Below are 72089 nucleotides of genomic sequence, written 5' to 3'. Positions count from 1 at the left end.
AAAGTAATATTATTATTTCTCTCTCTCTCTCTCCCCTTTTTTACCACTTCAGTTGGGAAAATCTTCTTTTTATCATTTTGGTCATTCAAATCCTTGGCAACACTTTTATCCGTGTATAAAATATCCTTACATCATAGTAAAGTCTCCCTTCTATTGCCTTTATTAAACTGTTTGTACCGAGATATTCCGTAGATTCAAGTAAAACATCCCTCGTATCTTTATCTATGTGCTTAAAATATCCATGTCGGAGTAAATTCTCACTTCTCATGTCTTTATTAAAACTTTTTTGTACAGAGATATCCCATAGATTCAAATAAAATATATCCTCCTTACGCGTAAAGTAGGGTTGTTTCAGAATTGGCATTTCATTGCATTCTTTTTCTATTTCTCGGGAAAGATATACTTTCATTGGCCCGAACTTTTGGGCGTGTCTGCTGTCAGCCATCTTTTGTGCATCTGAAAAGGCTAATGATTGGAGATTTGAATTGTTTGTGCTTTGAAATTAGAATTGAATAGCAACTCTGTACCTTAAAAGGGAACTGCCTGACCAAATCATCAAACAACCTTCTAAATGCTAACTAAATCAAGATATTTGGAATGAAGTGGATATCATTCATTCGAGCCCATGGAATCAACTGTTCATATAATTCTTATAGAACAGTAGTATAGGAATTATTTTGTCTTGAGCTTTTGGTAATCTTTGTTATATTTCTTCTTATCAATTTGTTTGAGAAATAGAATGGTCGACCTTACATGTTATACTCGGACATGTTAAAATTACGATCTTAACACACACACGCAAAACCAAAAAGTCTTTGCCTTTTTGATTTGGAATCATAAATTTTACTGTGTTATTTGATTGATAAAAAATAGCTCAGTTCCATACCATGTGTTCTTAGAGAGGGCACTTGCAATACACTAAAGCTATTAGGTAGATGGTTATCTTCAGGGAAACCACAAAAGAGGAAGTAAAGAACCCATCAGAAGTCTTTGAAGATTTAAATGACTGAACCCTTACTGCCTGTATCTCTCTGTCTCTCTCATCCTCTTCTTCTTTTTCCAAACCCTTCAAGGTGAGTCATTATCCAATACCTCTCTATTTCTTCTGGTTTCCGCCCTGGGATTCTGCCTGCTATCAGATCCCACCTGCAATGAAAAACCATTCTCTTAGAAACTCAGATGCTTGAGGTAATGGTGGAAAGCAATGGAGGAGAGAGAACAGAATCTATCTCCATTTCTTGTGGAGAAAGGTGGGAGAATTCTGTAAATCTGAGTTGCTTTGAACTCTACTTACCTATCTCCAATCAGCTTATGCATTCTATGGATAAGATCTTCCTCTTGTGCTGTCATAGTTATAAACTGCCACCTAGTGCTGCTGACTTCTGTTAGATAATAAGCCACAAATTCACAAAATGGAAGCAGGACTTAAAATATCATCAAAAAGTGAGAAAATCATGAAGAAGAGACCAACTTCAGGATGATTAATTTGGACACGGAAAGTAGAAAATCGAGTTAATGAATAATGAAAGAAACCTTCAGATTCTAGTAGGGTGATTTTGGCTTGTTTCTGGTGACGATGATTGTCCATGTTTCCTCAAAGATTAGAGGCAAGCACAAAAACAGGAAGCTAAAGAACTGGGGATGAAAGAATTTTAGGAAAAACTGTGATAGACAGGTTTGGAACATCTAGGGGGAAATTTAAGTTTATGTGCATGCCTGTATTTTCTTCTTCCCACCAAACTTTAGGAAGTAAGTTTGTTGGTTGACTTGTTGGGTTGGTAGACTTGTAGTTGACAACTTACAGGGATAAAAGACAAGATTAAAATATTGAAATCTTAGAGAGAGAAAGAGAGAGAAAGAGAAAGAGAGAGAGAGAGAGAGAGAGAGAGAGAGAGAGAGAGAGAGAGAGATGTTCTAGGGGGAAGGTCATGTAGTAGCTTCATTCCTTTAGAAAAACAACTAGGATTTTGCCATAATCAAAAGTGTGGATATAAGCTCAGCACCCACCAACTAAAAACAGATAAGCAAGACAGATAAACATGGACAATAGTTTAATACAGCTGTGAGAAGGCACCAACTAAACTTGAAATGGGTGCCTAAAACTCTGATATGTCACCTTCTTTCTCCACTCTGATTGTTTTAGGCAGTGCAGAGCCTTGTAATCTCACCCAAAATATTATATTCAACTGGTAGTTGGGAACCTGGGGAAATGGTCTATTGCCTGTGTTCAGTTCAGCTAACCTTCTTCCCAACTGCACTGCACACACACATATTCAGATATGACACATCTTATCCTGAACTTGTGCTCAGTATTCCAATTGCAACAGACCCCCTCCCAAGCAAGGACATGCAAATGAATACAAAATTATTTTGTCTGTTCAGAACTCCTTCCCTTCTACTTCACTTTCTTCACATGCTTCCTTAGATTTGTTCACACACCATGAGAAAAAGGGGGAGAGAGGTAATAGGAAGGGGGCAATGATACAGTAAACTAGTTTCACCTTGAGAGAGAGAGAGAGAGGGAATTAGGGTATTAGGGAGATGAAGCATTGATTGACAGGAAACAGTGTCATCTTGAAGAAATCCAAGCAAAATGGAACATTACCATACAGTGCGAAAAGGTGAAGGCAGGCAGAATTATGTCAAAATCAATGGTACCAACACAAGCTTCAAAACAGAAAGAAGACAAGTTTTGTAGGCCTTTTCACCATTTAAAATTCATTGATTTTCTCTCTCTAGTTGTCAGTTGCAGACTATAGCTTCCTCAATTATTCATGCCCATTCTAATTTCTACCACAACACATTATCTTCTTGATTAAATCTCCATTTCTTTCAAGTATTTGGTGGGTTTTGATGCATTCTTATCATTATGCAACTACTCCATTTGATAATGCTCAATTTATGTGCTCCACTAATTTGCAGGTCCAAAAATTTTAAGCCTTTTCACAATGGACATATATTTTTTAATTGAAAAAAATTCTCTTACTCTTAGATTGCAATTCTATGTTATTTAATGCCGTACATTCTGTGCACATTTTCATGCCATCTTACTCTAAGTTGACTAAAGTCAAATGTTTCTGAAACCAAGTCAAATGTTTCTAAAACCAAGACTACCTTTGAAGTTACATCTACCTTCAATTAAACAGCTCAATCAGTTATCTAACTCGATCAAGAGTTGGAACAGTTTGTTTTGTGTAATATAATCATTATCTTTGGATCTCGTTTTGATGAATTGGTTTAAATGCGTGTCTATCTTTTATTCGTAAATTATAGATAAACTAAGTCAATTATTTATCGTCGTTCGAAGGTCATTTCAACTAGTTTTGACATACTTTTAACAAAGAAGTCAAATGTTTAATTCGTCAATCTACTGGTTTTTTGGTGATTTGATAACCAATTTATCAATCTATTGGTTTAGGTTTGTTTTTATTTAAACTTATTTTTTCATTTGGTTATGAATGATTATTTTAGGTGGTTGTTCCTAATGGTTTGATTTTTGAGAAAAAAATAAATAATATATATTTGTCGGGTTCAATTTTTCTTAAACCAATAGGATCAATACATCGTCCATTGTCGATTAATAAAACAATAAAAACAAAATTAACCTACTCATCCCTTAGCCATCAGTTTGACTATTTGAGTAGAGACAAATGCAATGTCACTTGAATTATATATATGTAAAACATGTTGGTTACATTAATGGAAAAACCATCATCAGACCAGTACAAGCACTTATTGGTTATACAAGTTAGAAGATAACACTACTGTTGAGTAGTTGACCCTATATATAGTTTATAAGAATTCATGACTACTTTAAATTTTCATTTTGTTGGCGTTTGGATCTCGTTCTCGTTGATTTACATTGTGGATGTGCGGTGGCCTTGACCTCCAACTCACTTCTCTTTGGTCTGATCTTGATCTTGTCTGAATTAACCTACGTAAGAGATCCTCGCATCGGTGTAATACCGAGAATAGCTAATTCAGCTATTTTGGAGATTACTAACTTTCCCGTTTTGGGTGGTTAAATGGGGATATTTATAAGCCAGTTCTCTGATACATATCCACGGTTGCATGTAACAATAGGGATGTTAGGGACGTTTCTAGTGCTTGAGGTTGCAGTGTGTGTCTGATCTCTTCTCATTTATTTATTGATTGATATATATTTACTGGCTTGGTTGGTAGGTTGAAACCTCGAGGCACCGACCTTTCCCTTTTGGGATGCACAATCTCATATGCCTTTTCCTGATATCATTTGTGCTTAGACCTGCCTGTGAGTTTTGTATCTTGCCTTGGGCAACCCGTAACACATTTTACATTGTTAATAATAGAAATACAATTAGTTATGAATTTGGCATTAAGTTCTTTTAGGGTTTGAGTAGGAGTGTACACAGGTTTGTGTTGCGTTTCGTGTATACTTCATATTAACTGATCGAATAGTTAGCCTTAAGCTGTGCCTTTGATGAATGAATTGATATATATGTATGAATTAATGCAAGTTTTTTTTTATCTAAACCAAAGTATAAGTTTAAACAAGTTTTCTTGGTGAGTCCAGCGTTGAATGCAGAGACTTACACTAAAGATGCTTTTGGATTCAAAGAATGATTTTATGCGATGGATATTAATTGATGTGTGGATGAGTGTCTATAGACTAAAATGACTACTAACTAATGACAAAGAATTGTGATAATGAGTGGTGGTGATGAAGGTGAATACTGTAGATGCGATGCGATGAAAGGTGTGTAATGGGTGGTGATATGATGAATGATAAATTTTGTTCTAACAGTGTGATGCATGGAAATGAAGTGAAAATGATGGTGGTAATTACAACGACAGTGAAGCAGTATGCGAGGGAATTGAGTGAAATATCAGTTGATAAAGTAGGGTTGAGAAAGATTCACTAACATTTTCCTAAATAATGCATAAGTCATGCATTCATGTCATTAAGTCATAAAATAAAAAACTCATCTCTTGGTGTTTTCAAGCCACAATATCCTGTCTCTAGGATGCATGCTTAAGTTAATTTAAGACCAAATGTTAACTTTATTTCTAAAGTACTTAACTTTATTTCTAAAGTACTTCTCTCCTTGTTTAATAAGATCTACAGTCACTTACTTTCTCAAGCATATGATTATTTTTTATTTAAATCAATCTCTTAATTAGAATCAAGCAATATACTGGACATACATTAAACAAGATGAGCTTTAACTTGTGCAAGACTTGAAGATAATGCTAGTTTGACTTCCTCAATAAAGACTTAGTTACTCACAATGAAAACGAAGACATGAATGGACGGAATGTGGTCGAAATCATATTTATATTAAGAAATCAAGTCTTTCAATCCCAAATCACTTAATATAAATGTGAATAGTAAGAACAAAACAATAAGGATAGAGAATGAAAGTATCAAGCTGCTAGTTACAATATCTTGCTTCTTTTAGCTTGTATAGTGGCTGCTTCAATGGTGGTGGTCGAGTTCTCTCTCTCCATTTTCAATGAAGAAGACCGAGTTCTCACTCATAATTCTCAAAAGAAAAGCTTGTAGGATCGATGGCAATGGTGGATTTAAGCAAAGATTTAACCAGTCTCTCGATGGCGAGTCTCTATGCTTAGCAAAATTCTGATGGGCCATTTATAGTTGTCCAGGGAAGCTTCTTTACCTCTTTCTAATGATTCACTGCCACCTATGTATTTAATTTCATGCTCTACAACACCAATTGTTTGTGTCATCGGTTCTGCTACAAATGTCTCAAATCAGCTACCAACTCGCATTTTGATTTAATATCCACTACCCACACATTTGTTGTTTTCTCTCTTCGTGCTTTCCTACTCAATGTGTAGTTTTCTGCATTCAAATTGGGCATCGATCTAATATCTTTTCATGCGTCTATGGCTACAACTTTTGTTTCCATTGTTATTTTTGCTTCTTTTCATCATAATAATATGTTTTGTGATGTTAGATTCTATACTTCTCAGGATATTGTGTTTTGTGAATGCATGAACGCAAAGTATAATTATATACATGAATTGAAGGAAATCTAAACAAGATATCCTGTGAATGGAAGCAGATCGTTCCAAATCCCATTGAGAATGAACACAAACAATTACAGTCTTACATGGAAACGATTGTGCATAATCAGAAATTACAGCATGCTAGTTATAAAGGAACAAACAAGGGTTCGAGTATGCGAATCTTTGAAGAATCTTTCTTCATGTATCCCTCGATTATTCAGCAAATTGTTAAATCAGCACGAACTCGAACATAACAAGCAGAACATGATCTCAATGAACGCCTGAATGTACCTAGATCCCAATCGAATCCAACTCGATCCTTGAACGGAATTAGAATACTACCACAATGGTTACCTTGGTATTCTCGGTGTGAGAATCCAGGAGTTGTGGGCTCTGTATGATTTTGGATTGAGGAAAATAGGGGTAGACAATCGAGTAAGTGGGAGATGAATGCTGTCTATTGTATAGATGAAATACTCGATCGTTTAGTAAACGGAAGCCTATGATATAGACTTTACTACTCGATCGTTTAGCAATAAATAAATGAGTAACTATCGTATAATCAATTCGATCGTGTATGCTCTCTATGCTATCGTTTAGTAAAACCATTTTACATGATAGTCTTTTTGTGAGATTATTCCGAATGAATCATCACTTTAATTTTGGAAAAATATTTTCCTTTTTATCTCACATGTACCATAAAACTTCCAATAATCTCCCACTCAATTCGGTTATTAGAGAAAAAGAATAATTAATTATCATATAATTGATATGTTATAAATAAATAAAATAACCTAAATAAATAAAATAACCAACTTATCATATTATATTTATAACCTATAGTTTTAATATTTCATTATATGAAACATATAAACCATAGTTCTTTTTCTATTTTATCATATTTAATATAAATCATATTTATATTAATTCTTCCAATTAATGTATCTAATACATCATATCAATTATATCACATATAATTGAATTTCCTTTTGTTAGTTTGAATACTTCAAATTAACCCAAAATCTGATTCTCAACTTGAATCCATTGAGCTACAAAAGAGACCTCATGGACCTGTAGTTTGAAGCTCCAACGGTACGTGAATAACCGATTAAACTCTTTAATCACGAGATCCACCATCCGTTAACTGTTGGTTATTCCACTAAAGACTGACAGCTGCACTCTTCGCACTACAGATATATTTCTGTGTCCATATGACTAATCAAAAGTGCGATAACCCTTCACAAAGCGCTCGTAAGTACAACTAGGCCAATTCATCGTTTTACCCCGTATAGTTATATCTAATTCCTTAAGTATCACTGATTCCTCTAATGAACAAGAAGTCATAGTTCTACTATGACTAAATCCTCTTGAGCTAGGAGAGGGTGTGCACTATATTCAAGACCCGGAATCAGCCCTTAAGGGAGAAATTTATCTACTTACCTATGCTTCAAGGAATGAGTGAACTTCGCCTTGTGTAGCTGAGCTCCTAACTCCCCAATTAGACGAATCCCTAAAATGGTAGGCTTGTTGAGTTGAGGCTACTCTCACCCATACAAATCAAAGGACCGCTCTCATAAGCAGGAGTTCCCAACTCACTCAGGATTAAGGTCATGTCACTTATGGTCATTTTAATGAAATGTAAGTCTTAATTATCAACGGTGTTATATAAAGAGACTAATCATTTCGTGGTCCAGTCTTATACAAACTCTTTGTATAGGATACTCTCGCTCGCATGTCTCTACATGAATGGTCAGGATCAAACCATATGTAGCACTTTACAACACTTGTAACATCTACAAAGTGGGCCGTATCCGTAGCGTCAACAGGATAAGGTATCCCTCCTTTATCCATCTACTATAGACCATTTAGGTTATTTCTTAATGCATGATCCACTTGTATGTATCCACATACATGCTTAAGTGACATAAAATAACCACAAATCTTAGTATATTAGATTTGAGTAAATTCTTATAAATAACATTTATTTTTTTAATAACAATATGTTGTTTACAAAATGTTTACAAATTACGAGACTACCGGGAGAATTAGAACACCAATCCCAAAAATCTCCCACTTGTCCTAATGCTTCGGGAGACTAATGTACAATACATAAACAGTACAATATACAATAAACTAGGCATACTCTATGCCCTAGTATCATCTCCCACTTGCCCTAGACAAGGTGCCGCATGTCCCGTAGACCCAGACTCTCCAGATGATTGTCGAACACTTTAGCTATGAGAGACTTTGTAAATGGATCAGCAACGTTGTGCTCTGACGCGATCTTCGTGACTATCAAATCACCGCGATGCACAATCTCCCCGATCAAATGATACTTTCGTTCAATATGCTTGCCTCTTCAGTGACTCTAAGGTTCTTTTGAATTTTTCACAACCCCACTGCTACCTCAATAGAGTGTGATCGACAAAGACATATTTGTAACAACTTCCAAATCGGTAAGAAACTTCCTAAGCCAAACAGCCTCTTTAGAAGCTTCACAAGCGGCTATGTATTTGGCTTCCATAGTGGAATCCGCGATGCATCCTTGCTTGATGCTTCGCCAAACTACAACTCCTCCATTTAGAGTGAACATTGACCCTGATGTCGATTTCCGAGAATCTCTACTAGTCTGAAAGCTAGAGTTTGTGTATCCTGTAAGGATCAAATCCTTATCTCCATACACGAGCATATAGTCTCTCGTTCTCCGAAGATATTTGAGAATCGTTTTAACCACCATCCAGTGATCTAATCCTGGATTGGACTGATATCGACTGACAATCCCTACTGCATAGCAAGTGTTAGGTCTAGTACATAACATTGCATACATGAGGCTTCCAACAACTGATGCATAAGGAATCCATCTCATTTCCTTAACCTTTTTGAAGTGTCTTAGGACATTGTTCCTTAGACAAAACAATTTCATGCTTGAAGGGTAATCAAACCCTTTTGGAATTCTACATCGAGTACCTGATCAACATCTTGTCAATGTATGATGCCTGAGACAAGGCCAACCTTTTGTTCTTATGATCCCTTATGATCTGGATCCCTAGAACAAACTGCACTTCTTCCAAATATTTCATTTGGAATTGGGCGGTTAGCCATTTCTTAATGTTAGTCTGAAAACCTACATCATTCCCAATGAATAGGATATCATCCACATACAACACTAGGAAAGCTATTGAGCTGTTGATGATTTTCTTGTAAACACAAGGCTCATTTGAAGGAACTTCTAATGAAGAGCATCCATGAGCGCGTTCGGATCTTTCCGATTTCATTGTGACCGAAATTACCACACACACATTCTATCAAATAGTTATATAATTTACACTAATTAACGACATGCTTCGATAAATAAAATACAAGGATTTGAGTTCATATACTATTTGAAGACATTTTTCAATTTCGAACTCAACGCAGTGGAAACAACCTCTGCGTTCTCTATCGCCCAGCAAAACAGTTGGCTATGGCAGCATAATCTTCTACACAACCGGTAGCAATAGAAACAAGCAAGAGCAAGTAGAAGCGGGGATGACACCACCACTTAGAGCACTTGGTATTCTCGGAATGAGAATCCAAAGTGTGGTTTTGTTAAATTTGGTAAAGGTCGAAGGAACGGGTTGATCGTATAGACGATAAGCAAGTGAGAGAGAAAACAATCATATAGCGGAGATGCTTATCGTTTAGAGAAAGCTACACGATTGTGTAGGTTTTACTAAACGATCGTCTAGTAATAGGTAAACGATCGTTTAGAAAACACAACACGTTAGGTGATTGTTTAGAGAACAGTGTGTGATCGTTTAAGCGATGAAGCTCTATCGTATAAGCTCTCGGCTAAGCGATCAAAGCTTCACACCGATTGCAATTTTTTTTGAACTCTTGCAAGATGAAATAAACTTTCATTTTATTCTTTGGTTACAATAACCGAATAATGAATTTTCCATTAATGCACGATCAAGGAGAAGATTTTGGTTAATTATCACATAATTAACCAATTTAATTAATAAATAAATATAATCATATTATATTCTTACCCTATAGTTTGATAACACATATCTACTATAGTAATTTCTCCTTCACTTGATATAAATCATATTTATATTTAATTTCATCCAAAATAATGTATCTTATACATTTAGTCAATTATATCATATATAATTAACGAGTTCAATTATATCATATAATTGAACTCCCTCTTGTCAATTTAAACATTTCAAACTGACCTAAAAATTGATTCTCGACTTTATCCAAGCTACCTAGAGGACCTTATGGACCTGTGGCTCGAAGCTCCAACAGTACGTGAATAGCTGACTAAACTCTTTAGCCATGAGATCCACCATCCGTTAACTGCCAGACATTTCACCAAAGACCAATAGTTGAACTTTTCTTACCATAAATATATTTCTGTGTCCATCGGATATAACCAATCATGAGTACGATGACCTTTCACAAATGCTTGTAAGTACAATTGGCCAATTTTTCGTTTTGCCCTTGTAGTTACATCTCACTCCTTAAGTACCACCGATTCCTCTAATGAACAATACAACATAGTCCAACTATGTGTGAACACCTCTCGGGCCAAGAGAAGGTGTGTGTGGCGCCACATCATTCAAGCCTTGGAATTAGTGCTTAAGGGAGCTATCTATCTACTTGCCTCTACCTCGAGGAAGGAGTGAATTCTATCTTGTGTATCTGAGTTCCCAGCTTCCAAATCAGACGAATCCCCGAAATGGTAGGTTTGAATCGGCGACCTGGCCACTCGTACCCATACAAATCAAAGGACCGACCTCAATGGAAGGAATTCCCAACTCACTCAGGATTGAGGTCATGTTACCTATGGTCATCCTAGTGAAGTGAAGTCTCTGTCATGAACGGTGTTATATAACGAGATGTTAACACTTCGTGGTCAGGTCTTATACAAACTCTTTGTATAGGACGCCCCCGCTTGCATGTCCCCTATACGAATGATTAGTATCAGACCATCTGTGACAAGTCACAACACTTGTGACCATTCCACAAAGCGAGCCGGATCCGTAACGTTATCAGGATAAGGTTTCCCTCCTATATCCATATACTACAGACCATTTTGGTTATCACTCAAGACATGATCCACTTGTATGTCACCATATACATGCTTAAGTTACATACATATAACTAGGGATTTTATGTTTATTGGTTTGTGGTAAAGCAAATAAAACATACAACTAAGCAAAAGCAAGATGTGAAGTAAATATCATATATTATACAACACAAGCTTTCGTACAAACTCTTTATAAACTACAGAATATGAGACTTTAGGACATCAACCCCAACATCATCAACATTCTGATCAAAGCCAAATGATTTGATCGCACTGTCAAATTGAATGTTCCAAGATCTAGATGCTTGTTTCAGTCCATAAATGGACCTATTAAGCTTGCAAATTTTTGCTCTTGATCTGGAATAATGACCCCCTCTGGTTGAGCCATGTAGATGGCTCCTCAAGATTACCATTCAAAAAGACAGTCTTGACGTCCATTTTCCATATCTCATAATCATAAAATGTGGCTAAGGACAGGGGAATCCTGATAGACTTCAACATGACAACAGGTGAGAAAGTTTCCTCATAGTCCACTCCCTCGACCTGGGTATAACCCTTTGTCACGAGTCTAGCTTTAAAGGTCTGCACCTTTCCATCTACATCTTTTTTCCTCTTGTAGATCCACTTATAACCTATAGGTTTAACCCCATTAGGTTGATCCACAAGTTCCCAGATGGAATTGAAGTACATAGACTCCATTTCCTGATTCATGGCTTTAATCCACTCATCCTTGTCAACATCTTCCATTGCTTGCTTATAAGACAATGGATCATCAACTCCATCATCGGACATGATGTTTTGGGCTTCAGTCAAACCCAAATAACATTCCGGTGGGTTTGCGACCCTCCCACTACGTCGAAGCAGTCTCAACTCTTGAGATGGATGACTAGATGAACCGACATCAATAACTCTTCTTGATCTATCAGTCTGTTTAACAACTCTCGGTTAACTCTCATTAGTCTCATTAAAGATCTCATTTAAATCAAGCTTACTTCGTGGCTTATGATCTTTTATGTGGTCTTTTTTCCAAGAAGATAGAATTTTTCGACACAAACACTTCTTACTTAGATCATATAAGTATCCACCCCTCGTTTCTTTGGGGTAGCCTATAAATAAACAAACTTTTGAACGAGGTTCCAAATTTTTAGGGTTAACGACAAACATGTGGGTCGGACATCCCTAAATCTTGAAGTGGCATGAACTACCTTTATGACCTCTCCATAACTCAAAAAGGTGTTTCAGAAACACTCTTTTAGGGAACATTATTCAAAATATAAACTGTAGTCTCCACTGCAAACCCCCAAAACGAGTCTGGAAGATGAGCATAACTCATCATAGACCGAACCATGTCCAACAGGGTTCTGTTTCTCCTTTCTGATACACTATTCTGCTGAGGTGTACCTATGGCTGAGAGTTGGGACGTGATTCCATGTTCTATCATATATTTATGGAATTCTAAGTCCATATACTCTCCACCACGATCAGATCATAGTGTTTTTATCTTCTTACCTAACAAGTTTTTCAATTTCAGCCTTATACTCCTTGAACTTTTCAAGAGAGTCAGACTTATGTTGCATTAGGTATAGATACCCATATCATGAATAATCATCTATAAAAGAGATGAAATATTCATACCCACCTTGAGCTCTAACATTCATTGGACCACAGAGGTCTGAATGTATAAGCTCCAAGGTCTCCTTAGCTCTATAAGCTTTTCCAGTAAAAGTTCGTTTGGTCATTTTGCCTTCAAAGCATGACGACAAAGAGTTTTCTTCTAAACCATTTCGAAGTCCACATTTCATGAACTTTTTAATCCTATTGAGGTTGATGTGACCTAACTTTAGATGCCAAAGATGAGCTTTTTCCTTAGGAGAAACCTTTGGTCTTCTTGCAGTTGTCGCTGTTTTAAACATTTCAGTATTAAACAAGGCTTTTATGACTAACGACCTTAGTACATACAAGTTATTTTCCATTGAACCAAAACCAATCTCTATACCATTATTAAAAATAAACACTTTATTCTCGGAAAAGGAGATGGAATAAATTTGTTCAATCAGACAATAAATTGTAATTAAGTTCCTCTTGATATGAGGAACTACATAAACATTATCCAGTAACAGATAATGTTTCTTATCCAAAAATAACTTTAGGTTGCCTACAACAATAACTACAACAACCTCATCATTACTCACTCGAAGAGTCATCTCTCCATCTTCTAACTTTTTCTAGGAACTAAATCCTTGGTAGGAAAAACTTACGTGGTTAGTAGCACCTGAATCAAGTATCCAGGCAGAATCATCATTCTCTACCAAACACATCTCCAAGACAAATAAATCACATTTACTGTCTTTAGACTTCTTTCTTTTTCTGAAGAGTAGTGGGATCAGTATTAGAACCTATATAAGCTCTAAGTTCCATTTCAGAGAACAATTCTCGTCGATGAACTTCATCAGAGTCAGCAACAATTGCTTTCTCTTTTAGTCCCTTGACATTCAAGAAAATCTGGAGGTTATCTTGGGAACTGATACTACTGGTTTCTTTGTCATCTATCCCTTTTTGCTCAAAAAGTGAGAACTTACGTTCAAACAATTCTTGCAACGAGTCCATGATCTTACGTGCAATGACCATGTTCTCAACCCTTTTGGTTAATGCATCAAGTATGCTTGCCAAAATGTGAAGTCAGGCTATCGAATTAGCCTTCATCCATACCTTATATGCATTACGTGTTGGGATTTGTCCTAATTCTCCCAGAGTCTCGTAGTTTGTAAACTGTACACATTGTTATGAATAAAATAAGAGTTATTTTATTTTTCATTTACTCATATCCAATAAACAAAGCTCCTTAGTTATTGTATGAAAACTTAAGCATGTATATGAGATATATAAGTGGATCATGCCTTAAGTGATAACCCAAAAAGGTCTGTAGTATAAGGATTAAGGAAGGATACCTGATCCTAGTGACACTACGGATGCGACCTGCTTTGTAGAGGTTTACAAGTATTGTGAACTACTACAGATGGTTGATCTTGACCATTTATGTGGAGACATGTGAGGTTTCCTATACAAAAAGTTTGTATAAGACCGGACCACGAGATGACTAGTCTCTTTATATAACACCGTTGATACTTGGGACTTACATCTCAACTAAACGACCATAGGTGACATGACCCCAATCCTGAGTGTTTTGGGAACCCTGCGTTTGAGGGCGGTCCTTTTATTAGTATGGGTGAGAGTGGCTAGATTGCCAACTCAACAAGCTTACCTTTTTGAAGATTTGTCTGATTGAGGAGCTGGAAACTCAGTTACACAAGATGGAATTCACTCTTTCCCCCAAGGAGGGGTAAGTAGATAGATTGCTCCCTCAAGGGCTGATTCCGGGTCTTGAACATAGTGGCTACAACTTCTCTTTGGAAGAGAGGACTCAGTCATAGTAAAACTATGACGTATGTTCATTAGAGAGATCAGTGGTACTTAAGGAGTTAGATGTAACTACAGGGGCAAAACGGTATATTGGCCCAACTGTACTTACGAGTGATCTGTGAAGGGTTATCACATGTTGATTGGTTGATATGGACATAAAATATATCTATAGTGAGGAGAGTACAACTGTTGGTCTTTAGTGAAGTGCCCCACAGTTAACGGATGGTGGATCCCGTGACTAAAGAGTTTAGTCAATTATTCACGTATCGTTGGAGCTTCAAGCTACAGATCCATAAGGTCCCCTTGGTAGCTCAATGAATTTAAGTTAAGAATCAGTTCTTGGGGTTGATTTGAAATGTTCAAATTGACAAGAGGAAATTCGATTATATATGATATAATTGGTGTGATGTATGAGATACATCAAGTAGAAGATTAGTGTAAATATAATTTACATTAAGTACCATAAAATAGAAAAAGAACTACGATTTATATGTTTCATGAGATTAAATATTAAAACTATAGGTTATAAATATAATATGGTAAGTTAGTTATCATATATATTTATAATACTATTAATTATTGGATAATTATCTATTTTTCTCCAATAATTAATTGAGTGGGAGGTTATTGGTGGTTTGATGATAACGTGAGATAAAATAAAAAATGTTTTCCTAAATTAAGAAGTGTTGCTTAATTTAGAAAGAAATTTACAGAATGCTGTCAAGTGAAATTGTTTCAATAAACGATAGCTCATAGAGAGACTAGACGAACGTGGAGTGTCACTATACCATAGTTCACTCAGCTGGTTATAGCTAAACGATCACATGGCATTGTTTATATGATAGACTGCATTCTTCTACACGATTGAGCATTCGTCTATACGATAGACACTTCCTATCTCCTACTTGCTCAATTGTCTACATGATTGTTGTTCCTCCAATATCTTCCTCTAACCAAGTCCATACAGAGCCCACACTTTCGGACTCTCACATCGAGAATACCAAGGTAACCATTGTGGTAGTGTCCTCACTCAACTCGACTGAGTTCGAGGTTTTGGAGGCTGTTCGTTGTGTGCTCGCGTTATTCGTGTGGTGGTCGCTATTGATCGTGCTATGTTGCGGTCGTTATGTTCGAGCATTTGTGTATTGCTGTCTTGGAGACTGAACAAGCATTCTGATCGAGGGAGTTTGAAGAATGAGTCTTCAAAGATATGTATACTGTATCCCCTGATCTCATCTGTAAGCATGTTGTAATTTCGTATTGTGCATGACCTGTTAGTTTTCGTTTCTTAACTGTAATTGTTAGTGTTCAATTTCAAATGGAATTTGGAACGACCATTTCACTGCTCATGGAAATCCTCATGTCTGATTTTCTTCAGTTGGTATTAGAGCCAGGTTGTTATGATATTCCAAATTTCACTTCTGTTTTGAACTTCTTTTACAGCCGTGGTGGATTTTCTGCATTGCGTTTAAATGTTAAATTCTTTGTGGATGGTGTTGATGAATGTTTACGGGTTAATTGTCTCTGTTTAAAGCTCTCTTTAAAGTTACAAATTGTTAATTTGTAAGGGCCCTTGTGTTTTTGGGCATAATTAACAAGTAATCGAGTCCATAATTCAAAGTGTTTGAGTTTGTCGAGTCGTTCATGATGAAGTTTCGAAGCATGGAGACGCGGTTCTCAATGAGAAAGAAAACAAAGAGTTGGTTGTATCATGTAGCCTCAGGTAAATCATTAGGATTTGGCTAAACGACTGTGTAGTATTTACTAAACGAGCGTTTAGCTAATGCTAAATGATGGGGTAAAGCATTTGCTCTATCATGTAGCGTTGGTTGCTCGATCACGTGGACGCTGGAGGTAAACGATCAAGTGGGAGCATATGATTCTCATTGTTTAATAAAAGGCGCGCGCACTAAAAGATCGTGTAGTTAGCATGCTTCATCGTATAGTCACTACCTATATGATCACGCGGTATATGATACCTCGTGCTTGCTCAGCGATCATTTAGACGATTATGCTTTACCGCATTGTTGTCGTTTAGACGATCGTTTAAGACTTGCATTGCATGTTGCGCACTACACGATTGCGTGCCTCATGCTTCATTGCATAGTAAAGGTACACAATCATTGCTAAACGATCGTTTAGCTCAAGAAGCGTTGGTAAACGATTGAGTAAAGCGTTTACTATTTTGTGTAGGCGATCACTAGGATTATGGTACACAATCAGTGGAGACACGTTCCTTCGCCCTGACAGTTCAAGACTCGGTTTTCCTGTTTGAACTGGTGGCTTTTTGCTATTTGTAATAGTTAGCTTTAGTTTTGAGGATTTTGAGGCTAATTCTCCCGTTCATCAACTTTTTTTTTTATAAACATGAGATGTATGTTGTTTATATGGCATAGTGTATGATATATAGATTTGAAACCCACCTTAGGTTATGCAATTATTCATACATCATGTATTATAAGTGTTATAATATGGCATGATGAAATTACAAGAAAGCATGTGCATGCATCATGAAATTTAAGAGTTATATTTTTACATGCAGTAAGCATATTCATGCATCATCTTTATATTATAAGCATTATAGTATAAGGGTGAATGGAAGCATGTGTGCTTGGTTCGTTGCTTATTTGTATAAGAGTTATATAAAAGTAGCAATGAATGAACAATGCATGGGGCATGACACTTAGGCTAATTTATAAGCGTTATGAATGCCTTGTATGTGTTTGCTTCGTGATGTGGATGGTTTTGGTTGTTTCTGTTATAAGCATTATAATATAAATTAGAACTAAAATCGATAAGAAAGAGTTGCATGCGAACTTAGGCAAACTCATGTTTTAAAAGGGTTTTAAAATTGGATTGAGATAGACCTAATTTCAAGGTTCTAGTGGGATTAGCAACCTAAGTTTAATCTTTTTAAATCGGTTTAATAGGATTAAAATGATTTGCATAAAAAATTAAAATTGTATTAAATCTATCTATAAGGAACCTTTTGTCTAAGGCGGGTTCTGTCTAGGCTGGGGTACTTAAGCTGACAGAAACGAAACACCTCTACCTGGGAACCTACCTGAAAAGGTGAATTAGATAGATTTTCTGCAAGCATGCGACAGTTGGTCAAAGACTCCGTTAAAGAGTTTAATGGATGATGATCAAAAGTTGTTCAACTATCCAAGGTAAATGTTGCTCTTGGGCAAACCTAAAAAGTCACTTAGTTAAAATTCTTAGCTGTGTTTTTCTTAAGTAAACTAAACTCTAGGTTATAAAATACTAGTGGGAGGAAGAGATATATATGATATGTCGATGATTTCACTCACGTTTCTCCCTGAATGTTAACGCCGTAAGATTCATGTTTGGCCTTGTGGTGCCCTGGGAGCATCCCCCTTTGAATGGTGTTTGCACGAGTCAATATCAAGGTGGACGGAGAAAGTGTTTATAGTAAGTGAGTGAAGGGTGTGTGTCAACATGTTTTGCGTTCTCCTTCATTGGTTCACACCGTGAGATTATTCTTGCACTCCCTCGTGGCGCCCTGGGAGTGTCCCCCTTTGGATGGGTTTTGTGTAGTTGGTCAATATCAAGGCGAACTCTAGAAATGGATAGGATCACTTTAGTTTTTGCCCCAATCGGATTTTTTCCCTTCGAATTGGCTTCTTGGGGCGGAACTCTAGGCCTAAAATGGCGGGTCACACTTACGGGAAATTGTTAAGTAAGTTAATGATTTCTTGACCAAATCAATGATGGCTAGTCGTTACAGGAGCAATAGTTGTTCTGGTATTAATGGCTGGTTGAGATTGTTTCAATTTAGAGGAGGGATAAATTGACCACCCTTCGACGAATTTTGTCCTAAACCTTTGGAGTGTCATTGCAAAACTAGATGTCACACAGGGTTCATGTTAGTTTTACTAAATCGTATTGGATGTTGTATGTTTTTCAACAAGTATTTGCTTAAAACCTAATGTAGGTCAATGTGTTTTTTTTTCAACAACATGTTTGATTTTCCGTTAGATGCTTCTAATTTAACCAATTTCATACAGTGGAAAGAGTCTTGTAAAACATATTTCATAATAAACAACCTCGAGTTTGTCATGGTTGAGAAGTGTCCTCAAGTCTCGACCCTTGAGGCACCGGGAAATATTCGTAATGCATATGAGGTGTGGATGAAGGCTAATTCATTGGCCCGACTTCACATATTGGCTAGCATACCTGATGTTTTGGCCAAAAGGGTTGAGAACATGGCCATTGCACGTGAGATCATGGACTCGTTGCAAGATTTGTTTGAATGTCAGTTCTCACTTTTCGAGCACAAAGGGATGGATGACAATACCAGTAGTGTTAGTTCCCAAGTTAATCTCCAGGAAGAGAAAGCAAATGTTGCTGACTCTGTTAAAGTTCATTGATGAGAAATGTTATCTGAAATGGAACTTGAAGCTTATTTAGGTTTTGATACTGATCCCACTACTCTTCAAAAGAAAGTCTAAAGACAATAAATATAATTTATTGGTCTTAGAGACGTGTTTGGTAGAGAATGATGATTCTACCTGGAACCTTGATTTGGGTGCTACTAATCACATCAGTTCCTCTTACCGAGGATTTAGTTCATGGAAAACGTTGCCACATGGAGAGTTGACTCTTCGAGTCGGTACTGGTGAAGTTGTTTCAGCTGTTGCTGTAGGCAGACTGAAGTTATTTTTGGACAAGAAACGTTATCTGTTACTGGATAATATTTTTGTAGTTCCTCATATTAAAAGGAATTTAATCTCGGTTTTTGTTTCATTGAACAAGGCTATACCGTCTCCTTTTCTAAGAGTAAAGTATTTATTTTCAAGAATGACATGGAGATTGATTTTGGTTCAATGGAAAAGAACTTGTATGTACTAAGACCGTTAGTCATAAAAGTCTTGTTTAATGCTGAAATGTTCAGTACGACGACAACAACTAAAAGACCAAAAGTTTCTCCTAGAAAAATGCCCATCTTTGAATCTAAAGTTAGGTCACATTAACCTCAATAAGATTGAGCAGTTGGTGAAATGTGGACTTCTAATGGGTTTAGAAGAAAACTCCTTACTGGTGTGTGAATCATGCCTTGAAGGTAAGATGACCAAATGACCTTTTACTAGAAAAGGTTACAAAGTTAAGGAAGCCTTGGAGCCTGTACATTCAGACCTCTATGGTCCGATGAGTGTTAGAGCTCGAGGTGGGTATGAATAGAAGCCACCGAAGGGTAGTCAATTTATCCCTCCTCTGAATTGAGACACTCTCAACCAGTCACTACACCAAAACAACTCTTGTTCCTATAATGACTAGCCATCATTGATTTGGGTTCAAGAAATCATTAACTTGTTTAAAAATTTCTCGTAAGTATGACCCGTCGTTTTAGATCCTACAGTTCCGCCCCAAGTAGCCAATCTGAAGGAAAAAAATCCAATTGGGGCAAAAACTAAAGCGACCCTATCCATTTATGGAGTTCACCTTGATATTGACCAACCGCACAAACCATCTGAAGGGGGACGCTCCCAGGGCGCTACAAGGCCGTGCAAGAAGATCTTACGGTGCAAACCAATGAAGGAGACCGCAGGACATGTTAACACACATCCTTCACCACTTACTATAAATACTCTCTCCATTCACCTTGATATTGAGTCATGCAAACACCATCCGAAGGGGGATGCTCCTAGGGCACCACGAGACTAAGCATGAATCTCACTGTGTGAACATTCAGGGAGAAACGTGAGTGAAATTGACATATCATATATATCTTTTGCTCCCACTGAGTATTTTAAAACCTAAGGTTTAGTTTACTTAGAAAAACATGACTAATTATTTTTACTAAATTACTGTTTAGGTTTTCCCAAAAGTAACACTTACTTTGGAAAGTTTACCAACTTTTAATCATCATTCATTAAACACTTTAACGAAGTCTTTGGTCAAATGTTGCATGCTTGTAGTAAATCTATCTAATTTACCTTTCTAGATAGGTTCCCAGGTAGAGGTGTTTTGTTTCCGTCAGCTTAAATACCCCAGCCTAGCCAGAACCCGCCTTAGACAAAAGGTCCCTTATAGATAGATTTAATAAAATTTAATCTTTTATGGAAATCAATTTAATCCTATTAAACCGATTTAAAAGATTAAACTTAGGTTTCCAATCTCACTAGAACCATGAACTTAGGTCTATCTCAATCAAATTTTAAGAACCTTTTAAAACATGATTTTTACTAAGTTGCATGCAACTCTTTCTTATTGATTTTAGTTCTAATTTCCATTATAACTTTTACAAAAGGAAACAACTAAAACCATCCACAATGCAAAGCAACACATTCACAAGGCATTTATAACTCTTATAAATAAACCTAAGTGTCATGCTCCATGCATTGTCCATTCATTACTACTTTTATATAACTCTTATATTACAAAGCAATGAACCAAGCATACATGCTCTCATACATCCTTATACTATAACACTTATAATATAAAGATGATGCATGAATATGCTTAATGCATGCATAAATATAACTCTTATATTATATGATGCATGAGTATGCTTTAAAGTAATTTAATCATGCAATCTATTATATTATAACACTTATAATATAAAGATGATGTATGAACAAATGCATAACCTAATGTGAGTTTTAAATCTATATGTCATACATTATGACATATAAACAAACATACATCTCATGTACATTAGATAAAAGTTGATGAACCGGGATAATTAGCCTCAAATCCTGAAGAATAAAGCTAACTATTACAAAGAGCATTGAGTCCACCGGTTCAAACAGGCGAACCGAGTCTTGAACCGTCTGAGTGAAGCCTGATAACTGGTAGAAATATAAGTTATTACAGCTCAAATAAGTAAAACAATCAGAGAATGCGATGGTAAAATAGGCAATATCATGTCTAAAAGTGCTAAACTGAAAGGAATTGCAATCGCAAGCGCTCATCGCATAAAAGCAGTTAATTCACCTATTTTGTGCAGGTACAATGCGATGGTGTACATGAAATTGCGATCCAAAAGCACAATGCGTCAGTGCGCTTAAAGTTGCAATTGGAAGACATGCGATCGTGAGAAGTTTTCTTGAAAAGGCGATCGCATAAAGACCTCGCATCAAGGTGACAACATAATAAATCATGATGGGACAGAAAGCTGATAGCGGTCGATTCCGAATTTAGTTGACAAGCCGTTAAAAGCCACACTGTAGCAAGTACATTCAACTTTCGGTGACTATTAAACGGCGCAATAGAATAGGGGAATTAATGCCGCCCATCATTGCAATCATTAGCAAGAAAAGCTGTTTCACCTTGAAATCTATAAATACTGAAGGTCACCAGAGAAAAAGGAGTTGAAGAGTTAGAGAGTTAGACGGTTAGTCTGTTCACGCACATACTCATACATATACATAGTGAATGGAGAAGAGCAAGAAGATGAGGAAAAGCCAAGAGAATCGCTTCCGGATAGATCGAGAGATTTCCGGAAAGCAACACAAAGGAGAGAGGGGAAACACTTGTGAGAGCAAGAATACACAATTAGAACAGAGTTGGAGTGATAAAGAGTAGTGTAAAAGGCCATGGGAAGCAAGACATTGCTTACCGGGCTTCTTATCTCTCAGATCCATTTGTTATTTTGTATTCAGTACTTTATTTGCAAAAAATAGAAACCTCATTTCTATCTATGTTCAATCTCTCCATACCACGCATGAGTAGCTAAATTTCTGAATGGGTTGAGAAGCACTTAGCTAGCATGACTTAAGATTTACATTTTATGCGATGATCTTGTCTTATGTATGCATAATTCACCATTTGGACATACTTGAGAGAGTCAGATTAGAATCTAGGCTTGAGAGAGACGGATTAGAATTGCATAAGCAAGAAGTAGAAACTTAGACATAAGTTCTATTGCTATTTACACATCGCATGCGCCCTAGAAATAGGAATGATGGTATGCGGTCACCTTGTTTTATATGTGCATCATTCATCATCGCATAGGCAAGAGTAGAGACTTAGAAATAAGTCCTATCGACTATTTCGCATATACATCGCATGCGTCCTAGAAATAGGAATTAAGGCATTCTACATTGAGAAACGTAGTATTGAAATTTGTGTGTAGCATAACTTGTGCACAATCTTAGGAAATGTTAGTTGAAACCCTTCTCAACCCCTTTTGCATACTCATTGTAACTCTATGCTTTCATCTCTCCATGTTTAACTCCGTCGCATTGAAAAAATATAAATCAAAACACTATCCACTTCATTTATTTTTACCACCGCAATAGAATCAAAGTGTTTATCACATATCTACTTAGTAGTCCCTGTGTTCGACCCTAGACTTACCAGGAAACCTAAAGAGGCTTATACTTGGGCCTTGTTAGGAAAACTTGCATGTTCATTGCATAACACACATCACCGCAAACTCACACCATAATACGTCATAATTTCACGCATCAAAGCCACGTCTCCTTAATCGTGTAACAACTCCTTGTGATCGTCTAGAAATGCTGTATGAGCATAAATGATTGTTTAGCATGGATCAAGTGCCTATGACTATGCAATGAGGCATGAAGGTCACGCGATCGTGCCGCGCACATCGTGTAACGCATGCCTTAAATGATCAAGTAGATGACAACTATGTGGTGAAGCATGGTTGTCTAAACGATCACGGAGCAAGCATCAAGTATCGTATACCAGGTGATCGAGTAGCCAGTGACTATGTGATAAAGCATGCTGATCTACACGATCATTTAGTGTGCGTGCCTACCATGTGATGAGTATTATAAACGCTATGCGATCGTTTACCCCAAGTATCCACGCGATCGAGCAGCCAACGCAACACGATAGAGTAAACTCTTTACTCAATTGTTTAGCATTAGCTATGTGACCGTTTAGTAAATACTACATGATCAGATAAAACTTTTTTACACGATCGTTTAGCCAAATATTAAGGATCATTTAGCTTGAGCTACACGATGCGACCAACCTTTGGTCTTCTTCTTCGATGAGAACAACATCTCCATGTCTCAAAACTTCATCATGAATGACTCAAAACACTCAAAACACTTTGAATACAGAGTCGATTGCTTGTTAATTATGCCCAAAAATGCAGGGGCCCTTACAATTTAACACTTTGTAAACTTAAAGAAAGCTTTATATAGAGGCAATCATCCTGTAAATATCCATTAACACATCCACAAACACATTTAACTCTTAAACGCATTGTAGAACACTTAAAACCCACCACGACTGTAAAAGAAGTTCAATACAACAATGGAATTTGGAATATCATAATAACCTGTCTCTGATACCAATTGAAGGGAATCTAAACAAGACATCCTATGAGCGGAAGTGGATCGTTCCAAATCCCATTGAGATTGAACACAAACAATTACAGTCTTACACGGAAATGATTATGCATAATCAGAACTTATAGTATGCTAGTTATAAAGGAACAAACAAGGGATAAAGTATGTGAACCTTTGAAGAACCTTTCTTCACGTATCCCTCGATCGTTCAACAAATCGTTCAATCAGCACGAACTCGAACGCAACGAGAAGAACACAATTACAATGAACGTCTGAACGAACCTCGATTGAGATCGAGTCCAACTTGATCCTCGAATGGAATTAGAACACCACCACAATAGTTACCTTGGTATTCTCGGTGTGAGAATCCAAGAGTTGTGGGCTCTGTATGATTTTGGATTGAGAAAAGTAGAAGGTAGACGATCGAGTAAGTGGGAGATGAATACTGTCTATCGTATAGACGAAATACTTGATCGTTTAGTAAACGGAAGCCTATCGTATAGACTTTACTACTCGATCGTTTAGCAACGAATAAACGAGTAACTATCGTATAGTCAACTCGATCGTGTATGCTCTCTATGCTATCGTTTAGTAAAACCCTTTTATACGATAGCCTTTTTGTGAGATTATTCTGAATATGAATCATCACTTTAATTTTGGAAAAAAGTTTTCCTTTTTATCTCAGAGTTACCATAAAACTTCCAATAACCTCCTACTCAAATAACCTTCCACTCAATTCGATTATTAGAGAAAAAGAATAATTAATTATCATATAATTAGTATGTTATAAATAAATATAATAACCAACTTATCATATTATATTTATAACCTATAGTTTTAATATTTCATTATATGAAGCATATAAACCATAGTTCTTTTTCTATTTTATGGTATTTAATATAAATCATATTTATATTAATTCTTTCAATTAATGTATCTAATACATCATATCAATTATATCACATATAATTGAATTTCCTCTTGTTAATTTGAACACTTCAAATTAACCCAAAATCTGATTCTCAACTTGAACCCATTGAGCTACCAAGGGGACCTCATGGACCTGTAGTTTAAAGCTCCAACGGTACGTGAATAACTGATTAAACTCTTTAAGAATCACGAGATCCATCATCCGTTAACTGTTGGTCACCCCACTAAAGATCGACAGCTGCACTCTTTGCACTACAGATATATTTCTGTGTCCATATGACCAATCAATAGTGCGATGACCATTCACAAATTGCTCATAAGTACAACTAGGCCAATTCACCATTTTGCCCCGTGTAGTTACATCTGTTGGGATAGTGTCCTAATTCTCCCAGAGTCTCGTTGTTTTTAATGATACACATTATTTGATGAATAAAATAAATGTTATTTCATTCTGGCATTTACTCATATTCAATAAACAAAGCTCCATGGTTATCTTATGTTAACTTAAGCATGTATGTGTGATATACAAGTGGATCATGCCTTAAGTGATAACCTAAATAGGTCTATAGTATAAAGATTAAGGAGGGATACTTGATCCTAGTGACACTACGGATGCGACCTGCTTTGTAAAGGTTTACAAGTGTTGTGAACTACTACAGATGGTTGATCCTGACCATTTATGTGGAGACATGCGAGGTTTCCTATACAAAAAGTTTGTATAAGCCCGGACCACGAGATGATTAAACTCTGTATATAACGCCATTGATACTAGAGACTTACATCTCATCTAAATGACTATAGGTGAACCGACCTCAATCCTGAGTTTTTGGGAACTCCTACCTTTGAGGGCAGTTCTTTGATTAGTATGGATGAGAGTGGCCAGATTGCCAACTCAACATGCCTACCTTTTTGGGGACTTATCTGATTTGGAAGCTGGGAACTCAATCCACAAGATGGAATTCACTCCTTTTCCGAAGCAGGGATAAGTAGAGAGATTGCTCCCTTAAAGGCCGATTCTGGGGCTTGAACATAGTGGATACAACTTCTCTTTGGAAGAGAGAACTCAGTCTTAGTAGGACTATGACTTATGTTCATTCGAGGGATCAGTGGTACTTAAGGAGTTAGATGTAACTATAGGGGCATAACGGTTATTGGCCGAGCTGTACTTACGAGCGATTTGTGAAGGGTTATCGCACTACTGATTGGTTAAGATAGACACATAATATATATATGGTAAGGAGAGTTCAGTTGTCAATCTTTAGTAGAGTGCCTGGCAGTTAACGGATAGTGGTTCCCGTGACTAAAGAGTTTAGTCAGCTATTCACGTACGGTTGGAGCTTTGAGCTATAGGTCCATAAAGTCCCCTAGGTAGCTCAATGGATTCAGTTGAGAATCAGTTCTTGGTGTTGATTTGAAATGTTCAAATTGACAAGAGGTAATTCGATTATATATGATATGATCGGTATGATGTATGAGATACATTTAGTGGAGGATTAATGTAAATGAGATTTACATTAAGTGCCATGGAATAGAAAAAGAGCTATGGTTTATATGTTTCATGAGATGAAATGTTAAAACTATAAGTTATAAATATATTATGGTAAGTTAGTTATCATTTATATTTATAATAATATTAATTATTGGATAATTAAATATTTTTCTCTAATAACCAATTGAGTGAGAGGTTATTGGTGGTTTCGTGGTAACCGTGAGATAAAAGGAAAATTGTTTTCCTAATTTTAGTAAGTTTTTGTAAGCTTGAGATTTTCTCTCTCAGAAATTAATCTCACGGAAGTTGTCAAGTAAATAGGATTTACTAAGCGACAACTTGGAGCGAGCTAAACGATCGTGTAGTGTTTGTAGGCGATAGACACGCAACTAAGCGATGAGCTAAACGATCGCTTAGCTTTTGCTAGACGATCGCTTAGCTTTTGCTAAATGATTGGACATCGACCTATACGATAGGTTCTGTCTTCTCCCACTTGCTCAATCGTTTACACGATTGTTGATTCCTCCGTCTTCGACTTAAACCAAGTCCACACAGAGCCCACCCTTTGGATTCTCACACTGAGAATACCAAGGTAGCCTTCTTGGTGGTGTCATACTCAACTCGACGCCGTCGAGGTTCTCTGGAGGCCGTTCGTCAGTTGGGGTGTTCGTGATCGAGGCGATCGCTGAGTTCGAGTGCGCGGTGTTTGTGCAGTGTAGCGATCTTATGGGATGAGCGTTCGAGGTTGCTGTGTTCGAGCGTTCGTGATCAAGGAGCTTGGCGATGAGTCTACAAATGCGTGTAGATTTCTCCTTGATTATTTTTTATATCATCCTGTAATTTCTGTAATGATTGCATAAACATATGTTTTTGTATATGATTGTAATTTGTAAAGTTCATATAAAATTGTAATTTGGAATGATCTTTCCGCTACTCATGGAAATCCTCGTGCACGATTTCCTTCCACATTTAACTTCTTAAGTACCACTGATTCCTTTAATGAACAATAAGTCATAATCCTACTATGACTAAGTTCTCTCGGGCCAGGAGAGGGTGTGGCCACTATGTTCAAGACTTGAAATCAGCCTTTAAAGGAGTAATTTATCTAATTACCCCTGCTTTAGGGAAGGAGTGAATTTCGTCTTGTGTAGTTGAGTTCCCAACTCCCCAATCAGACGAATCCCCAAAATGGTAGGCTTGTTGAGTTGGCAATCTGGCCACTCTCACCCATACAAATCAAAGGACTGCCCTCATAGGCAGGAGTTTCCAACTCACTAAGCATCAAGGTCATGTCAGCTATGGTCATTTTAGTGAAATGTAAATCTCAATTATCAACAGTGTTATATATGAAGGAACTCTTATACAAGAGTATCTCTGAGTCGAAGCGGATCATTCCAAATTCATTGTGATAGAATTAACGCATTCACAATCTAATAGAATAGATATGCATTTCAAAACTAATTATAGGCATGCTTTCAAACTAAACAACAAGACAATAAGAAACGTACCAGTTGAAGAACTCTTCTTCACCAAAATCTTGCTCTCACCAAAGATTGCTCTTCTCGCTCTTGCTAAGCACGTCCAAGCAAATCGTCCACCAAATCACCATCGTCTACCCACAAACAGACTCCACAAGAACAAAACATAGGGATGACACCACCACTTAGAACCCTCGATATTCTCGGTGTGAGAATTCAGGAGATGTGGGCTCTATTGGATTTGGCAGAGGGAAGGAGGAAGGAAGATCGTATACCACGACCAAGCAAGTGGGAGAAGGTTGATGTCTATTGTATAGATGATGTTTGATCGTTTAGAAGAAGGTACACGATCGTTTAGTAAAAAATCCGCGATCGTATAGATGATCGTTTAGTAAACGGTCAGGCGTGCGATCATTTATGAAAGAGCTAAATAATCGTTTAGCAAATCCTATGCGATCGTTTAGAAAAACGTGTGTGTGTCTACGATCGTGTAGAAACGTTGAGCTATCGTGTAGGATCTCAGTTTGCTATGCGATAGGCTATACACACAATACGTGAGCGAATAACTTGATCTCTTGCAAAATGAAAACGATTTTCATTTTATTCTTCAGTTACGAAAACTGCAAGCAACCTCCCACTATCACACGGTTACGGAGAAAACGCTGGCACAATTATCCTATAATTGTCCAATTAAAAAAAAAAGATAATCATATTATAACCTATTGTTTAATATCACATCAAAGGCAATATATGAACCATAGCCTTTCTCCTCCACTAGATATAAATCACATTTATATCATTTTCCTCCAAATAATGTACCTCATACATAATGTTAATCATATCATATATAATTAACCAGTTTAATCATATCATATATAATCAAACTCCCTCTTGTCAATTTGAACACTTTAAACTGACCCAAAAACTGATTCTCAACTTGAATTCATTGAGCTACCAAGGGGACCTTATGGACCTATGGCTTGAAGCTCCAACGGTACGTGAATAGCTGACTAAACTCTTTATCCACGAGATCCACCATCCGTTAACTTCCAGGTATTCCACTAAAGACCGACAACTGAACTCTTCTTACCACAGATATATTTTTGTATCCATCGGATATAACCAATCAACAGTACGATAACCCTTCACAGATGCTCGTAGGTACAGCTGAGCCAATTTACTGTTTTGCTCATGTAGTTACATCTAACTTCTTAAGTACTACTAATCCCTCTAATGAACAATACAACATAGTCCTACTATATGTGGACACCTCTCAGGCCATGAGAAGGTGTGTGGCGCCACATCGTTCAAGCCCTAGAATCAACCCTTAAGGGAGCAATCTTCTACTTACCCCTGCTTCGGGGAAGGAGTGAATTTTATCTTGTGTAGCTGAGTTCCCAACTCCCAAATCAGACGAATCCTCAAAGTGGTAGGTTTGAGTCGGTGATCTGGCCACTCACACCCATGCAAATCAATGGACTGCCATCAAAGGCAGGAGTGGAAGAAATCGGAAGCGAGATTTTCATGAGCAGCGGAAGAAAGATAATTCCAAATTACAATCATGAATGAACAATACATTTATAGTCGACTTCAAACAAACGGTTATATAATTCATACAGAGAAATTATAGCATGAATAACAAATGAACAAGGAAAAGCTCTACGAACATTTGTATCCTGGTCACCATGCTCCATTGCGTGACCGCTCGAACAGTAAACCTTGAACGCTTAATCTACACGACTGCAACAATGCAATGAACACAGCATGAACACTTCGCGCTCGTCCTCAACGATCTCCTCAGTCACAAACTCCTCCGCAACACGAACGACCTCCACAGCACCACGAACGACCTCCAGAAAACTCCACGATGTCTAGTTGAGTCTGAAACCACCAACAAGGCGACCTTGGTGTTCTTAGTGTGAGAATCCAGAGGGTGAGCTCTATTCGGACTTGGTATGAGGCAGACAAAGGAAGAAACATTGATCGTGTACACGATTGGGCAAGTGAGAGATGGTGAAGACCTATCGTATAGGTTGATGCCGAATCATTTAGATAAAGTTAAGCGATCGTCTAGCAAAAGCTATGCGATCGTTTAACTCATCGTTTAGCTCTGTCTGTCACCTACAGACACTACACGATCATTTACTTCAGGCAAGCGATCGTCTAGCAAAACTATGCGATCGTTTAGTAAATACTACACGATCGTTTAGCTCGCCCAACTGTCGTTTAGTAAATCTGTATTTACTTGACGACTCCGTGAGTTTTTTTGCCCCAAGAGAAAAAAACTCCAAAAATTTTTCAATCGTTTGTAAAACTCTCTTCAAAATAGGAAAACCATTTTCCTTTTAAACTCACGGTTACCTTGATTCCAATAACCACCCACTCACTTGGTTATTAAAGAAAAAGAATTAATTATCCATTAATTAATATTATTATAAATACAAATGATAACCAACTTATCATACTATATTTATAACCTATAGTTTTAATATTTCATCTCATGAAACATATAAACCATAACTCTTTTTCTATTCCATGGTATTTATTGTAAATCTCATTTACATCAATTCTCCACTAGATGTATCTCATACATCAAACCGATTATACAAATATAATCAAAATGCCTCTTGTCAATTTGAACATTTCAAATAAACACCAAGAACTGATTCTCAACTGAATCCATTGTGCTACCAAGGAGACCTCATGGATCTGTAGCTTGAAGCTCCAACGGTACATGAATAACTGACTAAATTATTTAGTCACGAGGTCCATCATCCATTAACTTCCAAGCACTCCACTAAAGACCGATAGCTAAACTCTCCTTACCACAGATATATTATATGTCCATCTTAACCAATGAGCAATGCGACAACCCTTCATAGATCGCTCAGAAATACAACTGGGCTAATAACCGTTATGCCTCTTAGTTATATATGTCTCCTTAAGTACCACTGATCCCTCTAATGAACATAAGTCATAGTTCTACTATGATTGAGTCTTCTCTTCCAAAGAGAAGCTGTGGCCATTATGTTCAAGTCCCGGAATCAGCCCTTAAGGGAGCAATCTCTCTACTTATCCCTGCTTTGGGAAAGAAGTGAATTCCATCTTGTGGATTGAGTTCCCAGCTCGCAGATTAGACAAGTTCCCAAAAAGGTAGGTATGTTGAGTTGGCAATCTGGCCACTCTCACCCATACTAATCAAAGGACCACCCTCAAATGCAGGAGTTCCCAAAACACTCAGGATTGAGATCGTGTCACCTATGGTCATTTAGGTGAGATGTAAGTCTCTAGTATCAACGACGTTATATACAGAGTCTAGTCATCTCGTGGTCCAGGTCTTATACAAACTCTTTGTATAGGACACTTCCGCTCCACGTCTCCACATGAATGGTCAGGATCTACCATCTGTAGTAGTTTACAACACTTGCAAACTTCTACAAAGCGGGTCGTATCCGTAGTGTCACTAGGATCAGGTATCCCACTTTAATCCTTATACTACAGACCTATTTAGGTTACCACTTAAGGCATGATCCACTTGTATATCACATATACATGCTTAAGTTCACATAAGATAACCAAGGAGCTTTGTTTATTGGATATGAGTAAATGCCAGAATTAAATAACACATATTTTATTCATTGAACAATATGTATCTTTACAAAACAATGAGACTACGAGAGAATTAGGATACCAATCCCAACAAGGAGTTCCCAACTCACTTAGGATTGAGGTCATGTTACCTATGGTCATCTTAGTTAAGTGAAGTCTCTGTCATGAACGACGTAATATAACGAGACTAAACACTTCGTGGTCCGGTCTTATACAAAATCTTTGTATAGGACGCCCCCACTCACATGTCCCCACATAAATGATCAAGATCAGACCATCTATAGCAAGTCACAACAATTGTAACTATTCTACAAAGTAGGCCGCATCCGTAGCGTTACCAGGATAAGGTTTCCCTCATATATCCATATACTATAGACCATTTTGGTTATCACTTAAAACATGATCCACTTGTATGTCTCCATATACATGCTTAAGTTACATAAAATAACCTCGGATCTTAGTTTATTGGATTTGAGTAAATGCTTATAAAATAACATTTATTTTATTAATAACAATATGTTGTTTACAAAATGTTTACAAACTACGAGACTACCGAGAGAATTAAGACACCAATCCCAACATGAATTACATATCAAGCTAATTTATTTCCTTTAATTTTTGTTAATTATTCTAAATAAAAATATATAATAACTTGTATTTCTACATGTTATTAGTTTGATCAGATTAGGTTAAGGGTTTGGTTGATTTTTCAATACAATAAACTTTGTTCAGCAGGGTAACCCAATGGGTAGAGTTCACCGAGTTAAGTGGCAATTAACTAGGCACCAGTTGAAGGAGACGTATCAAACTGCGATGTTGACTATTGAATATTAAAGAGACACAAGGTTGAGGACATTGGGTTGTAGGGGAAATGAGAACGAGCTAGTGCCACGACGATTGGCAAGTGAGATAGGTGAAATTGAACCAACAAACCTTATGGTTACTACCACACTCGTATTATCTTTGAACTCAATAATGAATTGAATTGCTCAATTTTTGGAAAAAGCAACCCCACTGAAGCTGAGAACTCGGTGAGCCCAACCCTTTGGTTTTTGGGTCGGGTTGGTAGGATTTTTTTAACGCCCCTAGTTTTGAATATGCATGTGATTTGTACACATTTTTTAGAATTTAGGTTATCGTATAACCGTATGATTTTTTGTTTTTTGTTCTTAAAAGTCGTGCTTATTTTTTTCACAATATCTTTTATAACCGTTTTGACTTATATATATATATATATATATATATATATATATATATATATAATTGAATTCTTAGTTAGATTCAAAAAAAAAAAAAAAAACTTGACTTTGATTTTAAAAACATTTGTTAAAAGTAGATAAATAGGAAATGTAACAAAAAAATCTATCGGTAAAAATAGTGTTTATAAACTTAGAGACGTAGTGCATCTTTGATCCTACATTGCATCATTGCTATTTTTAATTTCTAGATAAGAAAGTGTAGAGTGAGACTAAAAATAGGAAAATTATTTTAAATGATAGAACTACTGAAAATATTTATAAATAATAGCAAAATATCACAATTTATCTACAATAAACTACGATAGACTACTATATGATAGATAAACACAGATAGTAGTCTATTGTAGTCTATCGTGGTTTATCGCAATAGACAGTGAACTTTTGCTATATTGCTAAAATATTTTGGTTCATTTTCCTATATTTAAAAATAACCCTTAAAAAAATACAATTAGGTTAGGTATAGATTATTAAATAATATATTATTTTAAAAAAAATCGATTAATTTAAATGAAAATTTTATTGTCTAGAAAAAGTGGTCCATACTACTTTCCCCTTCTTCATTTGTTTTGCTAATGTATAAAAGTAGAAGGATACAATAATTTGCATTTCCCCCCTTGATTTTAGGATGGAAATCAAATATCAATATCAAAGAAAGAAAGAGATTTTAAATGTTTGTATAGTGTATTGGTAATAGTGTTTTAATTTAGAGATAGACCTTTCTGGCCTTGCTTTTTTAAAAACTCATATTAATTATCAAAATTTTAAAACTCCTTTTTCAACTAACTTAATTTGCAAAATCTTCAGTAACTTTTAAAAATGGTTTCCTACAGATCAAGCATATTTGCTAACAAACTTTTTAAAATACTCATTTTTATACTAATTCATATCTAAGATTTATATTCTCTAGTTGGCATTGGCCCCATTTTCTTAATTCTTTTGATAAAAAATTAATTGTTTTTATTTAAATTGAAACAATATTGTGTTTAATACTTTTTATCGAATACTTTAAGGTAAATCAATTTAAATAATTTAGGCTTTGTTTAGTAACCATTTTGTTTTTTGTTTTTTGTTTTTGAAATGTAAGCATATTTCCTCCTCATTTCTTACAATAATTTGCATATTTCTTAAGTACGTTGGTTGAATTCTTAGCCAAATTCTAAAAACAAAAACAAATTCTTAAAATCTACTTTTTGTTAGTTTTTAAAATTTAGCGATCTTTTAGACTATTGGAAAAAAGTAACATATGAAAAAATTGAAGGTGAAAATAACATCTATATGCTTAATTTTCAAAAACAAAAGATAAAAAAAATCAAATGTTATCAAACCGACCTTAATAAATTTGTTTAATAATCATCTTATAAAATATTTAAAACCAAATAACAACAAAACATCACGTAATAATTGAAATATCATGCCCATATGGTTATTGCATCCCTTTTTCCATATTTAAAAATGAAATTAAATGAACACTATTTACTTCATATTATAAATGATTTATAGAGCATAGATTCTACAATATCACATGATTGTTATGTTATTGTGTCATGAAAATGGCTGGGAAAAAATTGTAGTAGTGTATAACAAGAAGCAATTCCATCAAATATGTTGCTACGTACAATCTCGTGTTTGAAATTGAAACGTATTTTTATAGAGACAATTCGAGTTGTGCAAGAAGAAGTAACTACAATTAATGGAGGCAACAAGTAAATATTTACGTTTCAATAAAAGACCTGATTTTTCATGATAAAAAAAGTAAGTGCATCGAAACTAGATTTTACTTTATTTATTATTTATTTTTTAATACAAAAGCTGCAAGGATGAGGAATAGAAAGGAAGGTCATGTCAATTACTACTAAAATTGAGGTCATATTTAATTATTCTTGTGTGAAGTTGTGTGAAGATAGATGATAAAACTAGAAATATTTCTACTAATTGAAAGTTAATGGTTTTTTATTTTTTTTTGACAAATTGAGATTTATTTTTTCTTTTGGGAAAATTTCACCCAAGAACAAGTTTTTCTTGAAGTGTGAGTCATTTTTCAATTTGACTTAGTTTTAATTACATTCCAAATGGGGATATTTTGAAGCATTTTGGTTCAACACACCATGAATTGTGGAACATCTTAGCATAAGAATTGGAATCGGATTTCTATTTAACACTCCATATCTTCTTCCAAAAGCACAACCATATCTCCAAAGCAAGAATTTATTTGGATTCCACAGAAGAAATTCTGGCAAAATTCTCTCAATAAGTTCGAGTCGCTTCACTAATCAATATTATCTCTATCAAGATATGTAGTTCCACCCCAACGTGAACATAATATAGACTATTATGACGTAATAACATTAAGAGATATGATACTTAAACCATTTGTAAATATAATATTCTTGTGAATTTATTCATTTAGTTGGACATAAATTAAATATGAAACATCAATTTGAAGAACTTTTAAAAGTAATGTAGGTTTACAAACCATTTCTTAATCAATATAAGATATTTGGAAAGGAGGGAGAATACACTCAATCATCTTTCTTTTTCTATACACTCAAGACTAAAAAGTTATGGAATTATTCTCTAATTATGGACTCTTTTAGACTAATTTATTTTATTATTGTTATATTTTTCTTATTAATTTAAAATTGTAAAAGTTAATTTTTCGTTTGTGTGAAATATATATATAAAGAAAGAAAGTTTAAAAGTGTTGACACAACAAATTAAAAAATATTCATATTCTTTTAAGTTACAATATTATACTATTGGCATTTTATATAAGTTTCATTTGAGAAAAACCCATTAAAATTTTGAATCAAAATTGAAATCTGAAATGGAGTGCGGATGTGGTCAACTGAAATATAAAATTGGTATTCAGACACCACCACACCTATTATAAGTCTCAATTTATCTGACTCTAAAAGTAGTTTTGAAATATTTCTAAATGGTGAAGAGTAATAATGCAACTTTTGATAGAATATGGATCGTTTTGAAAAATATACTAAATTTTAGAGTGTTTTTTTTTTTAAATGAACCTATATTATATGTCGTAGATTTATTTGTTACTAATATCAATATTATTTTTCTATTTTGCTCCACTATAAACTATCACAAGTTTTTCTCTACTTTTTGTTTAGCATATTCTCATATTTATAATGATATGACATTATCTAATTTAAACCAACTTGAACTCTACATAAAATGTATTGTAAATATGACAATGAAGAATCACCCTTAATTACTTTTATGTCAAGCATATTTTTCATTTCTTAACAAAGATGTGAGACTATATTTGCATTTATGACAAGAATAACAATAATGGAAGCATAATTATATTTTGGTTGTTTGCTCATAAAAAATGAAGCCCATGTGATCTCAATGCACTGATGAATTCTCTCTCAAAAGGCAAGTGGTACCTCACAAAAATAGGTAACTCAAGAAGAAGGGAATGTTTGAGATAATGAAAAGAATTGTTGTATTTGACGTCAAATTTTAGATGGAAGAAACGTATATGATCTTTACATGACATTAACAGTAAATTTATTTGAAGTGGAAAAGAACGTGACATATAAAAAAGAAAAAATCTGTACACCGGTGTGTTACTTACCACACACACTTTGCTAATTAAATTAGAGAGTGAAAGAGTGTGAAAGTTAAAAAGTTTGACGGTAAGGCTCAAGTTATATCATATGAAGTTATAATTATGTATTTATGAAGAAAGTTGACCTAGGTTATTCCTTAAGGTTTTTGAGTCGCCTTAGGATAGTTAGATAACCTATTGAGCCAAGGGGCGTGCTCGGTTTCATGCTTGAGGAGGGTTGGTCTCGGCCTTGGCTGATGCCGAGTATATTGGTTTGGACCTTAACCTAAGCCAACCCCTTTCCCTAGGCCCATTTTAGTCCTAAGTTGTCACTTCGGCCTATATCATATTTTCTTCCTGATTTTGTCATCCCTACTTGTGTTAGATGTCGATTTATCCTTTGTTCCAAAATCACCCATAACAAGAACTACACTAACAAAAAGCTAAAAAAAATTATTCAATGTGTGATTGTCCTTTTATTTCTTTCCCGTTCATGTGAAATTATCTAAAACTTTCCATCATATATTAAATAATTGGTTAAACAAATCACGTTAGTTATTATACTTTTGATTTTGTTCCATTTTAGTTTCTATACATTTAATAAACCTTAAATGTATAGGAACTAAAATGGTTTAAAATTAATGTTCCCATACATTTAGTCTATGTTGTTAGTTTATTGTTAATTTTTTAATTAAAAAAGAGTTATTATATATCATATTCTTATCGATATATATTTTAAAAATATATTAACATAGTATCTTTTCTTCCCTGAAATTTATTATTATTATTTAACTAATTAAAAAAACATTAATTTTAAAGAACTGAATTTAAATCTTATTATTTAAAATTACATAGTCTGGATTTAAGATTTATTAAACATGCATAACCAAAAGAGAAATTTTCACATATAGAAAAAATGTCAAACTGTTTACCGAAATAGCAAAATAAATAATGATAGACACTGATAAACTTCTATCAACCTCTATCGATGATATACTAGTATCAATTTCTATCATTGATTGTATTAATAATAAATTTCTATCAGTCTCTACCAGTGATAGACTTGTATAAGTTTTTATCACTAATAGATGCTGATAGATTTCTATCCGTGTCTATCTATGATGAACGTGGATAACAATGTCTATCATAACTATAATTAATTTATGTAAATATTTTTCTTATTATTCTATTTTGAAAATCTCCACACCAAAATGATATTTTAACCTAAATAATTTAATAGGGTAAAACTAAACACACCAAATGTAAGAAATGGGGATTCACTTCTATATATAGAATATTCCAACTCAATAGTGGGAAAATTTATGCCACTACCTAGTGACATGTACCACTAAAAAAAAAATTAAACAAATCTAATGTATGATATTAATATTATACAACTTAACAACATTTTTCATCCACATATTAAAGTTTGTAAAGATCATGTATTAAAAAAATAATACTCCATTATTCTTCCTTATATATATATTTTAAAAAAAATGTATTATCTCTCTTAAATCTTTGCTATTCTACTTGTATATATTCATTCCTTCAACTCTCTCTATTTAAAGTGTCATTTGCAAAACAAATTGTGTTACAAAAGGATTTGAGTTTTGCAAGAAATTAGCTCTCTCTTCCTTCCTTTGTCTTTGTCTTGTTCTCAAGACAAATACCCCAAAAACAAAACATCATGCGATCACTCTATACCATTCGTATGGCTGTTGGAGTCATTGGTATTTTCTAATTTTTCTTTTTTTATTTTCATGTTCAAATTATTAATATGAAGAGTTTTAGAACAAATGGGGATTTTTTTTTCTCTCTAAAAACACTTTTTTTCCCCTATTTTGGGTGTTTTTCTATGCAGGAAATGGTGCTTCTTTGCTGCTTTATGCTGTTCCCATGTAATAATATTTGCCAACTTTGCTTTGTTCTTGTTAATTCTTCATATCTATCAAAGTTTTGAGGTTGTTTGGAAATTGTGTTCTCAAATAACGGTTTTTTTGGCTGTTTGGAACAGGAATTTTATAAGCTATAAGCTATTTAAGAAATTATTGTCCTTAATTTTTCATAAATAATTGTTTAACAAAATCTTGATTTAATGGACTAAACGTGGAGTTCTTAAACCATTCATTTTTTTTCCTTAAAAAATTATCAACAAAAATTTTATAAAGTTGGTTTAGGAATTAAAACAACAAATTTAAGTGTTGTGTTTATTATTATTATTTTTAAAAAATATGACATTTGTTCTAATCTGCACAATAGCATTATCATTTTTACGAGGGATTGAATCACATTTTTAAATAAATTTTCTTGAGGGTTTTTTTTTTTTAAATGATTTTGTTTATATGGCAGATTGACATTTTGGAGGGTTATAAAGAAGAAGAGCACAGAGGAATTTTCATGTGTTCCATACATTGTTGCCCTAATGAATTGTCTTCTTTACACTTGGTATGGTTTACCAATTGTAAGCAAAGGATGGGAAAATTTCCCTGTTGTCACCATTAATGGCCTTGGAATTCTTCTTGAATTCTCCTTCATTTCCATCTACTTATGCTTTGCTTCATCCCAAGAAAAGGTTAGTTATTACCAAATAATTACTCGGTTTCTACAATCCTCTTTGATAAACATTTTGTGTTTTCTCGAAAGAATGATCAAATGTGTTTGCTCAAAGTTGTTTGATATACATTTCATTGAGTTTTTAATCATTTTCAATTTAGTCACTCATCGCTGGTAAATGTTAATAAATCACTCGTTAACCCTAAACTAATTAGCAGTTGAGATTTATAGAGGAAGAAAAAGTCGATTTAATATAAGAAAATTAAAGTCTCTACTACCAAGATTTCAAAACTCTAATTTTTTATAGTATAACAAGTAGGTCTATCGCCTGTCAATTTTAATATTCACCAAGTCTCTAAAGTCTAAAGAATTAGAATCGAAAAATGTTAATAATAATGATTTTTCTTAAATAATCATATTCAAACATTTTAATATACATATATATTTTGTTTTTTATTTTTCTTAATAAAAGGTAGAAGATTCAAACCTTTTAATGGATTCTTTACCCAATAACTATAGGTCGTTTTCTATTAAGATTCTATTTGTGAAATTAACTTATTCTTTTTCACGTTTATATCACATCTTGTCAAAATCACTATCAAATTCAAAAGTTTTGATGTGTTTGAGACAACTAACTTAAATGGAATAATAAATAGTTTAAATTCTATAAAAAAAAAATGCACTTCAACTATGTCGTTTCCTTAAAAAATACTCTTACATTTTCAAAAGTTATAATATTGCCTCTAAACTTTCACAAATATCTCAAAAGTATTATTGGAATATAAATTTTTAGAATTTAGACAAAATTTGAGATATGAAATGATGTGGTAGTGATCTAAGAAGAAAATTTAGATGACCACATCATTTTAGGTCATTGCCAGACAATAGTTCTAAGACTTGATATTTGTTTGAAATTCTAAATGATGTCCATTCCCAGGGTAGTTTTGAAACGTTTATGAAAGTTGAAGGGTAATACTGCAGCTTTTGAAAGTACAACGTATTTTTTAAACAAATGGCAAAATTTAAAGATATTTGTTATAATTTAGCCTAATAAAAATCTAATTAAATCACCGATCAACTAAAATATAGTCTATATATATATATTTAATGTATAAGTTATATAGTTAAAGATTTGAAAATAATAATAATAATATATAATGTGTGGAAGTGCAGAAGAAGGTGGGCTTGAGATTGGTGGGAGTTATTACAATATTCTGCTGTGTGGGAATGATCTCTGCTTTTGTTCTAAAAACTCATCATCTTCGTAAGCTTTTTGTTGGATGCATTGGCCTTGTTGCTTCTATTGCTATGTATGCCTCTCCATTGGTAGCCATGGTAATTAACCTCTCCCTCCACGGTTCACTCGGTAACGACGTTTTACTCGTTTTTACAATATCATGTTCGATATAGTTGCTTCATGTTTCTTTTTTCTTTTTTACTTATAAAAACATAATTGTGTTTATTAACTGTTTCTTGTTTCTCTAAGTTTAAGTTTAAATTTAAAATTTAAAAGTAATATTGTTAATAAAAGAGGTTAAAAGTTATATGTTATATTTATTTTTCGAATATCTATTGTGAATTTTATAAAGCTAGAATGATTTTGTTAATATTAATAAGAAACATGAACAAGAAATTTGATTTGTTTTTTTCCAAAATTTGTAAATAATGCTTACGTTACCAAACGATCTCTAAATTTTGGTGCAATTTTTACGCTTAATCACTACAAATGATTTTTTTTTATTTGCTTATCTTTGGAAATTAATTTTTGACCCTCTTTCTTTCTCATGCAGAAACGAGTGATAAAGACGAAGAGTGTAGAATTTATGCCATTTTATTTGTCATTCTTTTCGTTCTCTGCAAGTTCCTTATGGTTGGCTTATGGACTCCTTAGCCATGATCTCTTCCTTGCGGTTTGTCTTTACTAAGCCTCTAATTGATAACTATTTGATTTTTTTTTTTGAAAATTAAGTTACAAAGTCTACTTCCATAAATAAAATTTTAAAATTGATTATTCTAAGCTGAATAATTTATAAATTAAAAAAAAAAAAAAACATTTTTTTTTTGTTTTAAATTTAGCCAAGAAATTCTAATATTTCTTTAAGAAACATGAAAGCCATAAGAAAGAGATGTGATGGAAACAAAACTAAATTTGAAAAAAATAATAATAAATAAAAATAAATTCCCAAATTAACATGTGAAAGTTTGAATGAATTTATTTGCAGTCTCCAAATCTAGTGGGAAGCCCATTGGGAATGCTTCAACTTGTGCTGTATTGCATCTATAGAAACAAGGAACATGAACAAGAAGAAGTCAAGATGGAAAAAGGAGGTGTTGTTATAGAGACTCTGCCCAATTGGGACTTGGAAAAGAATAATAATGAACATCAAATTCCACTCCAAAATACATCCTAAATTTAATGAACTACAAGAGAAAAAATCAATCACCCTCTCTCTAGATGAGTGCTTCCTCTATGAACCAAAAGTACTTTTTTGGATAAAGAAACATTTCATTGAATGAAATGAACCAAACAAAGTACTTCAAATGGCCTATACGTTTAGAGCTACTCGTTACAAGTTTAAATTTAGTTTTGGTCCTTGGAACTTTGGGTGTAATATCGTGTATGACAATGAAAATATGTAGTCCTTTGTATCTTCAGAGTGGATGTCAAATAACTCATTGCAAATGGAGGCACCTCTTCACAAACAGTAACATTCTACAACCTGCCTCAAACCAAATAATATGATTTTTAAAACCCTTACCTTTTTATTTTTATTTATTTAACTTTTTAATAACTACCGAAGTGATTGAGCTATATTTATTTACTAAAACGAGAGAAAAAATTCATGGCATGACAATAATTCAAGGGATCCCACAAACTCTCATGACTCCTCATTCTTATACTTAAAATCAGTTCATGTCACTTTTGGAATCGTCAATTTTGAAAGGTTTGGGATCCCGACCGACCAATCACACTAGTACTCAATCGATATCGGCTGAAACCGACGAGCACTCTGGTCAACTATACCGACATGGTTGGTCGGTTCAGTTTTTCGGTGTTGTTTGATCACCTGACTCAAACTAACTAGAAGTTACAGTGTGACTGTTAGGTAGACCCATTCCTCACCCTCACTCTACTGTGTATGCTTAGGTGTCTTCTTCTTGGGACTTTTAAGGATAATCCTAGAATATGTGACTTTAAAATGATCCAAAGTTTACAACATAAAATCTTGGAAGTCCTTTTGACTGAGTTTTATAACGTCCTCTTCTCAAGATCAAGTAAGATTGTTGTCTTGTTACAACGTTTGTTGATTTCTGTCCATTATTTTTCATTCTCTTACTCATATATAAATAAAGAGAGAAATATTAATGAAAGAAATCCAAAAAGGGTAGCAGAATCACCAACAAAATCATACCTTTGAGTAAGACGAAGCATATTACCCTCGATTTTGGCCAATAGATAAAGAATCCCAAAGCACACTGCAAAAGCCAATGTAAAATGCTAAAAAATGAATAATCTAAAGAGGGGGGAAAAGGTCCATTAGAAATTTCATAATAATAGAAAACAGGCAAAAAGCTACAAAAGGCCATAGAATGTATCTTGGAACCAGTAACTTCCCAAAAACAAGCAAAAATTTGAAACAACAATCATTCAGATTGGGGAAACAAAAAACATAACGATATCCAAATGCGTACAACATAAAAACTATCCACATTTCAGTTTTCAGCAGCAAGAAACAAAATTAGACTACTAAAGAACATTTCAACCAACCGAAGTTCCCACAACATAATGCTAAGGAAATTTTAGATCTCCAAGGTTTTTGCAAATCCTGTTTCTAACATTTCAGAGAGAGTAAATGCAAAATAGATCAGAAAAAGAGTCATGTGAGGGCACTAATCATGCTCATATTATGACCAAGAGGTTTCAAAGTCTTGATTTGCTTCTCGGAGAATTTTCTCCTTTAATTCCTTAGGCTACACCAAAAACAAGAACATAAAAGAGTGACTGACATAACTATCAGAAGAAGGAAGGAAAAAAAAACCAATCAGAAGAACCGAAAAACTTACATGCTTACAAGCCTAAGGAAAGGAAGAAAACTAACCAAATATACTCTGTCATCAGTCTCAGAGTGTCTGGGAGGTTAATGTTGACAAGCTTTTAAAATTGATATGTTAAATGGAATCAGCCTACTCACCATTTTATTCACAGTAGCTGCCTGGAGGAAGAGAATAGTTGAACAAGACAGTTGGAGGAGACAAGAGAAAGCATTTAACTTGGAGACCGAAGACTTAGAGAAGGGAAGGCATAGTGTTTTTGGAATGCGAGTTGAAAGACCAAGTTTTAGTTAACATCCAAACATTTTCCAATTCAAATATATATATAGACACACTGCAAATATAACTTCCACTCATAGAATCCCAAAATTGGCCTTAGCAAGATTATATGACAGTTTCGTAGTAGACTGACTCTGCAGAATCTCTAATTTCTCGAACGAAAACAGTTTTTACAGTCAAGCCAATCTGCACCTTTTCCAGAACTCTTTAGCTATAAACGTCATTGAGAATCAAGTTACAACTGCCATTTCCAGTATGGGAGCTTTCTTGTTGGGACTAGTGAATAAATATAAGACAGAAAACATAAACCCTTTGAACTGTGTTAGTACAATTGAATTGACGAAGCACTCCAAAAGGGGAAGTAAGGACCTCATTCATACTTTCACTATGAGGACTGTTTTCAAGATGAATAAACATTAAGGGCTGCACAAATTCTGGAGGTGAATGAACATGGGAGCCAGTCAAAGGGAGTATATTGAATTCGGAAAACAAACCTTCGAAATGGATTTGGGAACATGGTTAAATTGTGCTATAGAGTTTACATTTGCTAATAGGTGCTCTAAAGTTGCATAAATTGCATTACAGTTAGGATGGGACCTATCTTCTACAGAGAATACATGCGTTTTATTATTTACATTGATCCAGCTACAACCCCGATTCTTTTTCACTTTTAAGCTCCTCAATTGCCTCCTCACATTGATCTTCTCTACCCACATCCCTAATTTAGCATATATATTAGACAGTATAACATAAGCAGATATTGCTTTTGGGTCCAAACTAAGCATCTTCTTAGCCACACTCTCACCCAATTCCAAGTCCATCCAAAACCAACAAGCATTTAACAGAGCTCCCCAAATAACCCTGTCAGCTTCAATTGGCATGCTTCTAATAAATTCTTCAGCTTCATACAGACGTCCCGACTGACCAAGAAGATCCACCACACATGCATAGTGTTCTAAAGTTGGAATCACGCCATAACATTGTTCCATTGAATGGAAAACTGTCATTCCTTCATTTACCATACCAGCACGACTACATGCAGAAAGAATACCCAAAAGAGTAGCTCCATTTGGCAGAACTTTGTGCTTCAACATCTCCTCAAAGACTGAGAATGCTTCAATCCCAAGTCCATGATGCACATATCCATTAATTAGAGCAGTAAAAGCTGCCACATTAGGGAAATAAACACTGGCAAACGTAGTCTGAGCATCACTGATGCTCCCAAATTTTGAGTACATATCTATGAGTGATGTTCCAACATAAACATTCGAATCAAAGGCTGTCTTGATTGCATGGCCATGGAGTGATTGACCCAATTGAATAGATCCTAAGCACGTGCATGCTTGAAACAGAGCAGAGAATGTTGATCTAGAGCGTTCAACCGATGTTCTGCACATGATTAGATAGAGTTTCAAAGCTTCTTCATGCTGATGATTTTGAATATAGCCTGATATCATTGAGTTCCATGTCACAGGATCTCCTTCACTCTTCATTGACTCAAATAATTTGAAAGCTTTATCAATTTCACCGTTCCTGGAATACACAGATATCATAGTGTTTGATGAAATGATAGTTTTATGAGTCATTCTTTCAAATAATCTCTTTGATTCTTCAAGTCTACCACTCATTGCATACCCTTTAAGCATCAAATTGTATGAAACTGGATTTTTTTCTCTTAATTTACAAAAAATTTCTTCAGCATCATAAACTCTTCCTGCTGATATTAGCCCCTCTAGAAGAGAATTTGAATCATTTAGACACGGTCTTTCCATACTATCATAAACTGCCTTAGCAGTGTCAATAGCCTCACACTGACAGTAAAATAAAATCAGTGCACTACAAATTGAATGATCGAAGTGGAATCCATATTTAGTCAAAATCCCATGAACAACCTTCCCCCGACTCAAATCTCTCATTCTCCCACAAGCTCTCACAACACAATCAAAAGTGAACTCATTAGGCTCAACCTCACCATTCATGCACATGGAGCAGAATAATTCCAATGCCCTCTTGCAGTTATGCTCACTTCTTGCATACCCTGATATCAAAGTAGTCCACGCCACCACATCCCGTGTTGGAGATTTCTTAAATAGAACAAAAGCATCATCCATCAAATTGCATTTCACATACCCCACAAGCATCAAGCTCCATAATAAATCATTCTTATCATGCAACTCATCAAAGACTTGCTTAGCTCCACTAATGTCATTAATGTTTGCATACAAATACAGCAATGCACTTCCCACAAGCTCAAATATCTGCAATCCAGATTTCAAAATCAAACAATGAAACTGTTTTCCCTCAGATGTACACCCTGAACGTGCACAAATACTCAACAAAGTAGAAAAGGTCGTCTCATTTAATTTTACATTATTGCAATGCATCCCTGAAGCCAGATTGAGAGCTTCACTATACTTTCCTAATTTGGAGTATCCAGAAATCATGATATTCCATGAGACAACACTTCTTACTGGCATTTCATTGAATAGAGTCCAAGCAAGATCAAGATGACCATTGCTTACATGACGACTTATACAAATATTGGTAGAAATAATATTGGAGTTTTCAGTATGTAAACCTTTACATAGAGTGGGGAGTAGTTTCAAGCAAGCTTTCCAACGATTGTGCTTCCATGTTCCAAAAGATGATGACACCCTCAACATTTCAAATTGGGGTTGAAAGAACACTTATAATCATAGACTGTGGTCATGTGCCTGTTTTAAATAGGACAAAGGAAGCAATTATTAATGTGATTAAAACATGTAATTTATAGTCACGGACCACGGTCTGGTGTGTGTTAGAACCGTCAAGTTAAAAGATAAAATGATCTATAGTATTCTCCATTGTTCTAGAGGCCTTGCTCCCTTATTGTTGACAATTACAAATTAGCAGCAATTGATTTAAGATAATCTCACTTATCAATCATTTGTGCAAATGAACAAAAGCTTCAGTCGACATCACTGGATATACAGACAATAACTGGCTTAATTGATAGAATAAATTAAAGGTTGAGTTATAAAAAAATACACTGAACTTCCACTTTATTAAAAAATACTTTTATTCTTTCAAAAGTTGAAACATTACCATCACCTTTCATAAAAATTCTAAAAACTATCTTAGAGTAAAAATCTTTGAACCTAAATTGGACTTGGGACCTGAAATAGTGTAGCAATGGCCTAAAATGGAAATTTGAATCACCGTATCTAAGACACCGCCGCCACGTCGTTCCAAGTTTCAATTTTCATCATATTTCTAAAGGATTTCACTCTAAGAGAGGGGTACTTTTGAACCATTTATTAGAGACAAAGGGTAATATTGCTTTTTTTTTTTTTTTTAAAAAAATGTTCTTTTATTACTTAGCCTGCAGGTGAGTCAAAACTCAAAACAGTGGAACCAGAAAATGAGGGTAGAACAAGTAGCACCAATTACTGTATTCCAATTTCTTCCACTTCTTCTAAGGCTTCTCCATTATTGTTTCAGTTACGAGTGGATGATTGTGTGTTAATTACAAGAAAGCTGACCTCTTCCACCCAGTTTGAAGCCTCTGCTTCGCTTTGTCAATGGCGGGCATGAAAACAAGAACTGTGAGCAGAAAAATTAAGTGGGTTTTGTAAATTTTACAGAGCAGAGATGAATATCGTGTGGAAGAGATTTATGCCTGGAAATCTTACTCGTTTGTTGATGTTCACAAAAGCTTCGGACTTCGGAGAGATGAAACGGCCACTGGTTTTTGGATTTCGGGGGGCGATTTTGCCGAGTTAAAGAAGAGTATGAATGGTGGTTAAGCAAACTTTGGATAGATTCGAGTGTTTTGTGCTGCCATAGCTCTGCAGAAGAAGTACCGACTAGCGAGGGTTTTTCTTGGGGTTTTAAGAGGTTGGATCGTTGGAATGGCTTTCTCCTATTTAATTATTGAAATATCAAAATCAACATTTTTTTGGGGGAAATTTTCACACATACAGAAGATAATTTGAAACTATTTACGAAATAGCTAAAAAAAAAAAAAAAAAAACTAGATTAAAATTTTGCTCTGTAAACAGTTTTCCTTTATCTTTCTATTTTTAATATTTCCTTTTTTTTAATCTGAGTACTAATAAATAATTGAAATATTAAAATAGATTTGTACATTCACCAAATTGTTAAATAATAACTTATCACATTTACATATTATTTATTCTTTTTGTGTGTGTGAGAAGAATGAGATGCCTAAAAATTTATGCATATTAGGATGTCTCGAAAAAAATTTCTAGTGTTATGTTAGTATATACTAACTTCATTAATTATTTGACACGTAATTAAATGATTTATTAATTTATTAAATATTTATTATGTGTACCTCACATAATTCTTAAAAGCTCCTTACGTGACAAGTAATAAATAAAGGTGGTACGAAAAGTTTTCGATACTATCGTAATATTAGAAATTTCCTCAAATACCCAAAAGTATTCATTATGAGATGTAAAACTTAGTTTGAAAGTTGAAAAGTATCTATTTATTGGTTTAGATAAATATATGTTGATAACGACATTTCATTGATGTATTTGTATAATTGAAAGAGTTGTTTTTGAATATAAGAAAATGAGGCCACTTATTTACAAATATAACATAATGTTATTATGTATCATTTTGCTATAAATTGTTTATCATCTTTGTCGTCTTCTTCTCTCACATTTATCTTTTTTTCTTCTCTTTCCTCTCATCTTATTGTGGGCTGAGCATCAAATCAATGATCCACCTTCAATGCTCTCAATGTTATCGTCGATATATCTTCAAAATCATCGTCGTCGTTCATCTACAATCATCTGAGGGCATTTTTTTGTGGAAGGGTAGAACAAGCCTACCATTCCATAACATATATGGTGAAAAGTTACAACATTTCTATTCGTATGATAGACATGTGCAATTTAAAGTATCACTAACAATTAAATTAAGGATAGAACACAACATCTAACATGAATAAACTCACCATCTAACACCAATCCATTCCTGCCTCTAAAATTTTTAACCAAATATGTGATTGCTACATCATTTGAACTACATTATCAACCATTATGGTAAAAAACCTATCGATACTCCAATTTTCTAAGCATTTTTCAATTCCTCTGCTTATTGTATCTCCTTTATGATTAGCTATTTGAAAAAAGTTCAAAATTCTTTTGTGCAAATTCCAACCATATAATTAATATTTTACATTGAAGTCCATGTATCGGTTGTTATACAAATTCTTTGTCCATTTCGACTTGATGCACTTTTTTTCTTCCCAAGGTACATTTGAAAACAATCTTTTGCAACAATCACCCTTGATGGAATTATAAACTTTGGATTTAATGCACAAAAACTACGAAATCCTTCACTTTCTACAAACTTAAATGGTAATTCATCCAATATGACCATATAAGCCATCATTGTCCTACAATTTTCTTGGGTGAATGATGTAGTTTCAGAATCTCTCCCTCAACATAATCTTTTGATTGATTTGTATACTTCTTACATTTCTCTAAATGTCTTTTTAGATTAGTTATATCATTTCTTTTTGAATCAGAGACATATATAGTCCCACAATACTTACAAGTAGCTCTAGGATATTCAGGATCACATCTTTCTATCTTAATGAAATGTTCTTGTGCTAATGAAGTTGGGTTAATAGGTTTTCTTTTCTTTAACAAACTTACTGGACTAAAACGACTTTGCTTTGAAGTCTCATTTGCAAACGATGAAGTCATTCTATAAAAAATAAAATATTTTAAAGCTTTAACTAAGACATCAAAATCTATGACAAAGCAACACAAACATGGACACAAGATACAAAGTTAATTCATAGAGGAGGAAGTAAAAAATTCACAACCAAACAACCACTTCTCATCACTCTTCCCCTTTCAAAAGCTAATTGGCAATTACTTTGAAAGTCCACCTACCAACTCCAATAATTAGCCATAAAGAACAGAAATTAAATTATGTTGGACATCACTTCAGAAATCAAACAGCAGCTTGAATCACAAAAGCTTAATTTGTAAAAGAAAGAAACAGACAGAGAGCTGCACCTCCCAAAACTCATAGCTAAACTTAAAATTTGAACAAAAAACAAAAAAAGGAACAAAAGGAAAAAAACAGGAAAAGTGATATCCAGAATAGAAATAAACGATCCAAGTCCGAACCGATTACAAAAAACCAATAAAATGGAAGGATTTCAAACAACCCCATAACTCCATTTTGAAGGAGAAAAACAAGAACAACGTTGTGAAGAGCAAAGGTACCTGGCTCGCGAGTGGCGATGGATGAACGAAAGAGACAACGGCATGATCACTGATTAGAGAGTTTTGGGTCATTTTGTGAAATTTTTCTATTCGTGCGTCTTTCGTCTGTCTCGTCCGCCGCCGCCATCTCTTCCATTTGTCTACCACTGCCATCTCTTCCGTTTGTACTGCCATCTCTTCCGTTCGCCCACCGTCGCTTGCGACCAGAAAATTTCACAAAATGACCAAAAATCTAAAATCTTTTCTACCAATGACCTCTTCTTAAAAACTTTTCTATCACTGACCTTTTGCCCATGTGAAATTCAAAAATTACTCCCAGTTTTTAAAACGCCTCAAACCACATCACATTTCTTCTTCCTTCAACGATTTCTTCAACCCTTCATTCAATGTGCATTCAATACAACACCAACATTCCATCAAAACATTTATTCCCAACTAATATTCTACCAATAGCATTGAATAACATTGGTATGAAGAGAATGGAAGGTCACTCTTAGTATTCACTTTCTGTCGAACTCCCCACGAAATTCTCTCATCGACAATTCTATTGCTGTCGAACTAGGTTTTCTTGTCTTTTCCAATCATTACTGTTTCAATGAACAGTGCCAATGCAATCTTGACAACATCTTCATCATTAGTAAAATTGATCCTTGCAAGAACTATCCTTTCCATTTGGGTCCTTGGGTCCAAGAATGAGTTCTCACAGCCTTTCACTGCTTGTTTCTCTTTCCACTATTTCCTTGGTCGGCCACAACCCAGTTATTAAGTTACAATCCTCTTGGGAGAATGTTACCTTCTTTCCTATAATGTTAAATGAAATAACGTCTGGGTCCGCATCTCTACCTTCCTTAACAGAAAGTGGTGCACAAGTTGTCCATTGAAAACAAGATCTATATTCAACAGAGGACCAAAGGTCTTTTGCCTATACAGTCTCATCTGTTCTTCTGTCAACTTTTTCTTAATGACAGGGACAATTTTGTGGATTTAGCAAGCGACTGTAGCAGGAAATGTTGGGATTGATATCCTAATTCTCCCGGAGTCTCGTTGATTTGTAAAGATGCACATTGTATAATGAATAAAATAATTTTTATTTAATTCTGGCATTTACTCATATCCAATAAACAAAGCTCCTTGGTTATCTTAGGTGAACTTAAGCATGTATATGTGATATACAAGTGAATCATGCCTTAAGTGATAACCTAAATAGGTCTGTAGTATAAGGATTAAGGTGGGATACTTGATTTTGGTGACACTACGGATACGGCCCACTTTGTAGAGGTTTGTAAGTGTTGTAAACTACTACAAATGGTAGATCCTAACCATTCATGTGGAGACGTGGAGCGGCGGTGTCCTATACAAAGAGTTTGTATAAGACCTGGACCACGAGATTACTAGACTTTGTATATAATGTCGTTAATACTAGAGACTTACATCTCACCTAAACGACCATAGGTGACACGACCTCAATCCTGAGTGTTTTGGGAACTTCTGCCTTTGAGGGCGGTCCTTTGATTAGTATGGGTGAGAGTGGCCAGATTGCCAATTCAACATGCCTACCTTTTTGGGGACTGGTCTGATCTAGGAGCTGGGAACTCAATCCACAATATGGAATTCACTCCTTTCTCGAAGCAAGGATAAGTAGAGAGATTGCTCCCTTAAGGGTTGATTCTGGGGCTTTAACATAGTGGCCACAACTTCTCTTTGGAAGAGAAGACTCAGTCATGGTAGGACTATGACTTATGTTCATTAGAGGGATCAGTGGTACTTAAGGAGACAGATGTAACTACAGGGGCATAACGGTTATTGGCCTAGCTGTACTTACGAGCGATTTGTGAAGGGTTGTCACACTGCTCATTGGTTAAGATTGACACATAATATATCTGTGGTAAGGAGAGTTCAACTGTCGGTCTTCAGTAGAGTGCCTGGCAGTTAACGGATGGTGGATCCCATGACTAAAAAGTTTAGTCAGTTATTCACGTACCGTTGAAGCTTCGAGCTACAGGTCTATGAGGTCCCCTTGGTAGCTCAATGGGTTCAGTTGAGGATCAGTTCTTGGTGTTGATTTGAAATGTTCAAATTGACAATAGGTATTTTGATTATATATGATATAATTGGTTTGATATATGAGATACATCTAGTGGAGGATTGATGTAAATGAGATTTACATTAAGTACCATGGAATAGAAAAAGAACTATGGTTTATATGTTTCATGAGATGAAATATTAAAACTATAGGTTATAAATATAGTATGATAAGTTGTTTATCATTTATGTTTATAATAATATTAATTATTAGATAATTAATTCTTTCTTTTTTAAATAACCAAAGTAGTGGGTGGTTATTGAATCATGGTAACCGTGAGTTTAAAAGAAAAATTGGTTTTCCTATTTTGAAAAGAGGTTTTACAAAATATTTGAAAAGGTTTTGAGTTTTCTCTCCGCACAAAAGAAACTCACAAAGTCGTCAAGTAAATTCAGATCTACCAAACGACAGCTGGGCGAGCTAAACGATCGTGCAGAGTAGAGCTAAACGATCGTGCAGTATTTACTAAACGATTGCATAGCTTTGCTAGACGATCGTTGGCCCAAGGTAAACAATCGTGTAAAGTCTGTAGGCGACAGACCGAGCTAAATGATCGCATAGCTTTATCTAAACGATTGGGCATCGACCTATACGATAGGTCTCCACTATCTTCCACTTGTCCAGTCGTGTACGCAATCGTTGTTTCCTCCATTCTCTGCCTCATACCAAGTCCAAAAAGAGCCCACCCTCTGGATTTTCACACCGAGAATACCAAGGTCGCCTTGTTGGTGGCGTCAAACTCAACTCAACACCGTCGAGGTTTTCTGGAGACCGTTCGTGGTGTTGTGGAGACCGTTCGTTGTTGCGGAGGAGTTCGTGATCGAGGAGATCGTTGAGAACGAGCGCGAAGTATTCGTGCTGTGTTGTGGTCGTGTAAATCGGGCGTTCGAGGCTGCTCTTTTCGAGCGTTTGCGCAACAGAGCGTGAAAACGTTTCTGCCTATGTTCGTAGAGTGTTTCTCTCTGTTCATTTGAGTTTATTCATGCTGTAATTTCTCTGTATGAATTGTATAACTGTTTGTATTGAAGTCGACAGTAAATATATGTTCATTCATGATTGTAATTTGGAATAGTCTTGCTTCCGCTGCTCATGGGAATCACGAATCCGATTTCCTTCAAGAAAATATTTCTCAGCAGGGACGACCATTTTACCAACCTGATAATCTTGCACATCTCAAGAATTAGTAAGCAATCGCTCACATAATAAAAACTAAATAATTGCATAACAAAACCTAAACGATCGTATAACAAAAACTAAACGATCGCAAAACAAAAACTATCGCGTAACAGTTAGCTAAACGATCGCATAATAGATATCTAAACGATCGCGTAACAGATAACTAAATGATCGCATAATAGATGTCTAAACGATCGTGTAACAGTTAGCTAAACGATCGCACAATATAAACCTAAATGATCTGATTGCTTAGTATTCTTTATACAATCGCTTAGTAATCTCTATCCGATCACTTAGTAATATCTAAGCGCTCGCCTAGTATTCTCTATTCGATTGGTTAGTATTCTCTCAACGATCAATTACGAATGAACACACAATTAAACCCTAAAAAATAGTCAAACTTCAAATATCAACATGCATTCTTCAAGAAAAAGAGTATCATACCTTTCAAATCACGACGACGGTAGCAAGTGCATAGGGATGACCGGCGAGAAACCTGCGAGGAGTGCTCAACTTCGGAGAGAAAAGGAGAGAAAAATTGAGAGAAAACGCTTCGAAGAGAAATGCTTTGAGCAAGAAATGAACGAAATGGAGGGAGACCCTATCGTTGTAAAGTATTCATAGAGACGCACATTCACCAAATGGTCTGAAGGTTTTTTTAAAATTAGGGTTAATTTTGGAATTTTGCATGGGCAAAAGGTTAGTGGTAGAAAAGTTTTTAGGAAGAGGTTATTGGTAGAAAGGTTTTTGAGTTGTGGGTCATTTTGTGAAATTCTCCCGTACGAATGGAGCTAGTCGAGTGGAAGAGACGAATGAACAAACAAATGGAAGTGCAAAATTGAGAGAGAGCAGTGCACGAATGGAGGAAGTCCTCATCTGCTAACCCTATGGCCTGCAATATGCTGGTTGGTCGAATCGACGAACCAAACCGAACCTGATCGATTCGATTCGATTCAATCCAAGTTATAGTCAAAAACCGAACCGAATCATTGTTAGTTTGGTTTTTTTACACCCCTAGATTTAATTATTATTTTTTTAAAATGTCCTTGAAGAAAAAAAACTACAAATATTGATAGAAATATCTTAATTTAGCAGTTAAATTATATTATATTCAATTTTAATTTATGTTTATTTTACTTCGTTCTTACTCTATTTTTTTAGAAAAATATTGTTAATCAAATGAATCTCCATCTAATTAAGATTTAACAAACAAAATCTCTCATTATTGTGTTTAATTTCAATGGCTAGCAATGTGAGCATTTTAACAAATTTAAAAAAAGAATGATATAAATGAAATATTCAACTAAAAAAAAAATCAATCTTCAGGATAAAATTCTAAAAAAAACTAAACAAATTTGAATAAAGAAAAACTAAAAACTTACTGCTCAATTAATTGATATGTAATAGTGGGATGATTCAACCATTGATTTGTGCGATAAAAATGAAAGATTCAAAAAAAAAAAAAAAAAAACTCTCCCTAAATCCATGCAAACAAGATTTAAGTGTTTTATTCACTAAATATCTAAAAAAATAAACAAAATTGAAAAATAAAATAAAATTTATAGCTCAATCAATAAGTAATAGTGACATGATTCCATAATTTTTTTGTGTAAGGAAGCAATTGAGTTATTGCACACAAAAAAATGATGCAAATGAAAGATCCAACAAAAAAAAATCAATTTTCTTTCCCTAAATCCATGCCAATCCAAGATCTAAGTGTTTCTCTTGATAAAAATCTAAAAAATTAAACAAAATTGAATCAACAAAAATTAAAAACTTACCGCTCAATCAAAAAGTAATAGTGGGATAGTTCCACCATTAATTTGTGTAAGGAAGTGATTGAGTTTCTACAAGAAAAAAATGGATACAAGTGAAAGATTCAACGAAAAAAAATCAATTTTCTTTCCCTAAATGCATACCGATTAAAGACTTAAGTGTTTCTTTTGATAAAAATATGAAAAATTAAACAAAATTGAATCAATAAAACTAAAAAATTATTGCTCAATCAAGAAGTAATAATGGGATGATTCCACAATTGATTTGCATAAGGAAACAGAGAGATAATCTAGGAGTGACCTCTTGTTCTTCCTTCCTTAATTGTTTATGAAACTGTGATTGGGTTTGTGAATGTATACTAGGTCTCCTTGTACTTAGTCTTATTTGAAGAGTCTTTAGGATATGGTTAGGCTTTATTCTTAGGGTGTTAGTACAGTATTTATACCCATGTGCAGTTCGTTATAAAAATACACTTTAAATATACATCTTCAACTTGGTATCAACGCTCTTTCTTCCATAACTTCTCCTTGCTTCAAATTTGTCCGGCTTCAAGTTTTCTAGTGGACGTCTCTTCAGATCCGGCGAGTTAGCTTGCTTCCGTGCGCTTCCAGATCCGGTGAGCTTTGACGCTTCTCTGTTCTACCAGCCCCGGTCAAGCTTCGACGCGAGTTTACCCGTCAGTCTATCAAGCTTCGATGCTCATCTGTTCCAGATCTGGTCAAATCCATCGCTTGCATAAATCGCTCACCCTCTGAAGCTCCTCGCCTATGTAAACTGCTCCCGTTAAAATTTCAGCTTTGACACTCCTCTGTTTCCAAATCGCTCACTTGTCCGAAGCTTCTCGTCCGGTCAATTCCTCTGTTCGAAGCTCCTTTCCCGTTCGGTCAAGCCTTGTGCAAACCGCCGCCGCTGCCTGGGCAATCCCACTGTTTGAAGCTCGCCCGTCCGGTCAAGCCTTCTATCTCCGAAATTCCAAATTCGGTCAAATCTTCCAGATTCGATGTACTTTCAGATTTGACACGAGACGATCTATGTTGATTGAGCCGAGCCGATTCCGTCAAAGCCAAGCCGCTGAGCCATTTTCAGTTAAGCCAAATTACATGTATTTCACCCCATTAGTACTATTCTTGATGAGACAAATTACATTACTTGGGCTCATCAAATGAAGAGTTTTCTAATTGGGCGTAAATTATGGTGCATTGTCACTGGTGATATTCCTCAGCCAGTCAAGATATCCACTAAGGACAATACTAAATTCATTGAACAATTAGAGGAGCAAAAACCATCAGATCACCACTTGGCTCAGAAATACATCTATACCGGCCATTCACGTTCAGTTTGATGTGTTTGATGATCCCAAGAGTTTGTGGGATTTTTTGTCTACCCAGTTTCAGTTTGTTGGCTTAGCTCACTACTATCAACTGCAAACACTCTGATTAATCTTACTCAGGAGACGGGGCAGTCTGTTAATGACTACTTGGCTACACTTCAGCCAGTCTAGACACAATTGGATCAAGCTAGAATTAGTACTGATCACCTTCACCTTATTAAGGTTCTTATGGGATTTCGTCTAGAATATGAATTGATCCGTGCTACTTTGCTCTATCGTAGTCCCCTTTCGCCTTTAGATGCAACAATTAAGGAAATTTTGTTTGAAGAAAAACGTCTTGGCATCACTTCTTCCCTACAATCGAAGGTTGTACTCACTAGCACTCATATGCCTGGTACTTCTGGAGCTTCCTTTTGTAAAAACTGTAAGCTTACTGGCCATAAGTTTGTTGATTATCCAAAAGTGGAATGCAGATATTGTCACAAAAGAGATCATATTCTGGACAACTGTCCTACAAGACCACCACGACCACCGGGACATACTTCCTATTGGGGTTTGTGTCCTAAAGTCTCATATCCTGTAGTTTGTAAACAATTTTATACGAACACTTGTGATGTATAATATATATGATATTTACTTCACTTCTTGACTTTGCACATTTAGATGTTTTTATTTTACCACAAACCAATAAACTTAATATCCCTGGTTGTCTTTATGTAACTTAAGCATGTATGTAGTGACATATAGGTGGATCATGTCTTAAGTGACAACAAAAATGGTCTGTAGTATATGTGATTATATTCATTGTCTATTAATTGGACGGTTAAAGGGATAATAGGTCAGCGTCTCTTCTGTTTCATAACGGATGAGTAAGTTGAAGAATTTTTTTTAGACGCTTAAATAGCTCACGGTATGTTAAGCATTGGATGCACGGACATAGTGTTGAAGTGTGTCATCGCTTAGTAAAACCTGTGCCTATACGATGGTGCTTGAACGATCGCTTTCCTATGCGATTGTGCTGAGCGATCGCTTAACGTTTACACCCGCACGTGCTTTTTACTAAACGATCGTTTACTTTTTCCTAAGCGATCGTTTAGCACCCGATATTTACTAGACGATTGCTTAGCTTTTACTACACGATCATTTAGACGATTGCTTACCTTTTCCTACACGATCGTATACTTCACCTAAACAATCAAGCATTTTGTCTATATGATAGACGAACCTTTCTCCCACTTACTTGATCGTTGTATACGATCTCCCTTCCTCCTCCCCTCTACCAAATCTGAACAAATCCCGCCCTTTAGATTCTCACTCCGAGAATATTGAGGGCTTTGAGTGGTGGTGTCATCCTTGTTTCCTTCTGTTCGTGTGGAGGCTGTTTGAGGTAGACGATTAGGATTTGCTGAGCGATAGCTTACCATTTTAGCGAAAGCAAGATTTGTTGTGAAGAATAAGTCTTCAACTGGTATGATCTCTCAATCTCTTATTTATTATTCCTTTGAGCATGACAATAATTTAGCGTTATGAATGCATATTAGTATGTTTGAATGTATATGTGGAAATTCTGTCACAATGAATTGGAAAGATCCGCTTCCGCTCGTAGGTACTCTTGAATAAGAGTTTCTTCGATTGGTATTAGAGCCAAGTTTATGATATTCCAATTCATTGCTACAAAAGAATTGCATTTACATTCTCGGTGGGTGCAACATGTCTATTCTCTGTTTTAGTTGTTAATTCATTTGTGGATGTGTGGATTAATGGAGTTTTCTGGGATGTAATCTTGGTTTGTTGAATTCTCAAGCTAATTGTCAAGGCCCCTGCGTTTTTTGGCACAATTAATTGCTATCAAGTCTATAATTTCAAAGTTAGTTTGAGTCTTGAGTCATTCGTGATGAAGTTTGGAGTAAGGGTTGCTGTTCTTCGAGGAAAAAGACGATCAAGCGTTGGTCGTGTCGTGTAGACGACGAGGTAGACGATCACTGAGTATCGGATGCTCGGCTATCGTTTAACGCGCGCGCGCACTTGATGATCGTACAACTCAGCAAGCCTCATCGCTTAGTTACTGACTATACGATCGCAGAGTAAATGTGTGGTAAATCGTTTACCTTTCGCGTGCTAAGCGATCGTCTAAACGATCAGGCTTCACGGCCTCATTGTTGTCTATGCGATCGTTTAGCTTCCGCGCTATCGTCTAGTGTGCACTACACGATTGTTTACCTGGAGGCGTTTACTAAACGATGGGAGCTTCACCCGGCAGTTCAAAACCCGGTTTGCTCAGTAGAATAATGTAATAGATAGTTTTTTCATTCTTATTATGTGTTGGTTCATCCCGGTCTATTAATCCATTGTTTTATACATGCGATGTATATATTTTTTTTATGTCATATGGTATGCATATATAGATAAATTCCACCTTAGGTTATGCATTAGTCATGCATATTCTCTTTATTATAAGTGTTATGATTTAGTGAAGCATGATTTAAATTATGTAAGAGCATGCTCATGCATCGTATAATATAAGGGTTATATTTATGTATGCATTATTTATTTAACGTAATATTTATAAGCGTTATAAATACTTCGTTGTGTGGCATGTGTGTTTTAGTTGTTTATTTTATAATGATTATAAAATGAAATTAGAACTAAAATAATTAGTAAAAGGTTAAAGTGTAGCAAATCTATCTATAAGAAATCTCTTGTCTAAGGTGGGTTCTGTCTAGGTTGGGGTATTTAAGGTGACGGCAACGGAACACCCCTACCTGAAAAGGTGAATTAGATAGATTTGATGCATGCATGCAAGTTAAGGACAGTCCATTAAAGAGTTTAATGTGACTACTTGGACTTGTTTTATTTCAAAGACAAAAGTTGTTTTTGTGCAAACTTAATAAATGACTTAGATTATAATCAGTAGTCAGATTGTCTAGGTTAATAAACCCCTAGGTAGAACATTTAGTGGGAGGTAATTAAGGCATTTGATACTTCATTTAAACCTATCGCGTTTCTCCCTCATAGTCCACACCATGACAGCCTCATGACACCTTGGTAGTGTCCACCTAAAGGATGGTGTTTGGGTAGGTCAATATCAAGGTGGATGGAGAGAATGTTCATAGTAAGTGGGAGCGGGAAGTGCCACAACATATTCCACGGTCTCTCTCGTTGGATTAAATAAAGTTTTTGTGCATTGCCTCGAGGCACCCTGGGTGTGCCCCCCTATAGGATGATTGTTTTGCGCGTTTCTTTACTTAATCTCCTGTAAGATGATAAGGTTACTTAGTCTCTTGTCCTAATCTTCTTTTTCCCTACGGTGAGCGCATTAGGGTAAGACTCTGGGGCCGAAAACGAGGGGTTACACTTACGCGAAATTGTTAAGGGTTAACAAATCTGGATCGAATAAATGGTGGTTGTTAGGTACAGTTCTAAGAGTTGGTTTTGCCTAATAGTTGAGAATGTCTCATCCCAGTGAAGGGACATCTGATCACCCCATCGGTGACATTTGTCCTGCCTCGCTGGGGCATCATTGCAAAATAGAAGTCTTATCACTTAGGGTACTTGGAATCTGTTTTACTAAAACTAATTGGTTAAAAATGTGGTTTTTGCAAAGTCTTATAAAAGTTTATTCATTTTTTCAGCAACAGTTTTAAATGGCTACAGCCATTATCAGTTTACTTAGCGCCGAAAAACTGAATAGCCAAAACTATTCTAGTTGGAAACATATGCTCACGACGATACTCATCATCGAGGATCTGAAGTTTGTCCTTACAGAGGACTGTCCTCCTATTCCACCTCAGGATGTTACTCGAAATGTTTGATCTGCGTACGGGCTTGGACATGGGCAAACGAGAAGACCCGAGCCTATATCTTGGCCAGTCTTGGTGACGTGTTGGCCAAAAACCATGAGCCCATGGTCTCAACACGTGAGATCATGGAGTCCCTGGGGAATGTTCGGACAACCTTCTGGATAGCTCAAGCATGAGCCTCTGAAACACATATTCAACTCCAAAATGGAGGAAAACACCTCTGTTCGTGAACACGTGTTAAATATGATGGTCCACTTTAACGTGGCGGAGATGAATGAGTCTAAAATCGATGAGGGCAGTCAGGTTAACATTATCCTGCATTCATTTCCAGAGAGCTTCCTCCACTTTGTTAGCAATACGATTCTTAACAAAGTGGACTATACCCTTACTACTCTCCTCAACGAGTTGCATACTTACCAATCATTATTGAAAAGTAAGTTGTCTCATCTTCTAAAAGGTTCCATCGAGGTTCGACCTCTGGAACAAAGTCCACACTTTCAACTTCTAACTCTGGAAAGGGGAAGAAGAAGAATGGTGGTAAAAGGAAAGCGAATGCACCTACTAACCCGCCACCTGTCACCCGGAAGAAGCGTCCACCACCGGTTGAAAAAGGTAAATGTTGTTGAATTTTATGTCCTAAAACTCGTAGTTTGTAAATTAATAAACATATTCTGTTTTATTTTTCGATAAAGTTGTTATTGAAATTGTAATCTTGAATCCAATAAACTAAGGTCCTGAGGCTATTTAATGTAGTTTGAACTTTATGTAGTGACATAAATGTGGATCAAGTTCAAATATATAGCCAAAATGTTCTATAGTATATGAATAAGATTGGGCGCCTTATTCTGGGGACACTATGGATGAGGCCCACTTTGTAGTTAGTACAAATGATGTGATCCTGAATCGTTCATATAGAGATATGTGAGTAGGGGCATTCTATGCAATGAGTTTGCATAAGACTGAACCATGAAATAGTCACTTTTTACGTTCTAAATGTCGTTTTATGTATAAAACTGACTATTTCGTTAATTGATGACCTAGGTAATTTAATCTTAATCTTGAGCTATCTATGAACTCCTGTTCACTCGGAATTATTCTTAGATCTGCATAGGTGAGGGCAGCTCATCATCGCTGGCCCAATAAGCAATCCATTTCAGGGGTAAGATCAGGTGGATAGCTGGGAACATAGGATGCAAGATGAAATTCACTCCTACCCGTTATAGGGATAGTAGATAGGTTGTTCCCTTTAGTACTAAATCCAGGTCTTAAACAAGGGGCCCCACCCTCTCCTTGGCCCGAGAAGGGTTCGGTTTATAGGTTGGACTTTAAACCAATTGTTCATTAGAGGATCAATAGAACTTAAGGAACAAGATGTAGTCTCGAGGGTAAAACGGTTTTTATGACCTAGTCGAGATTACGAACAACCCGTGAAGGATTAGCTTACTAATCATGGTTATATCAAATGAACACAAATATATCTATAGTGAGGGGAGTGCAACTACGGGACTATAGTGGAATGACCCATTAGTTAACGAATGTTGATTAGCTCTATCTAAAGAGTTTAGCTAGCTATTCTCGGATCGTTCATGATCTATAGGTCCATTAGGTTCCCCTACTAGCTCATATGGAATAAACTTAGAATAGTATGATAGAATAATTCGAATTATTCGAATTAGGTGAAGAGAGAGAAACCGACAAGTATATGTGATAGATACAGCTTTAATATTTAAATGTGATTTAAATATCAAGAATATGAATACGTTCATATTCGGAAGCTTGGAAATAATGGAAATGGTTAAAGATGTAAAAAGTCAAAGAGTTGACTTTTGACATTGAAAAGTTAAACTTTGACCGACCTTATATTCAAATGTGATTTGAATTTTGAGAAAATGAATGCGGATTCATGCTCGGGAGGTCAAAATTAGTCAACACAGAAAAAATCATAAAAAGTCAAAATGTTGACTTTTTGGTCAAAGTTTGACTTTAACAAAATGACTATTTTGCCCTTTGATTAAAGTTAGTGAGAAAATCCAAACTTTTGTTGGATAATTCCACTAACAAAATAGTGGGCTAGGTGTTGGCTTATAGTGGAGACATTAAGCCCACTTAGATAGTGGATTCTAAGTGTTGGGTTTTTATGAATTTATTTCATGCAATTGTTGCATTGGTTTTTCTATAAATTGGGCTTTCAATTTGGATGAAAAAAGTTTTGACAATTTGCCAATTTTTGTTTTCAAAATTGGGCTAGAAAAAAAACCCAAACCCTACCCAAATTCCATTTTCTTTTTCCATCTCTTTCTCTCTCTCGGTTTCTTCATCCACCGGGTCCCACAACCCGGTTCTGAGTCCAGAGGATAGTAGGTCAACTCTAGTGGTGGTCTGGAAGAGTTCAGGTCGAGATTCAACGAGGAAAAACGTTTCGGGAGCTTCAAAGGTAAGTTAATTACTGTTTTCCTACTTTTTGCATGCTATTTTCCTTTAAATTAAAAGCAATTAGAGTATAACTAGATCCTTATTCCGCTGCGTATGTCTCGTGTTCCATCAAATGTTTCCACTGTAACCAAGACGAACATTGGAAGAGGAATTGTCCTCGTTATATGAAGGAAAAAGAAGACAGCCAAGGCTAAGGCCAAAGCAAACAAAGGTAAATGTGATTTACTTGTGTTAGAAACTTGTTTAGTGGAGAATGATGATTCCGCTTGGATAATTGATTCGGGCGCCACTAATCATGTTTGTTCTTCTTTTCAGGGGGATTAGATCCTAGCGACAGCTGGAGGCTGGTGAGATGACGTTGCGAATAGGCACTGGGCACATCGTCTCAGCTGTGACAGTGGGAGGCATCTAGTTAACTTTACAGAATAGGTTTCTTGTATTAAAATTGTATTAAAAGATGTCTTTGTAGTTCCTAAACTAAAAAAGAATCTTATTTCTGTAAAGTGTCTGTTACAATGCAATTACACTCTTTCTTTTAAATTGAATAAAGTGTTTATCTATAAGGATGGTGTTGAAATTTATATAGCTAAACTGGAAAATAACTTGTATGTGCTAAGACCATTAGACTTAAGTTCCCTCCATAATATAGAGATGTTTAAATCTATCGTAACTCAATCTAAACGCCAACGATTTTCTCCAAAAGAAAATCGCCAACTTTGGCACCTTCGATTAAGGCACATCAATCTCAATAGGATTAAGAGATTGGTGAAGAATGGCCTTCTAAGCGAGTTAGAAGAAAATTTTTTACCAGTGTGCGAATCTTGTCTTGAGGGTAAAATGACTAAAAGACCTTTTACTGGAAAAGGTTATCGAGCCAAAGAGTCTCTAAAATTAGTACATTCTGACCTTTGCGGTTCTATGAATGTGCGAGTTCGAGGAGGCTATGAGTACTTTATCAGTTTTACTAATGATTACTCGAGATATGGGTATGTTTATCTGATGCAACAAAAGTATGAATCTTTTGAAAAGTTCAAATTATTTAAGGCTAAAGTTAAGAATGCTTTGGATAGACGAATTAAAACACTTCGATCAGATCAAGGTGGAGAGCTCTTGGATTCTTAGTTTCAGGACTATTTATTAGAACATGGAATCGTTTTCCAACTCTCAGCGTCGGGTATACCTCAGTAAAATGGTGTAGAGGATAGGAGAAACTGAACCTTGTTGGACATGGTTCTTTCGATGATGAGTTACGCTTCCTTACCGAACTCGTTTTGGGGTTTCGTAATGGAGACTGCGATATACATTCTCAACTGTGTTCCTTCTAAGAGTGTTGCGAGAACACCTTTGGAGTTTTAGAACGGGCATAAAGCTAGGTTACGTCACTTTCGCATATGAGGTTGCCAAACACATGTGCTTGAGGCAAATCCCAAGAAGTTGGAATCACAGTCGAAGTTGTGCCTCTTTGTAGGCTACCCCAAAGGCACACGAGGGGGTTACTTTTATGATCTGTCTGAAAATAAGATGTTTGTTTCCACGGACGCTACTATCCTAGAGGAGGATCATATCAGGGAGCACAACCCACATAGTAAAGTCGTGTTACGTGTGCTTTCCAAAGAAACTACTGAAACTTCAACAAGAGTTGTTGAAGGACCTGCTTCATTAACCAGAGTTGTTGATGATAGTTCATCTGGTAGGTTGGTTCCACCTCAAGAGTTGAGGGAACCTCGACGCAGTGGGAGGGTTACAAACCCGCCTGATCGCTATCTGGGTTTCACGAAAATCTTAGCTATAGTGGCAGATGGCGACGTTGAGGATCCGTTGTGTTATCAAAAGGCAATGGAGGATGTTGACCTGGATGAATGGGTCAAAGCCATGAATCTCGAGATGTAGTCGATGTACTTCAACTCGGTATGGGATCTTGTAGATCAGCCTAATGGGATAAGACCTATAGGTTGTAAATGGATCTACAAGCACAAACGGGTGCTGATGGGAAGGTGCAAACCTTCAAGGCTCGACTTGTGGCAAAGTGTTATACCCAGGTGGAGGGAGTCGACTATGAGAAGACTTTCTCACCTGTTGTCATGTTAAAGTCAATCTGCATCCTCCTGTCCATTTTCGCTTATTATAATTATGAAATTTGTAAATGGACGTCAAGATGACTTTTCTGAATGGCAATCTTGAGGAGACCATTTACATGGTGCAACCTAAAGGATTCATTGCCCAAGGTCAAAAGCAAAAAGTTTGCAAACTGAATCAGTCCATTTATAAGCTGAAGCAGGCATCTTGATCTTGTAATATTCGGTTTGATGCTGCGATCAAATCGTATGGCTTTGACCAAAATATTGATGAACCTTGTGTTTACAAGAAGATAGTCAACAATTTAGTAGCTTTCTTAGTGTTGTATATAGATGATATACTACTCATAGGGAATGATGTAGGTCGACTGACTGCAGTTAAGAACTGGCTAGCGACCTAATTCCAAATGAAAGATTTGGGAGAGGCTCAGTTTGTTCTAGGTATACAGATCTTTCGAGATTGTAAGAACAAAGTACTAGCGCTGTCTCAAGCATTGTATATTGACAAAATCTTGCTCATGTACTCGATGCAGGACTCCGAAAAGGGCCTACTACCATTCAAGCATGGGTCACTTTGTCCAAGGACATGTATCCTAAGTCACCTCAAGGGGTTGAGGAGATAAGACGGGTCCCATATGCATCTGTCGTTGGCAGTTTAATGTATGTGATGCTCTGCACTAGGCCAGACATCTGCTATGTTGTGGGAATAGTCAGTAGGTATCAGTCTAACCCAGGCCAAGGTCACTGTATCGCAATTAAGAACATCCTCAAGTATCTTTGAAGAACGAGGGACTATATGCTTGTGTATGGGTCTAGGGATTTGATCCTTGCTGGATACATAGATTCTGACTTTCAGACTGATAAAGACTCTCGAAAGTCCACTTCATGGTCAGTTTTTACTCTTAACGGATGAGCTATAGTGTGGCAGGGCACTAAGTAGGGGTGCATTGTCGACTCCATGATGGAGGCCGAGTACGTAGCAACTTATGAAGCTACTAAAGAGGCCGTCTGGCTTAGAAAGTTCTTGATAGAGCTAGAAGTTGTTCTAGATATGCCTAGGCCCATCACCTTCAATTGAGACAATAGTGGTGCTGTGGCAAACTGCAAGGAGCCTAGGAGTCACAGGCGCGACAAACACATAGAGTGGAAGTTCATCGGATCCGCGAGATAGTGCATTGAGGAGACGTGATCGTCACAAAGATCGCCTTGGATCAAAACGTTGCAAATCCATTTACGAAGGCTCTCACAGCCATAGTGTTTAAGGGTCACCTTCAGAGCATGAGTCTACGAGACTACCCATGGCTGGATTAGGGCAAGTAGGAGATTTTATTGCACTGGGTTTTTATGCCCTAGTTTATTGTTTTGTACTTGTTTTTGTACTCACCACTTCACTTTAAGACAACTGGGAGATTGTTGGGGTTTGTGCCCTAAAGTCTCGTCTTCTGTAGTTTGTAAACAATTTTGTACGAACGATTGTGATGTATAATATATATGATATTTACTTCACTTCTTGACTTTGCACATTTAGATGTTTTTATTTTACCACAAACCAATAAACTTATTTTCTCTGGTTGTCTTTATGTAACTTAAGCATGTATATAGTGACATACAAGTGGATCATGTCTTAAGTGACAACAAAAATGGTCTGTAGTATATGGATATAGAAGGGAAACCTTATCTTGGTAACACATGGACGCGACCCGCTTTGTGGAATAGTTATAAGTGTTGTGACTTGTCACAGATGGTCTGATCCTGATCATTCATGTAGAGGACATGCGAGTGGGGGCGTCCTATACAAAGAGTTTGTATAAGATCTGACCTTGAAGTGTTAACGTCTCGTCATATAACTCTATTCATGACAAAGACTTCACTTCACTAAGATGACCATAGGTAACATGACCTCAATCCTGAATGAGTTGGGAACTCCTGCCATTGAGGGTGGTCTTTTGATTTGTATGGGTGCGAGTGGCCAGAGCACTGACTCAAACCTACCAATTTGGGGATTCGTCTGATTTGGGAGCTGGCAACTCAGCTTCACAAGATGGAGTTCACTCCTTCCCCGAAGTAGGGTAAGTAGATAGATTGCTCTCTTAAGGGCTGAACCCAGGGCTTGAATGATGTGGTGCCACACATCTTCTCATGACCCAAGAGGTGTTCACACATAGTAGGACTATGTTGTATTGTTCATTAGAGGGATCAGTGGTACTTAAAGAGTAAGATGTAACTATAGGGGCAAAACGATAAATTGGCCAACTGTACTTACGAGCATCTGTATGGGTCATCATACTGATGATTGGTTATATCTAATGGACATAGAAATATATCTATGGAAGAAAAGTTAAACTATCAGTTTTTAGTGGAATTCCTGGTAATTAATGGATGGTGGATATCGTGGCTAAAGAATTTAGTCAGTTATTCACGTACCGTTAGAGCTTTGAGCCATAGGTCCATAAGGTCTCCTTGGTAGCTTGGATACAAGTTGAGAATCAGTTTTTGGGTCAGTTTGAAATGTTCAAATTGACAAGAGGGAGTTCGATTATATATGATATAATTGAACTCATTAATTATATATGATATAATTAACTTTATGTATGAGATACATTAATTTGAAGGAAATTGGATATAAATATGATTTAAATCTAGTGGAGGAAAAATACTATGATTAAAATATGATATTAATCCATAGGTTATGAATATGATGTGATTATATTCATTGTCTATTAATTGGACGGTTAAAGTGATAATAGGTCGGCGTCTCTTCTATTTTCATAACAGATGAGTAAGTTGAAGAATCTATTTGAGACGCATAAATAGCTCATGGTGTGTTAAGCATTGGATGCGCGGACATAGTGTTGAAGTGTGTCATCGCTTAGTAAAACCTGTGTCTATACGATAGTGCTTAAACGATCGCTTTCCTATGCAATTATGCTGAGTGATCACTTAACATTTACACTCGCGCGCGCTTTTTACTAAACGATCGTTTAGTTTTTCCTAAGCGATCCTTTAGTGCCCGATATTTACTAAATGATCGTATAGACGATCACTTAGCTTTTCCTACACGATCGTTTAGACGATTGCTTACCTTTTCCTACACGATCGTATACTTCACCTAAATAATCAAGCATTTTGTATATACGATAGACGAACCTTTCTCCCACTTGCTTGATTGTTATATATGATCTCCCTTCCTCCTCCCCTCTACCAAATCCGAATAAAGCCCACCCTTTGGATTCTCACTCCGAGAATACTGAGGGCTCTAAGTGGTGATGTCGTCTCCGTTTCCTTCTGTTCGTGTGGAGACTGTTCAAGGTAGACGATTGGGATTTGCTGAGTAATAGCTTACCGTTTCAGCAAAAGCGAGATTTGCTGTAAAGAATAAGTTTTCAACTGGTATGATCTCTCAATCTCTTATTTATTGTTCCTTTGCCAATAATTTAGCGTTATGAATACATATTAGTATGTTTGAATTTAAATGTGGAAATTCTGTCACAATGAATTGGAAAGATCCACTTTCGCTCGTAGGTACTCTTGAATAAGAGTTCTTTCACTTCCAAGTCTTGATCTTTTAAACCCAATCCTGGCTCTGCTTCTGCTATTGCTGCTACCTCTTTTGCTGACTCTGAACCTTCCCCGCCTACTTTTCAAATGAGTGAATTATAAGATTTTCTTAAATAGGTGATTTCATCCAATTCCTCCGCGCTTGCGGTCTCCCCAAGTAATAAATGGCTTCTTGATTCCGCTTGTTGCAACCATACAACGTCTGATTTTTCTCTTCTGACTGCACCCACTCCTGCCAAATCTTTTCCTCCAATTTATGCCGCTGATGGTAATTGTATGATGTTGAATGGAATGTTAATTGAAGAAATTGCGGCGGACGAAACGCAATGAAATGTAATGTAATGCGATGTAATGCAATATAATGCCGCCACAAAGATGGGAAATGTGGATGATGATGATGGTGTGATGACGTGTAGATGATGTGTATGCGGTGATGAATCACGCTTCTCGATAATAAATGCGATACTACGTCTAAAATAATGTATGCAATGCTGCTTAGATGCGTTCGTAGTATGCGTTCGTATAGTACGTGCGTGTCACAAGTTTTCTTGCACTGGAACCAAGTATAATTTCAACATAAGTTTCTCAAAGTGATCTATGGTCAAACATGGGGATTGCGATGATCAATGCGATATTAATGTGATATATGTGACCGAAAGCAAAATAATAATGAATTGTATTGGGAAAAGTAAAATGCCATAATAAAATAAAATGCGATGATAAAATAAAATGCATTGACAAATAAAATGCGGTGATAAAATAATATGCAGTGATAAATAAAATGTGGTGATAAGTAAATACATAAAAAATTAAATAACAAATAGAGGACTGTCTATGAAGATGTGCAAATATCTGATGAAGTGCAGTGGGAAGTCTTGTGAAATGTGTCAGGAAGAGAATGGATTAGGGGAAAGGACATAGCAAGTTCGTCAATCCTGTTGAGGACGCAACTAAGGTTCTGCTTTCCCTTGGCTTACACCTTTCAGTGATCGGCCGCGTTCCCATATGTCAATGGTGAATCAGGGATGAACGTTGCAAACACAAGGTTGTTTCCATCTCTGGAAATACTTCTCGCTTTAGTTAACACATTCTTCTAACCTTCTTTTGAGAGGTGGAATAACATCTTCACTTCTGCTCTCACAGGTGAAGATGTCATTGAGCATGCGTTAGCTAAACTTAGCTTATTTCTACAACAAAGATTAACTTACTCGCTTAATCCTTCCTCCTTACCTTGGGGATTAGTTACACATAATGAAAGAAATGGAAGATGAATGTATGGTGGAGAATAGAGAGATGAAGATGAATATGATAATGATATTAAACGATAAAGATAAGCGTTTGTTACAGATAAATGAATGGAAGATTAGAAATGAACACAGTCGATGAATAGAAAGTGAGAACAAATAAGGAAAGCATGTCAATGTCTTGACACAGATCCCAATCAGAGACAATTTTCTTGCCAGCGTGTATGAGGAGTGTGGTGGAAAACTTCATTTTCAGGTTGGTTTTCCAGGTAGAGTTGATCTTTACACAGAGCTTCCCTTCAAGCTTGTGGATGAATTTGTGGCTCCTGAGACTTCCCTTTCGGTCTTGTCTCATCTTTCTCCCAAATTTTCTCTAGTTGTCTCTTCAGACCAGCCTTCTTTCTTTGAAATTGATGTAGTTGTTTATAGACCTTGGCACCTCCTTCGTCAGTGGTCTCGCTCTGAAAAGTTGCTTTTTCCTGCCATGGCTTGGTGGAAACGTTCGCTCTGTTCCACATTCAATTTGTCAGATCGTACAATAGAAAAGCTGTACAATTTAGAAATCCCTACGAATGAGTCGCTCTTTTCATCTACAATCGATCGCTGCATGCATTGCAATTGCGTTGATCTTTCCGTCCACGATCTATCGTCACATGTGCTGCAATTGCGTTGCTCTTTTTTGTTCTCGATTGACCGTCGCATGCAGTGCGAATGTGTTGCTCTTTTTGTCCTTGAGCGATCATCGCATGTGGTGACCTGTTTCCTGCAAAACAAAGACTTTGACATTCTATTTTTCCATCGCAATGGGGTCAGCGGGTGTGTTTTCGACACTCTACAACTTTTGCATTTCTAAGCCAATTTCTATATGTTCGACGCAACTTTTTCCTTCTTTTTGCTGCATAATCTAAATAAGACTGTATAAATAACTTGTATTTCTACAAGTTATCATATGACCATATCCCATGTTGGCTTCGTTGACATTTCCTTGTTACGGCTTTCCAATACTTAGTGTGTTCCAAATCTGTCCTTTAATCTTGTCTCTGTTGGGTAATTGTGTGTTCTTGATTTAACTGTTTTTTTTTCTTCTACTAGGTGTATGGTGCAGGATCCATGGATGGGACAGACGATTGGTACGGGCTGCAAAGTGGGAAGATTGTTTGAGCTCACATCTCTTCGACTTCCTATTTATTCTCTTTCTGTTATTATCACCGACTCTGCTATCTATCAGTGGCATCTCTGCCTCGTTCATGCTTCTTCTGAAAATCTCTGTCATTTAATCTCTAGTCACAATTTGAATAATGTCTCCAAGTTTGTATCTTTTGACTATTTGAATTGCAAATTTGCAAAACAACCCGCATTGTCTTTTTTTCAGTCTAGTTCTATAAGCGATAGTTCTTTTGACTTAATTCACTCTGATACTTGAGGACTCTCTCCTATTTCCACTGTCAATGGGTATCGCTACTTTTTTTATTCATTGATGATTACTCTTGGTTTACCTGGATATATTTCCTTAAACACTGCTCTTCCCTGTCTCAAACATATATGGATTTTGCTAATATGGTTCACACTCAGTTTTCTCGCATAATCAAGGTTCTGCGTACAGATAACACCTTGGATATAAGGACTTCAGGCTCCTTTCCTTTCTCACTCAGCAAGGCACTCTTGTTCAACGCTCTTTTCCTTATACCTCTCAACCGAATGGGCGAATGGAGCTGGAACATCATCCTAGACTCCGTCTGGGCTCAACTTCTGTCTGCTTTTTGCTCTGCAAATTTTTGGGGTGAAACCGCTCTTACCTCTGTCTACACAATCAACTGTGTTCCTTCATCTATTCTTCAAAATGCTTCTCCGTCTGAACACTTATATGGGACTTTTCCTAATTACTCTAACCTCAAGGTCTTTGTTGTGCATGTTTTGTACTTCTTTACCCTTATGAATATACCAAATTAGAACCACGTGCGCATCTCTGTTGCTTTCTTGGCTATGGAACTGAACACAAGGGTTTCCATTGTTAGGACCCTCTTTCTAAAGGATTGCGGATCTCCCACCATGTCACCTTTTTGGGAACACTATGTTCTCTAGTCTCTCAACCTTTCATGATTCTCTCTTAAGTCCTCTTCCCTATGTTTCTAACGGTTCGTTTGATCCTTTCCATTCTTCTGCATCTTCTGATGATTCTGAGCTTGAACAGTTTGTGCCTGTCTCTATTGACCTTGATCAGCCTTCTGTCTTACTGGTGGAATCTGGACCTGTTCATGACCCTACCTCTTCTGTTCGAAGCTCCACTAGGGTAAGGACACCTTCTACTCACCTTCGAGATCTTCACTATTTTTCTACTATCAGTTCCTTGGTTGAACCTACCTGTTTTTATGAGGCAAATACTAATCCTTTGTGGCAACATGCTATGAGAGAAGAACTTCAGGCTTTTGACAAAATGCACACATGGGAATACGTTGACTTACCCCCCGGAAAGAAACCCATTGGTTGCAAGTGTGTCTACAAGATCAAGACTCACTCTGACAGTTTTATTAAGTGTTACAAACCGCTCGTGGTAGCAAAATGATATTTTCAAGAGTATGGGATCGATTACAAAGAGACCTTTGCATTTGTGGCATGAATGGCATCTGTTTGGTGTCTCTTAGTAGTTGTTGCAGCTAAACAGTGGCCATTTTTTCAAATGGATGTCAAGAATTCCTTCCTTAATGGGGCCTTATCTGAGGAAGTATACATGCAACCGCCCTCAAGTGTCTCTTTTCCATCCCAGAAGGTATACCTTCTCTGACGAGCATTGTATGGTTTGAAGCAAGCCCCTCGAGCTTGGTTTGCAACTTTTAGTTCCACTATCATTTAACTTGGATATATGTTCAGTTCTCATGACACGATACTATTTACATGGCAGGCAACTCATGGTATCGTTCTTCTTCTCCTGTATGTTGATGATATGATTATTACTGGGGATGATCCTCAAGCTATCTCTGATCTATGCTATCTTGGCGAACACTTTGAAATGAAGGACTTGTGTTCACTTAATTACTTTCTTGGCCTTGAAGTATCGTTGAGCTCTGCTAGTTATTCGTTTTCTCAAGTAAAGTATGCCTCAGATCTTTTGGTGCACTCCAGTGTTACTGACTCTGCTACAGCTCCAACACCTATCGATCCCAATGTTCGCTTGACTCCATTAGATAGAATTCCACTTGAGGATGCCAGTCTCTATCCTCAGCTTGTTGGCAATCTTATTTATCTGACAGTCACTCATCGTGACATTGCATATGTTGTTCACATTGTTAGTCAGTTCATGGCTGCATCTCGGACCATTCATTTTACTGTTGTTCTTCGTAGCCTCCGT

General features: G+C 36.0%; 4 protein-coding genes across 16 annotated transcripts in view; 2 read left to right on the top strand and 2 right to left on the bottom strand.

Annotated features, from left to right (window-relative positions):
• LOC120068112 (mitochondrial carrier protein MTM1) overlaps nucleotides 1-23 on the top strand; it is a 5835-nt gene extending 5812 nt beyond the window's left edge. For all 4 annotated transcript variants that reach the window (XM_039019807.2, XM_039019809.2, XM_090308704.1 and 1 more), the window contains exon 11: nucleotides 1-23. This exon is cut by the window's left edge and continues 466 nt beyond it. The gene's annotated coding sequence lies outside the window, so the exon portion shown is untranslated.
• Nucleotides 24-820: 797 nt separating this feature from the next.
• On the bottom strand, nucleotides 821-2238 carry TRY (Homeodomain-like superfamily protein). Its single transcript, XM_039019810.2, has 3 exons — nucleotides 1534-2238; nucleotides 1295-1382; nucleotides 821-1146 (listed from the first exon to the last, which is right to left on the bottom strand). Exons 1-3 carry the CDS (start codon nucleotides 1586-1588, stop codon nucleotides 1041-1043), a joined length of 249 nt encoding a protein of 82 aa, XP_038875738.1. The 5' UTR covers nucleotides 1589-2238; the 3' UTR covers nucleotides 821-1040.
• Nucleotides 2239-37640: 35402 nt separating this feature from the next.
• SWEET3 (Nodulin MtN3 family protein) lies at nucleotides 37641-41337 on the top strand. Of its 2 annotated transcripts, XM_039018634.2 has the most exons (6): nucleotides 37641-37859; nucleotides 37991-38027; nucleotides 38479-38701; nucleotides 39856-40017; nucleotides 40473-40592; nucleotides 40905-41337. In XM_039018634.2, exons 1-6 carry the CDS (start codon nucleotides 37817-37819, stop codon nucleotides 41091-41093), a joined length of 774 nt encoding a protein of 257 aa, XP_038874562.1. In that variant the 5' UTR covers nucleotides 37641-37816; the 3' UTR covers nucleotides 41094-41337. The 2 variants fall into 2 exon arrangements, with proteins under 2 accessions (XP_038874562.1, XP_038874563.1); XM_039018635.2 differs by lacking the exon at nucleotides 37991-38027 and having other exon boundaries at nucleotides 37720-37859.
• Nucleotides 40999-46968, bottom strand: LOC120067164 (pentatricopeptide repeat-containing protein At4g14850-like). Of its 9 annotated transcripts, none has more exons than XR_016524982.1 (6): nucleotides 46686-46968; nucleotides 46536-46596; nucleotides 45593-45728; nucleotides 42876-45272; nucleotides 42096-42159; nucleotides 40999-41402 (listed from the first exon to the last, which is right to left on the bottom strand). XR_016524982.1 is itself a non-coding variant. In XM_090307712.1 (4 exons), exon 4 carries the CDS (start codon nucleotides 45153-45155, stop codon nucleotides 43476-43478), a length of 1680 nt encoding a protein of 559 aa, XP_090163838.1. In that variant the 5' UTR covers nucleotides 45156-45272; nucleotides 45593-45728; nucleotides 46444-46596; nucleotides 46686-46968; the 3' UTR covers nucleotides 43450-43475. The 9 variants fall into 9 exon arrangements, 2 of the variants coding, with proteins under 2 accessions (XP_090163838.1, XP_038874561.1); XR_016524983.1 differs by having other exon boundaries at nucleotides 45599-45728; XR_016524981.1 differs by having other exon boundaries at nucleotides 42876-45728.
• Between the last annotated feature and the right edge of the window lie 25121 nt (nucleotides 46969-72089).

The sequence above is a fragment of the Benincasa hispida genome, chromosome 12 (assembly GCF_027475165.1).
Source record: "Benincasa hispida cultivar pf3 chromosome 12, pf3_genome.v1.1, whole genome shotgun sequence".
NCBI classification, from domain to species: domain Eukaryota; kingdom Viridiplantae; phylum Streptophyta; class Magnoliopsida; order Cucurbitales; family Cucurbitaceae; genus Benincasa; species Benincasa hispida.
This window is presented reverse-complemented; position numbering and strand designations above follow the sequence as displayed.

Bases quoted from the DNA above. Each gene is read 5' to 3' on its own strand.
- TRY (XM_039019810.2), bottom strand. From the start codon at position 1,588: ATGGACAATCATCGTCACCAGAAACAAGCCAAAATCACCCTACTAGAA. The intron at 1,383-1,533 runs GTTTCTTTCATT...ATTATCTAACAG, and splicing joins CACCCTACTAGAATCTGAAG to AAGTCAGCAGCACTAGGTGG. The intron at 1,147-1,294 runs GTAAGTAGAGTT...TTTTCATTGCAG, and splicing joins CATAAGCTGATTGGAGATAG to GTGGGATCTGATAGCAGGCA.
- SWEET3 (XM_039018634.2), top strand. From the start codon at position 37,817: ATGCGATCACTCTATACCATTCGTATGGCTGTTGGAGTCATTG. The intron at 40,018-40,472 runs GTAATTAACCTC...TTTCTCATGCAG, and splicing joins CCTCTCCATTGGTAGCCATG to AAACGAGTGATAAAGACGAA. The intron at 40,593-40,904 runs GTTTGTCTTTAC...ATTTATTTGCAG, and splicing joins GCCATGATCTCTTCCTTGCG to TCTCCAAATCTAGTGGGAAG.
- LOC120067164 (XM_039018633.2), bottom strand. From the start codon at position 45,677: ATGTTGAGGGTGTCATCATCTTTTGGAACATGGAAGCACAATCGTTGG.